Source organism: Neolamprologus brichardi, chromosome 18 (assembly GCF_056152115.1).
Source record: "Neolamprologus brichardi isolate AB-2024 chromosome 18, ASM5615211v1, whole genome shotgun sequence".
NCBI classification, from domain to species: domain Eukaryota; kingdom Metazoa; phylum Chordata; class Actinopteri; order Cichliformes; family Cichlidae; genus Neolamprologus; species Neolamprologus brichardi.
In genome coordinates this window covers 1,802,239-1,874,327 of record NC_142121.1, presented here as the reverse complement: position 1 = coordinate 1,874,327, position 72,089 = coordinate 1,802,239, and the positions used below count along the sequence as shown (strand labels likewise).

General features: G+C 40.9%; 2 protein-coding genes and 2 long non-coding RNA genes across 4 annotated transcripts in view; all 4 read left to right on the top strand.

Annotated features, from left to right (window-relative positions):
* The window catches only part of LOC148097250 (uncharacterized), a 10,631-nt gene extending 8,770 nt beyond the window's left edge, over positions 1-1,861 (top strand). Inside the window, exon 3 of the mRNA XM_087832381.1 lies at positions 1-1,861. This exon is cut by the window's left edge and continues 352 nt beyond it. Coding sequence (XP_087688507.1) covers positions 1-1,262 — 1,262 coding nt within the window. The 3' untranslated portion in view covers positions 1,263-1,861.
* Positions 1,862-24,315: 22,454 nt separating this feature from the next.
* LOC148097247 (uncharacterized) lies at positions 24,316-55,905 on the top strand. Its single transcript, XM_087832380.1, has 4 exons — positions 24,316-24,415; positions 26,489-28,182; positions 28,225-29,124; positions 55,225-55,905. Exons 1-4 carry the CDS (start codon positions 24,316-24,318, stop codon positions 55,903-55,905), a joined length of 3,375 nt encoding a protein of 1,124 aa, XP_087688506.1.
* LOC148097249 (uncharacterized) lies at positions 33,176-35,589 on the top strand. Its single transcript, XR_015716821.1, has 3 exons — positions 33,176-33,189; positions 34,654-34,759; positions 35,526-35,589. It is a non-coding gene; the product is annotated as an uncharacterized LOC148097249 (long non-coding RNA).
* LOC148097248 (uncharacterized) lies at positions 36,376-37,736 on the top strand. Its single transcript, XR_015716822.1, has 3 exons — positions 36,376-36,458; positions 36,669-36,936; positions 37,624-37,736. It is a non-coding gene; the product is annotated as an uncharacterized LOC148097248 (long non-coding RNA).
* Positions 55,906-72,089: the final 16,184 nt, after the last annotated feature.

Here is a 72,089-nt window from a genome sequence, read left to right as displayed (position 1 = left end):
CCATTATTGACACTCCAGGCTTTGGAGATACAAGAGGCATAGAAAGAGACAGAGCGATCACAGAGCAGCTACGTAATCTCTTCTCTGCTCAGCACGGTGTCACTGACATTGATGCTGTGTGTTTTGTAGCTCAGGCTGCTTTAGCACGACTTACACCAACACAAAAATACGTGTTTGATTCAGTGCTCTCAATCTTTGGCAAAGATGTGGCAGAAAACATCAGAGTTCTGGTGACATTCACAAACAGCCAACGTCCTCCAGTTCTAGCCGCAGTAAAAGCTTCAGGTGTCCCATGTCCTAAAACAAAAGACGGGCTGCCTGTTCACTTCAAATTCAATGATTCAGCCTTGTTTGCAGAAAACACATGTGTCAAAAAATGCACAGATGATGCTGTTGATGACAATTACAATGACGATGAAGAACAATATAATCATGATGAATATAATGCTGATATTAGCTTTAATGAGATGTTTTGGAACATGGGGACGAAAAGTATGGAGATATTTTTTGCTGCTCTGAATGTGATTCAAATTAAAAGCTTGACACTGACACAGGAGGTCCTCAGAGAAAGAAAGCAGCTCGAGGATTCAGTGGAAGATTTGCAGGAGCAGATTAAACTTGGATTAGCCAGGTTTGAAGAGTTAAAAAACACAAGACAAAAACTTGGTGAACACAGGGAAGAAATCAACAGAAATAATAACCCTGAGTTTACAGTCGCTGTCATGAAGCCTTATAAAGCTCGTATTTCTGGTACAGGAAACTTCATCATCAACTGTCAGCAGTGTCATGCCACCTGTTACTATCCCTCCTCCACATCCACGGATTCAGAGAAAGAAGGCTGTGAAGAAGCTGCATCACATGGATTCTGCACCAAGTGTCCAGGCAAATGTCACATTAATGTACATTTTTTACAGAAGTACAGTTGGGAATATCAGAGAGTCAGAGAGAAACAAACAGTGAAAGAGCTGAAAGAAAAATATCCAAAAACCAACGAAGATCAGACAGTTTTTGAAGGACTGACATCAAACCTGTGGGATGAAAAGCGTGATCTGAAAAATGAGGTGAAGACACTACTGAAGAAATCTGCTGAGTGTCTGGACAGACTGAGAGAGATATCAGTGAAGGCAAAACCTCTCTCCACTAAAGAATACATCGACCTGCTTATTAATGGAGAAGAATCAGAGACCAAACAAGGCTGGGAGGAACGAGTTGAAGCCCTGAGAGAATTAGATTCTCTCAGAGTACAATGTCGGACTCAGTAGTTTTCTCTGGTCCCCTCCCCAATCAGACCAGGAGTGACATGTTTAGCCGCATGTTCTCCTTAAATTGCTGGCTGTCTGAGTGGTGTCCCAGTAATGATGTGGGCTTCATAGATAATTGGCAAACCTTCTGGAGGAAACCTGGTCTTGTTAGGAGAAATGGCATCCATCCCACTTTGGATGGAGCAGCTCTCATTTCTAGAAATATGGACAAATTTATTAAACCCCTCAAAATATGACTATCCAGAGTTGGGACCAGGAAGCAGAGTTGCAGTCTTACACGCCTCTCTGCAGCGTCTCTCCTCCTGCTACCCCCCCAAAAACCCATCTCCATAGAGACTGTGTCAGCTTCCAAAAAGACAAAAAAACAAACTAAAAACCAGCAACAAACAACTTAAACATTTACAAAGAAAGAACAATACAGTATCCACATCTGAACCAAAGAGTAAAACAGTGAAATGTGGATTATTAAATATTAGGTCTCTCTCCTCCAAGTCTCTGTTAATACATGACTTAATAATTGATCAACAAATTGATTTACTCTGCCTTACAGAAACCTGGTTGCAGCAGGATGATTATGTTAGTTTAAATGAATCAACACCCCCGAGTCATTCTAACTACCAGAAATCTCGAAGCACAGGTCGAGGGGGCGGTGTGGCAGCAATTTTTCACACCAGCCTATTAATCAACCAAAGACCCAGACAGACTTTTAATTCATTTGAAAGCCTGATGCTTAACATTGTCCACCCCAGCTGTGAAACTCAGAAACCAGTCTTACTTGTTATCATCTATCGTCCACCTGGGCCTTACACAGAGTTTCTGTCTGATTTCTCAGACTTTATATCTAATTTAGTTCTGAGCTCAGATAAAATAATTATTGTGGGTGATTTTAACATCCACGTAGATGCTAAAAATGACAGCCTCAACATGGCATTTAATCTGTTATTAGACTCAATTGGTTTCTCTCAAAATGTAAAAGAACCCACCCACCACTTTAATCACACTCTAGATCTTGTTTAAACATATGGCATAGAAACTGAACATTTAACAGTGTTTCCTGAAAACCCTCTCCTGTCTGATCATTTCCTGATAACATTTACAATAATTGATTACGCAGCAGTGGAGAGTGGACTTTATCAAAGTAGATGTCTTTCTGAAAGCGCTGTAACTAAGTTTAAGAATATAATCCAGCCACTGTTATCATCGTCAATGCCCTGTACCAACACAGAGCAGAGCAGCTATCTGAACGCTACCCCAACAGAGGTCGATTATCTTGTTAATAATTTCACCTCCTCACTACGTACGACTCTGGATACTGTAGCTCCAGTGAAAACTAAGGTCTCTAATCAGAAGTACCTGACTCCGTGGTATAATTCTAAAACACGTACCCTAAAGCAGATGACTCGTAATCTGGAGAGGAAATGGCATGTCACAAATTTAGAGGATCATCATTTAGCCTGGAGAAATAGTTTGTTGCTTTATAAGAAAGCCCTCCGCAAAGCCAGAACAGCTTACTACTCATCACTGATTGAAGAAAATAAGAACAACCCCAGGTTTCTCTTCAGCACTGTAGCCAGGCTGACAAAAAGTCAGAGCTCTCTTGAGCCAACCATCCCTTTAACGTTAACTAGTAATGACTTCATGAACTTCTTCACAAATAAAATTTTTATCATTAGAGAAAAAATTACCAATAATCATCCCACAGATGTAATATTATCTACAGCTACTCTTAGTACCATTGATGTTAAGTTAGACTCTTTTTCTCCAATTGATCTTTCTGAGTTAACTTCAATAATTACTTCCTCCAAACCATCAACATGTCTTTTAGACCCCATTCCTACAAAACTGCTCAAAGAAGTCCTGCCATTGATTAATTCTTCGATCTTAAATATGATCAACCTATCTCTAATAATCGGCTATGTACCACAGGCCTTCAAGGTGGCTGCAGTTAAACCTTTACTCAAAAAGCCATCTCTAGACCCAGCAGTCTTAACTAATTATAGGCCAATCTCCAACCTTCCTTTCATATCAAAAATCCTTGAAAGAGTAGTTGTCAAACAGCTAACAGATCATCTGCAGAGGAATGGTTTATTTGAAGAGTTTCAGTCAGGTTTCAGAGTTCATCACAGCACAGAAACAGCTTTAGTGAAGGTTACAAATGATCTTCTTATGGCCTCTGACAGTGGACTCATCTCTGTGCTTGTCCTTCTTGACCTTAGTGCAGCATTCGATACTGTTGACCATAATATCCTATTAGAGCGATTAGAACACGTTGTAGGTATTACAGGTACTGCACTGCAGTGGTTTGTATCATATCTATCTAATAGACTCCAGTTTGTGCATGTAAATGGAGAGTCTTCTTCACACACTGAGGTTAATTATGGAGTTCCACAGGGTTCAGTGCTAGGACCAGTTCTGTTTACATTATACATGCTTCCCCTAGGCAGCATCATTAGAAGACATAGCATACATTTTCACTGCTATGCAGATGACACCCAGCTCTATCTGTCCATGAAGCCAGATAACACACACCAATTAGTTAAACTGCAGGAATGTCTTAAAGACATAAAGACCTGGATGGCCACTAACTTTCTGCTTCTTAATTCAGATAAAACTGAGGTCATTGTACTCGGCGCTGAAAAGCTTAGAAATATGGTATCTAACCAGATTCTTGCTCTGAATGGCATTACCTTGGCCTCCAGTAACACTGCGAGGAACCTTGGAGTCATTTTTGACCAGGATATGTCCTTCAACGCACATATTAAACAAATATGTAAGACTGCGTTCTTCCATTTGTGCAACATCTCTAAAATTAGAAATATCCTGTCTCAGAGTGACGCTGAAAAACTAGTTCATGCATTTATTACCTCCAGGCTGGACTACTGCAATTCATTATTATCAGGATGTCCAAAAAACTCACTGAAAAGCCTTCAGCTAATCCAAAATGCTGCAGCAAGAGTACTGACAGGGACTAGAAAGAGAGAGCATATTTCTCCTGTTTTGGCTTCCCTTCATTGGCTTCCTGTTAAATCCAGAATTGAATTCAAAATCCTGCTCCTCACATACAAGGTCTTAAATAATCAGGCCCCATCTTATCTTAATGACCTTGTAGTACCATATCACCCTATTAGAGCACTTCGCTCTCGCTCTGCAGGCCTACTTGTTGTTCCTAGAGTATTTAAAAGTAGAATAAGAGGGAGAGCCTTCAGTTTTCAGGCCCCTCTTCTGTGGAACCAGCTTCCAGTTTGGATTCGGGAGACAGACACTATCTCTACTTTCAAGATTAGGCTTAAAACTTTCCTTTTTGCTAAAGCATATAGTTAGGGCTGGACCAGGTGACCCTGAATCCTCCCTTAGTTATGCTGCAATAGATGTAGGCTGCCGGGGGATTCCCATGATGCATTGAGTTTTTCCTTTCCAGTCACCTTTCTCGCTCACTATGTATTAACAGACCTCTCTGTATTGAATCATATCTGTTATTAACCTCTGTCTCCCTTCCACAGCATGTCTTTTATCCTGTCTTCCTTCTCTCACCCCAACCGGTCGCAGCAGATGGCCGCCCCTCCCTGAGCCTGGTTCTGCCGGAGGTTTCTTCCTGTTAAAAGGGAGTTTTTCCTTCCCACTGTCACCAAAGTGCTTGCTCATAGGGGGTCATATGATTGTTGGGTTTTTCTCTGTATCTATGAAGCGCCTTGAGGCGACTTTTGTTGTGATTTGGCGCTATATAAATAAAAATTGAAATTAAGAGGAAGGGGCTTTTTTAGTAGTTTCCTTTTTCATTTCACACACTGGTGATGGCAGCTACATTGTAGCCACAGCCACCCTGGGGCGCACCGACAAAGGCGAGGCTGCCGGACACTGGCGCCACCGGGCCCTCTGACCACCACCAGTAGGCAACGGATGAAGTGTCTTGACCAAGGACACAACGACCGAGACTGTCCAAGCCGGGGCTCGAACCGGCAACCTTCCGATTACAAGGCGAACTCCCAACTCTTGAGCCACGATTGCCCTGTTTTATGTCACATTATGTCAGATAGTTTCAGCTCTGTATGAACACTGAACCCCGACCGTGTCCGTGCCGTCGGGGGAGAAAGTCACATCTCACTGATTCTGATGCGTCAGAGGCTCCGCGCTTTGTGTTTACGTCTTTGTGCAGAATCAGTGTACCTGCTCTCATTTACTGTTTCAGCTGTTTGGTGGTTGTTGAAATTTTGTGAGGTTTAACTTGAGATTCTGGCGTTTTGGGAAAAATATATTTATATTAAAAAATCGATTCAGGATTTTGATGAATCGATTTTACGTTATCCAAGCTAGAATCGATTTTAATCGATAAATCGATAATCAAAACCCACCCCTAGTAAGCAAAGACCTGCTGCGTAAGTGTAATAAAATCTGTTTTTGTGAGCATTTCTTTATTATTGTTTTAATTTTATTCTCTTACCTACAAGTTTCTGTCAGTTGCATTAATATATTTTCTGTTCTATGTGAAAAACATTAAGCTGATTTCAAACAATAAAAAGTCAGAGCTGTTTTATTTGCTTTCCATAGTTGAGTTTTTCCTTCTGAGGTTTCAGTCGTCACAGCTGCAGCATGATCCAACGTTTCTCTGACTGTGGGCAGGAAGGTGCATCTGATATCTGGAACTAATTTAATTGATTATAATTTTTTTTTTTTTGGGGGGGTGGGGGTGGGGGGGGTTCAGTGTTAATAGTAAAATTCTATTTTTTATTTATTATTATTTTTTTATTCTATTTTTATGTTCAAGAACTGATAAAAAATATTGTGGTGTGAACTTTTTTCAAATACTGTGACATGGCAGAAAAATCCCTGAGGATCACAGAAATAGGTGCAGAGTTTATCATCCACACAAGATCAGTTGATCTGTCTGAGAACCTGGAGGATAAAGTTTTACCGAGTCCTGCAAAGGTTTCACTTTTAGAGCTGCAGGTTCTACAGCTGTGATCACTGTGCAGTGCATGCTGGTCAACTGTATCTGTGGTCACAGGAATGTAGTCAGTGATGGCATGAAAGATGAAACTGGCTGCAGTTTGTGGATTGCACTGAAACCACAACCTCACAGCATGATGGGACGATGACAGTGCCGGCCTGATGTCATCAGATGCTGCATTTAAAAATTCTGATTATCGGCTGATTTAATGCTGTGAACAGTTATTCTCTTGGAAGAAGTATTTTTGTTTCTCAAGGAAATAAAAAAGAGCTCATAAACTGCACACATCATTGTTAAATATACTGGTAGTGTAGTAACATTGGACTTCTGATTTATTACTGATTTAGTAACACAAACTTATATTTAACATTTTATTACATCATCATAAACAGCTGCAGATTAACAGTGATGGGAATAACGGCGTTTTTCAGTAACGAGTAATCTAACTAATTTCTATTTCTATCGTTACAACGCCGTTACCGTTACTAAGAAGAAATGCGGTCGCGTTACTATTTTTCAGCAAACAGACGGTTGAAGCTGTGTTCAGCTTACCGCATCTTGTATCAGTTGCGCGGAAGTAGCTGTAAGTAATCTGGACGCTACAGCTTTAAGCAGCTGCGCACTCTCACGGGCGGTAATCACTTTCTGCCCAACGATCACTTTTTGGCACAACACCTGGAGCTCAGGGGGCAAAACAATCGCATGAGTGCTGCTGTTTGACTGAGGAAGAATGAAGTAGTCGTGGTAAGCCAATCACATGACCACTTTAAGACAAAGCAACAAGGTGATATATACCAGTTTTTAAATTGTGTTGATAGGCCACGTAAAACCAGAGTCATGATAAACAATATATATGCATGTTTTTCCTCAATAGTTTCCTCTCTGCTTATGACCAAAAGAAAGAAAAACCCTACCCTTTCATCTTGATGGAAAAATGCACCATGCCGACCAATCAAAAATGATTAACATGATTAACACACCCCACTTTGCAGTTATTTATTTGTAAAAAATGTTTGGAATCATGTATGATTTTCGTTCCACTTCTCACGTGTTCACCACTTCGTGTTGGTCTTTCACGTGGAATTCCATTAAAATCGATTCATGTTTGTGGCTGTAATGTGACAAAATGTGGGAAAGTTCAAGCGGGCCGAATACTTTTGCAAGCCACTGTATATACATTAGACCAGTATTTCCCAACCTTTTGGAACCATGGCACATATTTTACTTTATAAAAAAATCACACAGCACACCACCAACCAAAAAAATATCACAAAAAGCATTTTGATCATTTTTCCCTGCTTACCAGGTATAGCAGAATTGGATCGATTTGTCCCCATTATACCTTTTTTTTTCTTTCTTCTGACTACCACTCATGCTAGGGCCTTCATCTGGGTCAGAATTTCTCCAGGATCCGGGTCAGATTGACGTCTCACTTGCAGCATGACTCTGGCTGCGTCCGAATTCAGGGGAAGGATGCTTCATTGCCATTTGCAGTGTTGGGAAGGTTACTTTTAAAATGTATCACTTAGTGATGGGATTTGCTTTAATTAATTTATTATTAACAACAATATAAAATTATGCACAAACGGAATTACTAATGTAAAAATAAAATGTGGTTTTATTTATATATGTTTATATATAAATATATATGCGGTGGTAACTAGACCCAGACCAACAGTATTGTTTGACTGATGGCCCTTAATATAAAGACTTCGGACTTTACATTTCCCAATTTTTGCTTTAAGTTATTTTGTTATTTACATAATAATGTAAATAACCTAATAATGATCCTTATTGCTGTTTTAGAGGAGCGGTGCTTCAAAGGATAGTTGCAGATTTCTGCAGATTATATAGTACAAATAAAATGTTCACGTTTCTCCAACGTTGTCTTCCCAACAGTTTCAATGACATCTACACTGGATGGCCAGGAAACGTTCGCGATGTCTTCTCCGGCGCTGATAATTAGCGTCTGTCTTGTGTCAGTGACGTAAAAGACGGATTTAATGCGACATGACCATCAAACAGCAGTCGCTTTCTAAAACATCGGATATGTATCGGATTCAGTACCACATACGAAAGTGACCCAGATCGGATTAGAAAATATCGGATTTGTGCCGTTCACACTGTCATAGCGTGATCGGATATGGGTCGCATAGGGTCAGAAAAGTCGGATTTGATGCGCTTTCGCCTGCAGTGTGAACGTAGCCTTAGAGCCGTTTCGTTCGCGACCGACACATCACTAATTCCACTACAGATTACAGATTACATGCCCCAAAAATGTATTTTTTAACATATTCCGTTACGTTACTCAATGAGTGTAATGTATTCTGAATACTTTGGATTACCTATTATATTATCATGCTTTTTACAACTACATGAATGTACTATTGCTGTGTGATTTATTACTATTACTGAAGGTTACTCTCCATACCAACACCAACTAGATGTTTAAATCTTAATATAAATGAGTAACAGTAGGTGGACATTAGGTAAGGCTGCACTTTTTGCAGCGATCTCGTACAGAAAACTATTCCGCGCGTATATAAAACAGGTCCGCGGCTCCGAACCGTAGTAAAGGGACCTCTGGCTAATACGTCGGTTTCGTGTCGGGCTCGTAGCTGAAAACTAGCTTTACTTTGTTGTCTGGGTCAACTTTGCTAGCGAGAGACAGAGAGAGGCGTTGAAAGGCTGCTCCAACAGAACTTATTGTTTCAGAGGAAAACACGAACACGGTGTACAGTCGAGTCTTAATAGCTTACTTACAACTGGGCTCGTCAGACACTCTTCTTGGCTGCAGTGGCTATTATTATATTTACATTTTAGTTTGCATTATGCTCCTGAATTAGAAGAAGGTGATAACTATTACATTTGTTAAACCGATCTGCATTACATTAGACTGCTGATTTATTGTGAATGAATGATATTGTTTTATGATGCATTATACGGCTGAGTTATAAGAAATACTGTTTGCAGAAAGTCATCGCCTTATTTGTCTGATTGGAAGAGAAAAGAGCATACTGCCCCATCTCAGCAGGAGCAGATAAACAGGGAGCCAAGGTCGTAGCTTAGGCGCTGTGTGAGAGAAAGAATGTGAATGTTTAGGCTTTTATGATTAGGTGGGGGCCACTAGATGCTATAAGAGTTTGAACAAGGCTCCACCATTTTGAGATCTGATGCTGTCTGCTGTATGGTGTCCATCTCCCACGCGTGTGTTCATTAAATCATCGTTTGACTCAACCCGGCCGGACCAGTGTTGTTATTTTGGTTTTCCTCTTGTATCCATCCCCAATATTTGAATCCGTAACAGTTTTGGGGGCTCGTCCTGTGGTATTGGGGTGGAAGTTTTGGAGGCTTGGACGGTCCGAGGTGGTCAGACGGGCAGACATTATCCGGCAATCGAACTGAGTGGACAGGCGCCTTTATAAAAGAGGTAGGCACAGGCCTGTTGATTTTATCCGAAGTGTGCTGAATTGGACGATAAAATTAAATGTCTATTCAGTAAAAGTTGCCGGTGAGTGTCTGTTTTTATTTTGATGAAAAAATCTCATGAGATTTGAAAGTTGAAGTTTATAAGTTACAATACTGGGTTAGAGTCCCAAGATAAAGGAAAATAAAACTGGGTTAGAGTCCCAAGGTAAAGGAAAACAGTGAAATTGGGTTAGAGTCCCAGGTAGTTTGATAGGTAATTGGTCATTTTGTGAGTTAGAGTCTCCATTGGTCTAAAGATTGCACCTGTGTTGGTCATGTTGTGAGTTAGAGTCTCCATTGTCCATAACGTTGCATCTGCTTCGGTCATACTCTTGTTTTGGAGTGTTGACTGTTGTTTCAAAGTGTTATAAATTATTATAGGACGGCGATCATATATCGCTAGGAAGCGCAGTGCTCAGAGGTAACGCTTGCCAAGGCCGGGGACGCCTAGGCCTTGTCCTCTTTGAGGGATAGTCAGTTGGTCACTGTGGAACTTGGGGCACTCCAGAATAACTAGTGGTTGCACCACTTTACCGTTTGGAACGGTGTCTGCGCTTTTTTGGACACTTTAAATTGAGTTAGGGATTTTAGAGATGAGGCCAGATACAGTTAGAGTCTGATACTGGTTAATTGATTACAAAAAAGTTGGACTTTCTTCGGTTGGACCCGTTAACTTAAATTTGTCAAAATTGTTAGGCGCTAAAACTTTCAGGCCTGAGAGTGATTGTAAATATAAGACGTCTTTGTAAATATAAGAAAGAGAGTTGAGTGTGAAACGAGGCTGTGTGTGACGACAGCGCGCTGCAGCGCTGCGAGCTATTTTTAGACGGTGTGTGAACATGCAAATGAGGTGGCTGCTGTGAAGCCCACAGAGGACTTCCTGTTTAGCGTGTTATTGAGTTTTATAAGTATGATTTGCAAACAATGATACATGCCTGTAATTAAAACGCTGATTTTGCTGATTATAATATTACAAATAAAGTTTTGAATGACTACGGTGAATGTTTGATGTTTGGCTGGGTTTTGATATAGGAGAGACGGCTTTGCAGCTGCTGGGGGTGAGTGTCTCTGTGACCGGAAATCTGCATGCCCATAAAAGGCAACTGCCTGACTGTGTGAACTATGCACCAAGAGAGAGAGTAAAATCTAGGCAGATGAATCAAATGGATGTTTTGAGAAAAATAGTAAATGAATGTTTTAGTCTCTTAATACAGGTGGATTTCTCTCAACCTGGAAACCTGAGTACAGCGGCAAAAGGATAGATTAACAAAATTGGGACGACAGACAGGCCAAGCTCTGGCTCAAAATTTTACAGCTTGACCTCTCACTTTGTCCTCACCCTGAAAAGAGGCTTAAAGGACATCTTCTCCTCCAGTTATCGGTTACCATCACTGGAAATTTTCAGGCAAGTTTTTCGCTGAATTGTTTTTGGCACCATGTGTCCCTGAATCTCACAAGCAAGGTCTAATTCCTGGCTGGAGACATGGAATGTTGTTATTTAAGGTGGGAAATTAAAATTTGGGAAACAAAATTAAAAACACACACAACTAGAGAAATTTCTTGTTTGAGAAAAAAGTTAAAATAACCCACCCACAAACGCACACACACGCAATGAAGAAACAGCTTACATTCATGAACACGTGAAGATTTTCCAGCAAGGTTAAAGAAGCGAAACTTAACATACACCTGTTGTTAAATGATCAAGTTTATCCACTACTAACAAATAAACTCTCTGGGTTGCAGGACAACAACTTAACTTCAAAAAGAAAGACACTGGTATGACAAACCAGTGATGAAACAACAAATTTAGTGGTTAAATGAGTCAAATTGTGACATGTTTTCTTCTGATTGATTAATACAAGTGATTACTGAATGAAAGAAAATTCCTTTTTTGGACTTTTAAACATGATCTTAAGAATTTTAACATGTACCTGTGTTGTCCTGTCAACTTGGTGGGTTATGACTTGATTATATAGTGAGAAAAAACAAAAAAAAGGGGGGGAGAAGGCTGACACAGGGCCTGGCCCCTCTCTGAATAACACAGCCAAAACAACATCATTTTCCTGTTCGTCTGTTTTTGTTTTGTTTTTGTTTTTTCTCTTTATGTTTAATTAAAGGCTGCTTTGTCGGCCCGGAAAGCCGAGGCTGACCTGGACTCCTGCTCTCCCCTCTACCATCTTTGATGTGACCCTGACCAAATGCTACAGCAGCTGGACACACAACAACAGCCTGAGAATGTCAACAGTGCTGCAGGAAAACGATCTCATGCAGCGGAGACGGAGAGCGTTAAATCCAAGGCCCGTTTCACTACACGGGGGAGATTTCCAGACAGCTTCAGCTGACAGAGCTGTGACAAGACGCCTATTAAGCCCGGATGAAAAGTGAGGCCGAGCAAAAGAATGCTGACCTTAACAACTCTGCATTAAAACTGTGCAGGACAGTGACGGACCAACACGGATGATCGGGCAGCAAAAAGGGCGTGCCAGAGACACGAGGAGTAACTGAGGTCAGGAGGCACCTCAGATTGGACAAAAGCAGCAGAAGAACATAAGCTGAAGGCACAGGTGTCGGGGCTCGGCCAGGAACTGACCTCTGAGAAGAGCCGAACAGCAGAGTTACAGAAGGCCGTGGAGCAAAGCAAGGAAAACATCAATAAACTTCAATCTGACGTGTACGGAAAAGACTCTGAGGTTTCTGCCCCCAGTAAGAGCTCAAGGCATCAGAGCAGAAACTGAGCATGGCTCAGGAGGAGCTGGCTGTTAATCAAACCCATCAGTCAGGCTTAGAGTCCCAGATACAGGACTTGAAATCAGGCCGGAGCTTGCTGGAGCAGGAGGTTGCCAAACCTGACGAGAAGCTCCAACAGCAGGAGCAAACCCTGAAGGAACTACAGAAGCAAAAGGGTCAAGTTAAGGAGGAGCTGGACAAGGAGAAGATGCAGGACACTGGAGAAAAAGACTGCCTCAATTGGGGCCAGAACCAGTATGGACAGAACTTTGGGCAGCAGCACCAATGGACGCAAACGGACTGAAGAGGAGGAGGGCAGGACCCCAGAGAGCGCTTCAGGCCGTGGTTTACCCAGAACATCAGAACAGGAAAGTGATGAACACACACACAAACACACACATCTACATACACTGACTCAGAATCAAGAGAAACACACATATGAACACATATCCACTCGTTGATTGACTGAGAAATGATACACACACGCGCACACAAATCGAAATGCTGATTCAATTCACTGAGAAGTGATCCACACACACACATACATACACACGCTGATGCAATGAAGAATGCTTTACTAACAAATGCTATGCTGATACGCAAAATGCTGCACACAAACGTCCAAATACAGAATTTGATACAACAACAAGAAGCCATTGATTGTTTATTGGTTAAATGCATTTCATGTCACCCAGAGGGCATTTGTGTAGATTTAGGGGACAGGGTCTAAAGCAGTTTGGTTATGAAAACAATGTCTGTGAGTGATGTCTGTCTATGGATCAAGGCCTCGACTGAATTGTTTACTGTGCTTCACACAGCCTGATAAGGAGCAGTGGTACAGAGTGAAAAATGATGAATTAACGGTGTGAACCTTATTTTGGAGCGCCACATTTTTGTGATTGAGATTTAATTGAAGGAGGAACATACTGAGAAAAAAAAAAAGAAAAAGAAAAGGGGGCCAGCCCTTGGATTTACGTAAGCATCTCACGTGTATTTAACACAATTACCTCAGGCTTTAAAGATCTGTACAAAATTCAACAACTCAATTTGTTCTCATTGAGATGACACGATACAATCTAGTAAGAGTGGTTAGTTGCTGAACTCACAATTCACAAGACCGCATAAGATTTCAAACTGCAGGAAAATCACTGGAGTTATAAGAGGCAGACAACGACACACACACCACATGCATGCTATTGCTATTTATTGTGGATTAACCTGTCAAGGGCAAGCACAAAAGAATTCTGCCTCAAATACAGGAAATCATAGCTTCCCTGTATTTCCTACATTGTTGGCATGCTGGTGAGTGCTGTTGCTACACAGTAAGAAGGTCCTGGGTGCAAGTCCACAGTCTGGTTAGTTTGCAGTGGTTTCTCTCTGGGTATTCTGGTTTCCTGCCACAGTGAAAAGTCATGCAGCTGTTAGAGCTAGGTTAATTGATGATTCTAAATTATCCGTGAATGTAAGTGTAAATGGTTGTTTGTTTCTAGGTGATAGACTGGTGACCTGTCCGGGGTGCACCCTGCCTCATAACCTATCACTTCAGGGTTATTTCCCAGCCCTCCTGCAACCAGGATAAAGATAGGAGGATGGTAGTTGGTGTAGACCCATTCAATTTTTACGGTAACCAGAATCTAGACTTTGTTGAACCGTATGCAATATGAAGACAACATGTAGTATTTAAGGGACCAAGTAGAATTTGGATAAAAGTTATTGAATAGTGTTGAAATAAAATGACAGAATTGTGAAGGATTAAAATATTCCAGGAGCTCAACTTACTCCATCAGAACATGTTTCAATTGTGTTTTATGAACACAAAATGAACACAAGATGCACAGGTTTACTGAATATGAAAAGGTTGTGTTGATTTAACTCAGTTGTTTAAGTTTCTGCCAAAGCAAAACATTTGTGTGCAACCAGTGTCCACTATTGACTGAAATAAGTCCAACATGTTTTTTGTCAGTGCAAAAAGGAGTTACGGTACCTGTATTCCTACACAATATGGTCCCTGGACAGAGAAAAACTTTCTGGTGAAGTTTTGGTTGATTTTGGGTTTTGCTTAACACTAGGTTGATTTTATCAGTGAGGTTTGGATTGTTTTCTTTCTCTAAGAGAGAGAAAGATGATTTTATGCTTGGACATGTTTGCAACGGGCCCCAGTATTTGTTATTATATGAGTATTTTATTGGTTACGTTTGTTTTTGCTTTTGTTACAGTGCACTGAAATAAGAACATCTTAGAGGAGTGATCCACCGGTGGTGATATTTTGGTATTTTGTGAGTTCCTGATTTAATAAATCAGCTCTTTAATCCAGGCCTGAGAGATTGAACTTTAAAGTGCTATAAAACATGATTACTAGAAACAGTCGCAAAGTGTTTTTCTCCATGATTATAATGGGCTTGGGAGAAATTCACTTATATGGGACATTGATCACATGAGAAGTCCTGAGGCTAAAAGGATTGCAGCGAGTCAATCCAGTCAAAAAAAAAACAAGGAACTGTTTTCCCTTTAAAATGATGACGTCATCTTGCTGGTGATGGAGCCTTGAATAGGTTGCGCGTGAGACTCCATTATCAGCAATATCTGGTATGAATGTGTGTGAATGTATGCATGTGACTGGACTGTGATGGACTGACGACTAAAAGTTTTAACTGACTTGATACTGAGACAAAAACGGTACCGACTTTAGGATTAGTAAATGTCCACAAACAATTCACCCAGCCTGTAAAAGAAGGGTGGATGTTTTGTCTTGCTTTGTTTTGTTTTTGCAGGAGCAGGAGGATAAGAGAGAGCAGAGGGGGAGAATGTAGCTTTACATGAGTGTGAACTGCAGACTTAACCCTTTGGTTGCTAATTTTGAGTTACTGATGTTTGCATTAAGAAAATTGTGTTTTACTAGCTGTGTTTCGATTAATATATCACATTATATTGTTGGGAATGTTAAATGCTAAAGTGAAGAAAAGCTTTGATTTCACTCATGACTGAACAGGTTATTATTAACCATAGCAGGCCACTGTAAAAAAGCCAATTAATTTTGATAGAGAAAAAAGCAAAAAAAAAAAAACTCTATTGATGTCTATGAATAACAGGGGAATGATAGACTTGTCACATTCAAAATAGAGATATGTAATGACAAACCCTGGTCCAAGTCATTTAGGTTCTCCACTGAAATAGTCAATAATTTAGAAAAGTAGGATAGAACCAACAGGGGCATGTGCTGAGATGTGGTGCTGCACAAGAACAAGAGCAAAATAAAGAAAAATTATTGTGTTTAGCTTTGATAAATTCAAATTAAAATGTACCATTACACTCAGAGGATCAATATGAAATTCAATATATGCTAATTTTGTATGAAGTACATGACTGATAACTGTTCTGTCCTGAGCTTTTGTTCTTACAGCACCCACTTGACCACACCAACAGTTTCTCGCCATCAAAAGGGGGTACTTGCAAAGAATAGGGAGGAATATCATCAGAAGTGGGAAAGGTAAGCCCCGATGGGGGTGATAACATCACTAATTTCACGTATGGTCAAATTCTTAAAATTTGACCCCAAACATGAAAAATTCTTCAAACATTTAGAGACAGAGTGGAGTTCTAGATAAACATAATGCAGCAAACCACATAAGGATGGAGTGTTGGAATCAATAAGATGGTGAAATAACACGCAGGAAAAAATGTTGATCATGTTGATTATGTTTATTCCAGTGTGCAGGGATTGGCTAATCTGACCAGGAAATGTTATAAAATGGATTGTCGGAACAGTCAGCGTTAAAGTCACCTTTGACAGTCCAGACTAAGATGGCGTTGGACATCTTCAGGGTGGAAAAGGGTTGGTGTGACCAAGGTGTGGTTTGGCTTGTTGTATGTATATTACAAGATGATATGGCTCTGGATGGACCAGTTACCAGGGCATGGAAGGAGGACAGACTCATTAAATGAGGAGAAGGAATTTTCTGGGGTTGGAGATCCTCTGGGTGAGTGGTTGACTAAAAGCATGCAGAAAATAAAAGCTATCTTTTGTTATTGATTGGTAATAGACTGATAATTGGCCACATTTACAGCTGTATTGACTTGTTGTGGACGTAGTCTACTTCATGTTTAAACACTCTAATTAGCAGATTGAAAATAGTGACATTAAAGAAAGAATATGCAGCGCCACCCTGTCAAATGCCAGTGACGGTGGGGGGCTCAGTGATGAATCAGGTGAGCTGGATTCATGGCTGAATTAAAACATAGATGCCCCTGCTGTGGTCAGTAAGGGAAAAACAGGGGGAAATAAAATTGAAAAGAGGCATTTATAAATGTTTATGTGTGAAGTTTATAAACGGGATAAAAAGCAGGTGTTTTACTGTTATTTAAGCATCAGCATTATTGTTACATCAGAATCATATAACAAGCATTGCATTGAACATTTATTGAAGCTATTGACATTACATTAACATTTGTATTACAGTGATTGTTATAACCTCATGTTAATCTTCTATTTACAGGTGTCAGAATAATCATAGGATCTTTCATTGCAGGTGTAACCATGATCATCTTTATACATATTGCAGTTTGTTCCTCATTAAAGAGTTGTGCTCAAGTTAATAAGGGATAAGGGACAGTTGACTCGAGGAGATGAGTTGGAGTCAGTGCCTGTCCTCGAGAAGGAGAGAATGTTCCTTTGCTGTGTCAAAAGTAGCCAACAAGTTCATATTGAAGTGAAGTTCATATTAATACAGGTTTTGTTTGTAGACAATTGTGAAGACGCAGGCTCTGGGTGGAGCCAGGAGTTGAACAGATCTAACATGACAATTAAATTGAGTTCATTCCTTGGCACAAGATAACAAGACCGGAGCAACGACACTGGATAGGAGAAAGTCTGATACTTTCTAAGATATGAGGTCACTAACCTTTTCTTTTAATTTTCTAGCTCCGTTGAATTGACACATGGGAATGTGTCAAAAAAGGGGGGGAAGTTGAGTTTTAACATCAAACAAGGGTTATATGAACATTTTTATGACTTCATTTGTGTTTTAATAACTTAGGTATGGTAAAACTTAAGCTAATAATGACTCAAAAGGTTTACAGATTTTTTAGAGAACCCGTGAGAAGCATGAATCATTATTTCCATGTTTAAGCATTAATCATTGAAATGAACTGAATAGCGTTTAGAAGATAAAATGCCTGTGTTCACGAGAAGCTGAGTACCACACTGGAGAGGAAACCGTGGGACGGTAAGCGGAAGGAAACACATGATTTTTGTGAAAAGGGGGGGACACGTGTTAGAATTAAAAATGGCTAATTTGTTTTTGATGTCTTTTATTAGAATGAGTGGTTTTAATCATTTTCATACACACCTTGCAAATGTGCTTATAATGAGTTGGCACTCGGTCTTTTGAAGGTCATAAGCTTCGTTCGGCGATAGTCCGGACTGATAAAGTGTAGGAAATGCCAGTGCAGCGGGCTAAATTCAAACACGCTTACACACACATACACTTAATTAGGATAAGTCCTTGGGACATTATGTATATTCTAAACCAATTCTGAACCTCCAAAAGATCAGTAGATAACAACATTAGATTGTTAGAGCTAGGAAGAGAGGTGTTTTGGTTTTCTGTCTCTTACAGAGAAAGGAACAGACACCAGACGAGGTCACAGATATACGAGCATCCTTCGCAGCAGAGACAGACACTGTGACTGCTGAAACACCAACTGGGTTCAAGTGTCATGGCATCTTGGGCTCCAGCTAGTCACCTCAAAAGGATGGATCCCATAAACACAGCAATAACCATGAAGGGGTTGGCGGAAATCCAGGAACACCAGACCAACGACGTTCGAGAGGCTCTTGGTCAAAAAGGGGAACACAGCATATATAATTTCCTTTTTGTCTTCTTCTGTTTTACTGGCAGTTGGCAATAGACTCTGTGCACGAGAAAATGCTAACTTCCTGGTTTGAGACCGGATGTGGGGTTGTACATTTCTGGTAGCTTTACTTTGCGGTCAATGGCTACTGCGAAGATATTCTCCAAAATCATGTCCAAAACACGAAAACAGAAAGATGGCGTTAAGTTACAAAGAGCAGAAGGTGGGAACACTCACCACTGTTGTGTCATAAAAAATCTAATGATCAATTTTGACGTTAAAAGAGTTTAGATCGATCAGTTGTTTACATCACTCAACACAAGCAGAACTGCATTACAAAATCAGAAGACACATCGTCCACATTCAGAAGCACATCTCTGTATAATGACTGGTCTTATGATTTAAACAGGCAAATGTTCAGCATTCAAACTACAGGTGAAGAATAGTCAAACCAGATGTTTCCCCGTTATGTCGAGATCAGCTAGTCAAGGACACACCTACACAGCATGTTAACAAACCATGAAAAAAAGCCACACAAAAAATGAACGATTGCTGGTAAGGGTTTCTATACATTAGTATTTACAAAGGGTATGTTGTGACTTACCTTCAAAATTACAGTGGTCCCTCGCTATAACGTGGTTCACCTTTCACCTCGCTGCTAGCAGTGTGACTCTGAAGTGCAGTGCTGTATGTCCACGATGTCCACAAAACGTTTCACACCGTCAAAAAATAAAATTGGCAACTTGATTTCACCTATCGCTGGTTATTTTTAGAACATAACACCCGCGATAAACGAGGGACCGCTGTTTACAGATACTGAGAAATATAACATTTGAATCCCTTTTCTCTTTTGCTCTGAGGCGCCGGGGAAGAATATCGACAAGTCGATGAACATCATTTACAGATATATTGGGTAAATGCCCGAGACATCTATAGAAATGTAAATCGCCGCTTGATTCATTCATTTGCTTAACTTGTTTTGGACCGTAAACCAGGCGCGAATAGGACACCGGAAACAAAGCTCCCCACAGGAGTAGCATATGCTAACGTGCACATAGTCTATTCATTTAATTAGAGGAAGAAGTACTGTCCTCTATTGGAAGAGAATGTAATTGTTCTGTCCATTATTCACACCAGTCGCTTAGAGTACTAATCAGGTGAAACCAGATAATCTTCCACGGCATACCTGATCATTTCTCACGGCACAACTCTGTGGCACGGCACAGTGGTTGGGAAACACTGTCTTAGAGGACAAGAAGCAGAAGTCTGTATTTCTATTTCAGCTGCTGAGTTGGAGAGTGGAGGCAGAAAAATGCCCATCACCTTATTAAGAGGTGCCCAGCAGGTATAGTGTGTCATAAGTTGTGTGGATGAGGACCCTTATGCAAATTCACAGGCAGAAAGAATTCCTCAGTTTATCCAGGCTGTTTCCAGGCTGTACAAAAAGGAAAATGATGTAGCCAGTTAAGAGAAACTGCGAGCAGCATTCAGCTCAAGAGCACCACCAACCTCGAGACCATGAAACTGCAGTTGAGCTCACAAAGCAGAACCTGGTGGCTTCTTTGTGCACGTGTTTCGAGCAAACCCAAAAACAGTATATCAGCACAAACACCTCATACCATCTGTCAGCACGGCGGTGGAGGGTCACTGAGTTGATACTGAACTCTTCCATATATCAAATTATTCTAGATTCAAATGTGAGGCCATCTAACTAAACTGAGTGATCAACAGGATTATGAGCCCAAGCACAGCAGCAGATCTCCAAAAGAACAGCTTAAAAAAAGTGCCAATGAGTTGCAGCGGCCCAAAGTCCAGACCTCATCCTGTTCACTTGGCCGAACGTTGTCAGACTGAAGAAGTCACACACAGTTCTTAGTACTCAGTTACTGTGTCTCTAGCATGATGGTCTGTGGACCTTCAGCTGTCTCACGGGCACTTTCCTGCTCACTGTGTCAAATTTTCAGTTATTCCTCAGCCTTTTTAGTGTTAATGGTTCCTGCAATAAATGTAGTTTGCCTATAGCTAAAAAAAAAAAAAAAGCCCCAGAGTTTTCTTTACTGATGTCAGTTTTAAAGGATTACACGCTGCTACACTTGTGGATGAACTGTGTTCATATTATTGATGTCTGTCTTTGGAAAAAGAGACTGAAATCTCAGTAAAATTACATGTTCACATAAATAACATAACATTAATTTAATATATTAGAACATTTAGCTCAAGGCCTCGGAGAACAAAAGAACAGCCTCAAACAGGCACAATCATGACTGCAGGCTCGTAGTCTGGTTTTTCAGCGTGTACATTAGACACGTTTATTTCACAGACTACACACTGCTCAGGGAAATGAGCCTGATGCTCTTCTGCTTTTTCACGAAAATCAGATGAATTAGCAGTTATCACTTCCTGTCGGTGATGTAGCAGAGACCGACAATCATCACTAATTACAACAGAAGCTTAGGAAACTAGGAGGCACGCAACTACTTTATTCCAATAAAGTTGGGATGCTGCGTAAAAACTAAATAGCAAGAGTGAAATGATTTCCAAATCTCCTAAACCCGATTTAGATTCACAGCAGCTGCTGGACTTTGTCCCAATCTGATATCAGCTGCTCAGCAGTCCTGGGTGTTCGTTCATGTATTTTTGTTTCATGATGCTCCAGATGTTTTCAGTTGATGAAACGTCTGGATAGTTTAGCATCCACAGTCTTTTACCAAAAGCCATGCTGTAGTCATAGCTACAGTTTAGCATCACCCCTGAAAAAGATCTGAGATGTCTGAGTTGGTGCATATGTTGCTCTAAAACCTGTAAATAAGTTTCAGTATTGATTGATTTCCAGATTCCACAGCCTCTGATGCACTCCATACTATCAGAGATTCAGGTGTTTGAGTTGATTGCTGATAACAAGCCAAATGGTCCCTCTCCACTTTATCCCAGAGAAGACAGGCGTGTTTCTAGATCATGCTCACATGTGGCTTCTTCTTTGCATTGAGCCTTAAATATGAATCTTTGGATGATACAGTTTCCTGTTCAAAGTCACTTAAATGACTTATCTTCTTTTTTAGCTCATAGAGGAGAAGAGTTTTTAGTCACCTGCTGTCATGTAAGCAGAGCCTCAGAGAGCTGTGAGCATGACTGCAGGCTCGTACTGTGGGTTTCCTGCCTGCTCACTGAACACGTATTTTCACAGGTCACACACGAATCTGAGAAACGAGCCTGAAGCTCTTCTGCTTTCTCTTCTTGCAGTGAAGGTTTTTTGTCCTCACAGTGAATATAAAAGAGAACGAAGAGCAGAGACCTCAGAGGATCACACGTCTGTCTACTGTAAGTACACCGACGCTGCATCACTTTATGTTTTTGTCTTGATTACTGTGGTGGAGAAAATTTAAATAACTTAAAGTAACAGGTGCAGTTACAGCAGGGACTGTTTCCTATTACTTAACAATTAAGAAAGTGCAACAAAATCTAAAAGTCACACTGAATCTAAATGTCATGTTTCAGAGTTTTAGATTCATCATTTTCTTTTTATTAGAATTGTCACGGTCCTGGGTTTTTGGTCCAGGGTTTTGAGTTTTGGACTGTTGCTTCAGAACTCTAGTTATCTGTTATTCATATCGTAGTTTGTAGTAACTTTGTTTTGGACTGATTGAACTAGCAGCAGTGAGAACATCGGACTCACATTTGACCAAGCAATGAGTTATTTGACACCCTAAAACAAACATGTTGTGTTTGTTTGTTGATATTTTGCTGATATTTTCTAAAATCTATAAGCTGATTAATAGTTCAGACTGACCAAGTTTTATCTTAGTCAGGCTTGTGGGCAGTTCTCTTTATACTCAGTAGATGGTATTTTTATACAGTTTGTATCAATACAGAAAGCAGGGGAACCGTTCCCATCAGAAACATCCCTTATCCCCAACAGCATCATCATCAAAACATAGTAAATTAAAGGAATCAATCCAAATCACAAGAAGATAAAAAGGCAGGTCAAATTATTCTGAGGTCACAATGACAACAATGCACAGATGGGAGTGAAAAGTCCTTCTGGGAACCTAAACAATCGACAGTTTCAGTAAAGACCAAATTCACAGATCAGCTGGTAAAAAAACCAAACAGACAGGATAGCTCTGGATCATATTCAAACCTTCTTAAAGAGACATGTCTGTCTCTTTAATGGCTGCATTTTCACACAAATTTCTATTTGTTTCGTAACAGACACTGACTGATACTACAGAGCAAAAATAAACAAAAATAAACTTCTCCCAGTAAATAGAATACTTTCAGTACTGTTTCTCCTCAGTGTGAGCAGTCCAAGCAGTTTCTTTCTAATTCACACACACATTCATTCAGTGCTTCTACTTAACTTTCACATACTCACACAGGTACCATCCATCCTTCTATTTTCTTTTGCTTATCCAATTCAGGGTTGCTGGGGGGCTGGAGTCGACCCCAGCTGCCATAAAGCGAGAGATGGGCTAGAACCTGGACAGGTCGCCAGTCTGTCGCAGGGCTCACACAGATCATACAAAATAAGGATTAAGCATAATTTGCATTAAACTGTGCGCATACTAAAGACCATACTAAAAATGTTTGATTCATCTAAATACTGGAAATGGAAAGTCCAACAAATACAAATATCATAAAGCTGATAAAATACCCGTGTCCACACCTGTCAGTGACAATGAGCCTCTTTATTAAATACCAACAGTAGCTTTTAAAAAGCAACAACAACAACATTTGTTGCTGCAGACAATTAGCAAATCTGTCCCATAGTGTGGACTAAATATAAAACCAAGCCTGATGAATATCACTTAGCAACGATTTTCACAGATGTTTAACCTCACAACCTTTGTTCTTACTCTCAGGTGGCAATTTTATGAAGCTGTTTCAGCACGACTGAGGACATAAATTCATTTTAATAGTAAGTAACTATATGGAGTAAACTTGTAATAACAACTGTGAAATCTCATAGCAACCACTGGTCACTAGAGAAACAATGTTTATTCCCCAACCAGTAAAAGAGTGTTTGCTGCAGGTTGTTGCAACAAGAGTACTGCACAAAAAACATCCCTGCAATTGCTTTGGTCACCAGCAGATTACCACAGTTGCTCTTAGTTTTCATATAAGACATCAGCTGTTTTGGTAGTGAAATTGTTTAAATGTATTTGCAACCAATTTCAACTGGTAACTGCCATTTTCAATGAGTCAGGAAATACACATTTTTCCCTACCAAAATAAACTACACTGTTTTTTTGTTTTTGTTTTTAACGGGAAATGCGTAAACTAAGAAAACCCTAAATGGTCAAAAGTGATGTGGTTTCTAGTTTGGTCGTCCTTAAGGACAAACAACAAAAAACATAAAAAGCAACAGATGTTATGGTCCTGAGTCTGGTGACTCAGTGCTGTTGATTATTAATATTCTTTGATTCAGTTAGTTTCTCATTATATCTTCTGATGTCTAGTTCTCTGCTTTCTAGTTCTCTGCTTTTGCCTCTATGCCTCCCCTGTGTTACACATCCCTCATCTAGTTTCTTGTCTAGCGTCTCCTTGTCAAGTCCACATCTCTGTGCCTGTCTCCTGTTTCCTGTTTTATTTTGACAGTCTTATGTCCTTTCTTAATGTTTTCAGTTTTGCTTCCTTTTCATCTCATAATGTCACATTAGTCCCAGCTGTGTTTCCCATTCCCTCATTACTCCCTGGTGTAATTAAGCCCAGTGTTTCCCTATGTCCGTTGTCACGTCGTACCCTCTCAGTGCTGTGTGTTTCTGCCGTGCTCTTGGTTCACATTGTTGCTTCTTGTCAGTTCCTAGTTTCTAGCTTCTGTGTTTCTATTTTTCTAGTTTCCTGAGTTCTTAGTTTTCTAGCTTCTAGTTGTGTTTTGTTCCTTGTATTTAGTGTTCAAGTTTATGCAGTGCAATAAAAGCTGCCTCCTTTCATTCATCCCTCCGTGTCCTGAGTCCTGCATTTGGGTCCTACATCCTGCCTGCCACAAAGTGTCACATGACAACAGTAAAGTGAGAACAGAAAACTGACAAACTGTTTCTGATTACTTCCAGTTCACACTGAGCCATGGACTCTAAATCTGGTGATACAATGAAGATGGCAGCACTTGGCCGGCCTTTTGGCCTGGGGATGCTGTATGACTGCCGAAGCGATAAACTTGTCCCTGGTAAGATTTAACCTGTCACATCTGAAGTTTCAGTATTTGAAGCTATTTTAAATTCTTTTGCTTTTGTAATCGATTTAGGTAGCACAGTGGTTAGCACTGTTAGCTTACAGCAAGAAGGTCCTAAATTTGAATCCATGAGGTTAGGTGAACTGATTATTCTAAATTGCCAATGGGTGTGAATAGTTGTATGTCTCTCTGTGTTAGCCCTGCGACAGACTGGCGACCTTTCCAGGGTGAACCCCACCTCTTACCCTATGACAGCCATTACTCCAGCTGTCCATCATGTATCACATACATGATATCAAATAATTCACTGTCCAATTGATCTGAAGGGAGACTCTGTCCACAGTGACCAAAACAGTTTTTATAGTAGGCATTAAACATGATTTTAACACAAGAAAGTTGGACGTGTGTGTGTGTACATATGTGTGTGTGTGTGTGTGTGTGTGTGTGTGTGTGTATATATATATATATATATATATATACACACACACACAAAGGCACTCATTAATAAATAGCTGGAAAAGAAACATGTGTAGTTGTAGCAGTAACCAGTGTGTTAAGTGGATGCGTTGTACAGGGAGCCACAGGCAGGAAAGATTTCCTGTGTCGTTCAGTGGTGCTTTTCGGTAATCTCAGACTCTCACTGAACGTGTTCCTGTGACTGACCAGCATGTCATGGAGTGGGTGGGAGGTGTTATCCAACATTGTCTTTATCTTGGACAACATCCGCCTCTCCGACACCACCTTGAGGGAGTCCAGCTCCATCCCCACAACATTACTGGCCTTACGGATTAGTTTATTGAGTCTATTGGCATCTGCTACCCTCAGCCTGCTCCCCCAGCATGCAACAGCATAGAGGATCGCACTGGCCACAACAGACTTATAGAAAATCCTGAGCATTTTCTGGCAGATGTTGAAGGACCTCAGTCGCCTCAAAAAATAGAGACGACTCTGGCCCTTCCTGTAAAGTGCTGTGGTGTTTTTAGCCCAGTCCAGTTTATTGTCAATGTGTACTCCAAGGTATTTATAGTCCTAATTGAGCATTGCGTGGCACATCCGACATACTGTTTTACTTTAGTCCATGACGCGCTTACCTTCAGGGTCATACGTCACATGAAAACCAAAATAGTTCCAAATGCCAGATCTGAATGAGGGCGGGGGAGGTTCCATTTGCCATGTTGCAAGGAGAGCTTAACTTCTGTCTCGCTAGCTTGCCCTGCGCTCAGTGAATCTGCGTTCGACTACTCTATATATAAACACATATACATATATATTAGGGATGCAACGATACTCATATCGATATTGAACCGTTCGATACAGTGCTTTCGGTTCGGTACGCATATGTATCGAACAATACAAAATGTTTAATTTATTTTATCAACTTTCCTTCTGACGATGCTGTCTGTGTTGAGCGCTCAGTGGATCTGCCCTCGACAGTGCAGCCTAGGAGGTGAGCTGGCTTCATGATGAATGCACAGATGTGGTGCAGAATGTGCCGTGAAAATTTAATAAATGACAAATTAAAAAGGCATGAACATTTTTTTTGTATCGAAAAAAATATCGAACCGTGAATTTTGTGTATCGTTGCACCCCTAATATATATATACATATATACATATACAGACAGACAGACAGACAGACAGATAGATGTGTGTGTGTGTGTGTGTGTGTGTGTGTGTGTGTGTGTACACGTATGTAGACGCCAGGTCAAGAGGGAGATATCATTAGCCCCACCCGAGATTGGGTACCAAAGATAGGGTATCGCCCCAAGGTTCCAAGTTAAACATTGGCGTCCCATTACAAAAACCAAATCAAGTCTTTTGATATTATTACTATCATTGCCTAAAATGTGTATTATGAGTTGAGTGTTGACTGAGATGCAGAGCCTGAACTCCAGAGTTTCTCCAGTCTCCAAAGTTTCATTTACTATTTTTGTGATCATCACAAAAAAGACAAAAAAACAAAGTAATTTTTTAAAAAAGAAATTAATAAATAATAAATAAATTTATTTTAGAGCGTGATTTAATTGATGGAGTCCTGGTATTAATGTTTTTGCTTCTTGTTTTGCAGGAATGACTCTGTGGGATCGTGATGAGCTGATGAAAGATATAGCAGAAAGATCAAAGCCCTCTAATGAGTTTGAAATTGTTGCATCTGAATCAATTTCTGGCAAATCTTCAGCTCTAAATGTTGAAGCTTCACTGAAGGCAAGTTTCTTAGGTGGGCTGGTTCAGGTTGATGGATCTGCCAAATATCTGAATGATAGTAAATCTTCCAGAAATCAGGCCAGAGTAACACTGAAGTACAAGGCAACCACAAAGATCCAGGAGCTGTCCATGAATCATCTTGGAAGAGGAAACGTGAAGCATCCATATGTTTTTGATCAAGGCTTAGCAACACATGTAGTCACAGCTATTCTTTATGGAGCACAAGCTTTCTTTGTGTTTGACCGAGAAGTTTCTGAACACGAAGATCATCAAGATGTTCAGGGCAACTTGAAGGTGACCATCAAGAAGATTCCCTTACTTTCTGTAGAAGGTGAAGGTTCCCTGAAGATGGAAGAGAAGGACAAAGCCAGTCTTGATAAATTCTCCTGCAGGTTTTATGGAGACTTCTGTCTTCCACAACCACCAACAACCTTTCAAGGTGCAGTAGAAGTCTACCAAAGCCTGCCAGGATTACTAGGAGCTCAAGGAAAAAATGCTGTACCAGTGAAGGTCTGGCTGCTGCCACTGACAGCTTTAGATTCTTCTGCTGCTAAACTCGTCCGTCAGATCAGTATAGGATTAGTTCAAGAAGCACAGAGAGTCCTGGAGGACTTCAGTGAGCTGGAAATGAGGTACAATGATGTACTGAGAACCAGCACTGCACAGCAGTTCCCACAGATTGGTAAAAAAATTAAAAGTTTTAAAGAAATGTGCTCTGAGTTCAAACTGGAATTCCAACAAACTTTGGGCAAGAAGCTTCCATCAATCCGAGGAGGAGGAGAAGAGGAAGCTGAGCTTGCAGAGATCCTGAAGAAGAGACATTCTTCACCTTTCAACAGCAAAAACCTGAATGAGTGGATGGACTGTAAAGAGAGAGAAATCTACACTTTAATGTCTTTTACCAGCAGGATGAAAAACACCAAAATCATCTCATCTCAAAATGATCTGTACAAGGAAAGTCTGAGTGCAGAGCATGTTGTGTGTTTTGTTTTCACCTCTCTGGGAAAGGATGAACCGTACCTCTCAGCTTTATCACAATACTTAAGAGGAAAAACCAGCTCAGACATTCAAGATCCTCACACTCATGATGTAGAGAAGGAACAATGGTACGCCTCAAAAGAAGTAACAGATGAAATGAGGAAGAAAGCAAAACTCTTCAGTGATTTTGCAGAGGCCAACAAGGAGAACAAGAACATTAAGTTCCTGACAGTGGGGTTAACTAATGAGACCCAGGAAGGTTCCAGCATCTACCTTTATGAAGGTGGATTTGCTGTCAGTGAGAACTTTGAGCCTCCTTCAAAGCCTGAAACTGTGACAGCAGCTGACATAAACCACAACAGTGTGACACTGAAGATTTCTCCACCCAGATTTGGAGCAGAGAACATCACCTCCTACTCTGTTGAGCACTGTGTCAGTGGAGAGGATGGATGGCAGCAGAAGACAGAAGCAAAGGCTGAAGAAGTCACAGTGAGAGATCTGAAGCCAAACACAGAGTATGTGTTCAGATGCAGAGCAGTGACCTCAGCAGGTGTCGGGCCGGATAATCAAGTTTCTATTAAAACAACTTCAAGTGGCAGAAACAAAGAAACATGTTTGGCAGAAAAACTGAGAGATAAAAGTGAAAAGATCAAATCTGATTCCCCCACAGTTTACAAACTGCCTCTGACAGAAGAACACATGAACATATATGGATGCAAGAAGTTTAACCTTGGAGAAGAAACTGAGGGGCAGAATCGTACAATAATACTTTTTGGAGCGACAGGATCAGGAAAGTCCACTCTGATCGATGGGATGATCAACTACATTGTTGGTGTCGAGTGGGAGGACAGTTTCAGGTTTAAATTCATTAATGAGGATCAGTCAACATCACGACCTCACAGTCAGACCTCTGAAGTCACTGTTTACAAAATCAACCACCAGGATGGATTTAAAATCCCGTTCTCTCTGACCATTATTGACACTCCAGGCTTTGGAGATACAAGAGGCATAGAAAGAGACAGAGAGATCACAGAGCAGCTACGTAATCTCTTCTCTGATCAGGGTGGTGTCACTGAAATCGATGCTGTGTGTTTTGTAGCACCAGCTGCTCAAGTGAGATCCACAACACAGAAATATGTGTTTGATTCAGTGCTCTCAATCTTTGGCAAAGATGTGGCAGAAAACATCAGCATTGTGGTGACATTTGCAGACAGTCAGCGACCTCCAGTTCTAGAGGCGATCAATGCTGCAGGAGTCCCATGTCCTAAAACAAAAGACGGGCTGCCGGTTCACTTCAAGTTCAATAACTCAGCGCTGTTTGCAAACGACAAAGGAGACAGAATGAGTGATGATGATGAAGAAGGAGGTTTTGATCAGATGTTTTGGAAAATGGGGACAAAAAGTATGAAGAAGTTTTTTGCTGCTCTGAATAAAATAGAAACCAAAAGCTTGACACTGACAAAGGAAGTCCTCAGAGAAAGAAAGCAGCTCGAGATTTCAGTTGAGAATCTGCAGGAGCAGGTGAAACTTGGGTTAGCCAAGCTTGAGGAGATAAAAGAGACGAGTGATAAACTTAACATATATGGAGCAGAGAGGAGGCGATACCTGGGAATGGAGAAGATGATTGCTGAAAAACTGGAGGCTGAATATGAAACGTTACAGGTTGAAGTGATGAAACTGATGGAGAAATCTTCTAAGTGTCTGAACAGACTCAAAGAGACATCACTGAAGACAAACCCTCTGTATATTCCAGAGTACATCGACATGCTTATTGAAGGAGAGAAATCTGAAGTCAAACCAGGCTGGAAGAGACGAGTTGAGTCTCTGATGTCCATGAAGGAAAAAGCAGAGCTCATGGCTAAAATAGAGGAAGGAGAGAAACTCCTTCACTGAACATTCATGTGATCACAAAGTAGAACGAGAAAAAGATCAAGATCAGTTTGAACTCAGTCGACAAAGACAAATAACACATAAAAAATCTCATATTTACTGTTTGCTGCCTGATAAGATCTCATTTTAAAATTGATTTATCTTTAACATAGAAGTGTGATTATTGGAGTGGACTTTACAATGTTCAACCTTTTACTTTTTGTTTTCAGCATATTTTATGTTTTTTATGTCATATATAGTTTAATGTGTTGATTTTTATGCTTTTATTTAAAAAGTGTAATTTTACTTTTTGTTTACTTTCCTGTAATTTTTCTGGATTTTTCTGTAATTTAGTTGCTTCATAAAACACAGTAAATGTTTATCAGCTATCAAACGTAGTTTTACTAACTCACAGGTGTCATTTACACATTCACAGCTTCATTTTCATTTACTTCCTGTCCATTCGTTTTTAAATTTACACTCAGTAACTTAACACAGTGCTTGTAGTTCGGCCAGCAGCCCAGCAGAGGGCGCTCCCTTCCAGCAAAGTCCTCAGTAATGTCTGACAGTGAGGCAGCATGAAGAACTTCAGCCGTCTGAAACCAGCTCGAATGTTTCCAGTAAAGCTGTGCTCCTTTAGTCTCTGTGCATTTACTACATTACACATTATTTTATTAGAATCATTGAATCTGGCAGTTCTGAGCTCTGTATTCTAGTGATGGGATTTCCGTCTCTTTTTAGAGAACCGGCTCTTTCGGCTCCGAACCGGCTCTTCAGGTTGTTTTGTTGCTTTAATTTATTTATTATTAACAATAATATAAAATTATGCACAAAAAGAATTACTAATGTAAAAAAAAAGTGGTTTTATTTATATATGTTTATATATAAATATATGCGGTGGCATGTACAAACTCCAAAACACATTTCTAGCGTTAACTGAACTTCCAAAACAGCTACCTAGATCACTTAAATTACACAATTGAAAGCATGTGTGTATTGTTTGTGTATACACAAGCACTCATATATATTCAAATAATAATAATTTTTAAAAAAAAACGTTCATTTAGCTGTTACTACCACACACCAAATCCGGTCGTTGGTACTTGCTGGCTTGTGTAGCCACGGGGTAACAAAAGCTCAACACTGCCCCCTAGCATCCTGGAGCACTTCTGTTGTGTTTTTTACGTGTTTTGGAGTTTGCACGTGCTTTGGAGTTTGTATGTGCTTTGTCTCTAGGGGCCACCGTAAATATACTTTTATTTATTCACTCCACATAAAATGTAATAAATAAATAATATAATACAAAAACCAACTATTCACATTTTAACTTTTAACTATTTAAATTTTCAGCTTTGATAATTATAATTTGATCAACTGGTCCTGAATCCAATTGATACCCTCTTCTCAATGAGAAGCCTGAGGTCGGGGGAGCCCGACTATCCTGGAGGGACATTCCCTGCCACATACATGATGAACAGGTGGAGGAACTGGAGGGTCATGTGCCTGGCGGGACGGTCGATTTAGGACAGGAGGAGTATCTACCTTTTTGGAACCATGATAACAGGGTTCTTGCTGATCTTAGCTGGCTTGGACTTGTGTGATGGACCGAGTTGAAAACAGGAGGAGTCACAGAAATTATTTGAAAAATAGGGTTGCCATTTAACCCTCTCAAGGCAGGCGTTGCAGATTTGCAACAAGTAAAAACTAACAACCTGATTACCCCACATACATATTTTATGAGTTTCTTTTACTCAGAAGTACCACTGCAGGTATTCTTTTGTGCATTTGCAACAAAAACTTAATTTGTGCCTGAGAGGGTTAACCCTTTAAGACCTACCATAGAACCAAGTCCGCCAGAGCTTATATTATATTTTTACATGCTGTGGAGCCATTTTTGGGAGCATTTCAAGTTGCTATACATCAATACAACCATTACAGCCTAAATTTTAATAATATGCATGCATTAAGTGCATAGTTATTACATAAATTGCAAAAAAGTGCAATAAACTACAAAAAAATTGAAAATCGTTTTTGTTTTTTTAACATATATTTCTAGTTAGAGAAATTTAAGAGGCTTATCCCTCAAAACTGTAAATACAAAAAAGTTGCACAAAATAGTTTCCCACTACAGGAAATTAATTTTGAGTGTCTTCATAGTTTTATTTTTGAAATACACCATTTTTTATATACTGCAGGAAAAACAAAAATAAATATTATAATGCAAATTTGCAAAAAAGCAGCATATGCATCAAAATAAACTATTTCCAGCAGTGCAATATGAGTCCTAAGCATCCCAGAAATGACACAGAAAGTCATAAAGTCAAACATAACTTTTAAAAACACCAGTATAGGCTCATGAGGCCTTGATGGTAAAAAACTACATTTCCGCAAAATGACGTCACTTCCGGTTTCGGGCAGGTCATGGAGGACATGCGATAGTTCGTGCTGATGGACGTAGGAAGTGTTACAAACAGCTGATCGGATCAGCAAAGCGTGTTTCTGGAATATTATGTTTTTGTTGCTGCAAGTGCTTTTTATGCAGTTTTTGCAAAGCTATATGTGGAAGGAAACCGTGACCTAGGACAAGCAGATGGCATAAGATGTAAGTACAACTCCTCCGGTTTCATATGCAAAAAAAATTATTGCGCTAGCTCACGTGGTTGCAGTGCTACCGGGATTTAAAAATAGTTACGCAAAACAGAGCGTGCCCGCTCTGACCGGTTTTAAAGGGTTAAACCAAAAATTATATTTACAAAAGTAATAAATGTTGAGCTCATAAAATAGGTAAAAGAAACAAAACTCAACTCATGTAAAACCGCAACTTAACAAACCAACTGACTGCCCAAACAAACATAACTGACCTAAACATCTAATGGCTGATCAGACCACTATGACACATGAGGGGTAACTAAACAAAACACAACTGTAAACAAAAAACAATGCAGTACAGTCTGGTTTGATAATAAACTAAACACCAAAGAAGAAAATCAAAAACATTAAACCCTAAACTCAAATATTTAATTAAGGGCAACTACTTTGTTTTTACATTAAAGAAAACACACATTCCCCCCCCTTCAGCAGGAAGTGGTGGTGCAGTCCAATTATCCCTGTTGCATTTAATGCTTTCAAACCCTGGCCACCACATTTTGTCTGGCAACGACTTCAGAGTGTGGCCATGGGTTTGTCCATCACAACCACCTTTCTGATGATCACCATCATCCCATGAGGCAAGCATGGAGCTCCAGACCGAGAGCGACTGATGGTCGTTTGATATTTCTTCCATTTCTAAAGAATCACACAACACACACAACAGTTGTCACCTTCTCACCGAGCTTCCTGCTGATGTCTAGAAGAACATTCCTGGCTCCTTCAGGTCTACGGTCTTATCTGACATCCTCTGACAGATTTATGGTCAGATTTATAGATGTGAAACTGTGAGTGTTAAAAAAACATTTCCTGAAGATGAAAGTTGAATTTCAATATGTTTTTTTCTCTTTGTGCACCAATCTGTTCAGTAATGTTTAATTAATGTGCTTGTTAATATTACTTGAATGTTGTCTGTCATGATCAGTAGCAGCAGCTGCAGTGTGTTGGTGCCACAAGGGGGCAGCAGAGTTTAAAGCCGCAGATATCAGACCGTTTGCAGTTGGAGTTGTTTCCTCTCAGAGACCAAGAGGCAGACGACAGAACAACTTCAGAGGATCGACGACCTCTGCTGTGAGTACACTGTGTGTCATCATAATGAATGCTAAATGATCCAGGTAGATCAGTTAAAGAGGCATTTCAGTCAGACAGACTGTCTGTCTTCATTCAGGGAGGGAAACACTTTCCCTTCATTCCCTTTCACTTTCATTCCGTCAGTGTTTTAAAGCTAACCAGCAAGTGAAACTGAAAGTGAGTGCTGCCATTAATCAGCTCAGATAAAACAGGACGACCACACAGTAATGGAGTTTATTTATTTAATCCCAAATGTGGGATGACTGTGTCACTAATGTGTGAGTGTCGATGATAGTCTGTGGAAAACAAAAAGCAAAAAGAAACCAAAACAAACAAACTCCCACCTACTGGGGAGGAGAGAGAGAGTATGTTACAGGGTGTGGTCCAACAGTCAGATTTCCTCAGGAAAGACGATAGCTGAGTGGTCAGAGCGCGCTTTGAATAGTCCAAAAATGACCTCTTACCTCCTTCTCCTTAACATTTTTTCTTCATCACAGTGGGAAACATTACAAGGTCAAGGAAAGGTATTAAGGAGGATTTTTAAGGACTTAAAAACAAGAAGAAACTACACTCTTAGAAAGGATGTGTTAAAAAATGACACAAAAAATGTGTTGTTACACTATTAACACATTTTGTGTGAATTTTGGTAATGGTAAATGGACTGGTTCTTATATAGCGCTTTTCTACTCTGTCCGAGCACTCAAAGCGCTTTATACAGCTAATTCATTCACCCAATCACACCCATTCACACAAGCACTTCTAAGCTTAAGTGCTAAGTATCTAACATTCATACACATTCACACTCCGATGGATGCATCGGAGAGCAACATGGGGTTAGTATCTTGCCCAAGGATATTTGGCATGCAGACTGGAGCAGCCTGGGATTGAACCACCGACCTTCTGGCTAGTGGCTGATCCGCTCTGCCACCTGAGCTACAGCCACCCAAATTTTAACATAACATGTGTAAGAAAGTGTGTAAAAAATGTGTAAAACGCTTAACACACTTGATGTGTTGCACAGTTTAACACATTTTGTGTGTTATTTTCAGAATCTAACAACAGGACCTAAAATTAGCAGCTCAGTAATTTGATGCTAGCCCTGTGTTTAGTGAAATAAATTGTAGATTAACAATGTATTATAACTATATTAACTGAATAAATAAAATGTTTAGTTATTGTTTGTTTTCCATAATCCTTTCCTCATTACTTTCAACAAATAAAACATTTTATAATGTAATGTGGACCAAGTTGTGTATGGTGTACTAAAATTCTGAAAGAGGATTAATTTTTTATTTCTCAATATGTGTGGCATACCAATTAATGGCTATGGCTATACTATAAGCATAAGTATCCACAAAGAACAGGCTTAATTTTGACCGTAACATGTGAATACAATTGAAGCAAAAGTAGGAAATTAAATGAGTAAGAATACACATGCTGAAAATTGAAACAAAATCTGCCCAGCAACATGACATACCAGCGGCGGGAAGGGGGCGCTATCTTTCGCGCCACTGAGACAAAGGAGGCAAAGATGGACGTTACGTCGCCTAGTATGTTGTCAGACCTTACAGTAAGTATCATTTACCAGTTTATCTTAATGTACTGAAAATATGCCGGGTTTCTGGAAGAATGTGAATTTATATAAAATATAGGAGTTATGTAGGAGTTTTGAGTTTAAGTTAATTACTGCTTAACTATACCTAGCTAACCTTAATGTAACAGTCTTGCTAACATATCCTACTCTTAATTTTATTATTAGTTCTTGGCTTTCGTGCCATACTTCATTAGAGTTAATGTGTTTTGGTAGTATTTTTATGTATTACTTTATTCATGTATTTATCTATTTACTTTATTTATGTATTAGAGTATTCAGAAATTGCTCTTAGAACCAGTGTGGTAGTTGGCTAGCGGCTCTGACAGGCATTTTGTTGTCTATGAGCAACGCCAGAGTCAGCACCTAACCGTAGCAGTGTTGTGTAAAATGACAATATTGTCGTTAGCTCTGAATAGAGCAAATGTAGTTATCACCGCGACCATTCGTTTACTAGCACAGAATAGGAATAAAGACTGAGTAACTTTAACATGAAATATACCTCATATTGACAGAGATAATTATTTTTTCAAGCAGTTAAAGCAGTTTTTGCATCTAGTATGATTAACTAAAGTATGTGCACATTCTTTTTTAAGGCTTATTGCTGGAAACATGCTCTGATATAGTTTCTTTTTTATGCAGAACTTGTGAGGAAGTAATAGTCAATGTTATTAAAAAAACAAACAACAGCAACTTGACCATGCAAACTATCTTACTTATTTAGTCATGTGTTTCATTTTTTCAGCACACATATGGCAACTTAGAATCTGTCAAAGTCCTTGTAACCACTTTTATAGATGAGAAAGAAATTTGTAAAAGAAAAAATTCTTATTGTCAGCAGTGCCACAGACATCATAGGTCAAAGCCAAGCTCAGCACATGGGCTGTGTGCTTGATAGGTTGCTAAAGTATAACACTGATTTCATGGAATATATTGATGTTGACAGTGAGGTAGACATTAAGGACTTTGATAGATTCCATATCGTCCTGTCAGCCGGAGGGCCACCGATGGAAACCTCTCTTGGGGAGATTAGACAAAATCAGGTACACTTTGCATTTCTCCAGTTTCCTAAGTCATAAAATGTGTTTTAACAGTTTAGTCAGGATCAGTTATTAGTCAGGATCAGATTTATTCACCCAGTAGCAACTAGAAGATAAAATCAATTTATTTATTATTCAGAATTTCTTTTAGTCATTGCGTTATAATCACGGTAATTAAGGTAATTCTGCTGCAGCTTTTTGAGTAAACTCGTGCTTCTATGCTCTGTGGAAATTTGCTGTCATAACTTTGAAGATTATTGCAGAGAGGTAAAGTGTCTGGTGTTGCCTTTACACAGTCTACCATTACCACAGAAGAACAAAGTCAACCCCTGAAGTCACTCAGGAAAGCCCCACAGATTCTTAAGGAGTATGAAACCTGTTGGTGCCATCGAGGAAGCTCCTTGTGAAGACTTGCATTGGGGATTAGGTGGAGAGTTGTGGTTAGTAAGTATAGCACTTTACTGTACTTTGTTAAAATTTTGCAATGAATGTTTTCCTTTAAAAATGTTGAAGTGCACGGAAGTAAAAAAGTTTACCTTTGTTTTCCAGTTACCCTCTTAGTGCAGAGAAGCTAACTGTAGCAAAAAGCATCATCACCACTTTTCCATCCCTGAGTGGCAGGAGAGGGGGAAGGATTTGTAAGTAAATTTAGCATTTTAATAATGTAAATTCCACTACATACTGTAAATTGCACTTGTTCCCACTTACTGTGTATCGTTTAACCTTTATCTAATTATTTATTAGAGCTTTTTTTCTCACTTAAAATTGCTCAGCTGTTACCCATATACCTCTGTCCTTTCTAACTAAGGAGCATTATTATGATCCAGTCTCTCATTGTGGATTCCTAGAGACTAAACTGCGCAACCTTAGACGGAATCTCGACCAGGGGCAGAGACGTTATAAGAAGCGAAAAGTAACAGATGACTGTGGTGAAGACAAGAAGCTCAGGCGAGAGGATGGGAATACCAGCAGCACAGATGAGTGGGTCACCCAAGTTATTGCGGCCCTCAGCTGAGAACCTTCCAATTATCATGTCAGGCATGGAGGAAACATACACCAGTCTCAGAGCCTGGAATATTCGGAGAGTACCCACGGTTGTTGGACATGCCAAGTCTGGTAAGTTGCTTGGTTCCTTGGTAATGGTTTATGTACTCCTTCTCCACTCAGTTGTGTTTTGCATACAAAGTATGTAACAGGAGTCGATACATTTGGAGGTATGTTTATGAGCTCCTAGTGAATATTTTGAAAGTTTTATAACTTCAGAGTTGGATCATTACTCACTGGGCACTGATTACAATGAGCATCACTTTTCACATGGTCCAAAATCTTAGTCGTACCACCAAATGACTATCTAATAGTAGGGACATCAAATGACAATGCAGAAAGTGCTGCTCGTGGAAGTGAAAACCCTACAAAAAATCACCTAAATCTGTATGAAACTCTGCTTTCAGCAGCACAATTTTCAGCAAAAAAGCTCTACAGGACAAACCGCAGACAGACAAAATAAGAAATTGTCTGCTAGAAAGTTGAACATCAGCTAAAAAGTCCTAATTTTTTCTCAGGGTCTGATGGGACCCAAATCATAGCTAAAATTAAGGAATAATGGACTTGTATTCAAATACCACTCCAAGTAAATTGTTATGTTTCACTGTGTAGGTAAGCTTGATGTGGAATGGGTAACAGAAATGTGATACTGTAAAGTTTGATTTTAGCCATACAGCTACCAAATGGACAGAATGTACTTTTGATTTAATGTATTTAATGCTTCATTTTAAACTTAAACACCTTTTTTCTTTCCATAAGCTGGACTTGGAGTTTGGCAATCTTAAAGGAGGAAAGGTGGACCTATTTTTGCAAAAATGGGAAGCCAGTATCATTCCGAAGCTCAAATCAGTAGCTGCCCTGGAAACAAGAACCCCCCCCCGCCCCGCCGTGTGTTAACACACCTACTCCCACCAGTTGGTGCCAGTCGTTGCAGCCTTAAATCAGCTATAACGCACTTGGTTGATTTTGCACTGCTATGTATTCAGTACAGTTCTCATGGTATTTACCTGAGGAAAGCATTTGTCAACACCTCACTGAATACTTCTCTAAAAATCTATCTTTATCTTCCCCATCTCCAAGCCTGGAACAAGTATTGCATCGCTTTGCAGTGATCCTGAAGCATCATCCACAACACACCAACCCCAGCTGATATGTATCGGTGATCTAAAGAGGGCAACCAGGCAGTACATCATTGTTGCTAAGAATGACAGAGTAACCATTTCTCTGAATGATGGCCTGACGTGTGCTGTGGATAAGCTTTTCAAACTGTACTGGGTATGTAACTTGTCCTATCCAGCACCACTTGGCTCCGTCTTCACCTTCTTTGAGTTTGTCTATGAACTGCCCCTGTCCACCCAAAGGAAAACCAAAGTGCTAGAGCTGATTGCACAGATTAAAGGATGCAAGTAAAATGTTCACCTGTCCAAAATATAGAGAGTCTCTGTTCACAGAGGTGAGAAACCTCATTTGGCATCTTTGTCAAATACACTGCTTATCAGGACTGACCATTTTTATGCCTGTGCAGTGGAAAGGTCAGACAATATGAACTGATTGGCTGAAATTTTTGATTTTCGTATTTAAACCCAAGGTACAGAATTGTATAACCTGGATGCTATATTCGCCAAAATGTATGTTTTTCTGTTCGCATTTGTTAAATGTTGACAATTTGTTGAAGATGACAATTGTTACCTTTAAAAAATTTAATTCATGTATTGTCTGGATTATATCAGAACATTAGATATATATATATATATTGGAAAAATTGAGAAAAGGGCAACTATATATATATATATATATATATATATATATATATATATATACAGTGGGGCAAAAAAGTATTTAGTCAGCCACCGATTGTGCAAGTTCCCCCACTTAAAATGATGACAGAGGTCAGTAATTTGCACCAGAGGTACACTTCAACTGTGAGAGACAGAATGTGAAAAAAAAATCCATGAATTCACATGGTAGGATTTGTAAAGAACTTATTCGTAAATCAGGGTGGAAAATAAGTATTTGGTCAATAACAAAAATACAACTCAATACTTTGTAACATAACCTTTGTTGGCAATAACAGAGGTCAAACGTTTACTATAGGTCTTTACTAGGTTTGCACACACAGTAGCTGGTATTTTGGCCCATTCCTCCATGCAGATCTTCTCAAGAGCAGTGATGTTTTGGGGCTGTCGCCGAGCAACACGGACTTTCAACTCCCGCCACAGATTTTCTATGGGGTTGAGGTCTGGAGACTGGCTAGGCCACTCCAGGACTTTCAAATGCTTCTTACGGAGCCACTCCTTTGTTGCCCGGGCGGTGTGTTTTGGATCATTGTCATGTTGGAAGACCCAGCCTCGTTTCATCTTCAAAGTTCTCACTGATGGAAGGAGGTTTTGGCTCAAAATCTCACGATACTTGGCCCCATTCATTCTGTCCTTAACACGGATCAGTCGTCCTGTCCCCTTGGCAGAAAAACAGCCCCATAGCATGATGTTTCCACCCCCATGCTTCACAGTAGGTATGGTGTTCTTGGGATGCAACTCAGTATTCTTCTTCCTCCAAACACGACGAGTTGAGTTTATACCAAAAAGTTCTACTTTGGTTTCATCTGACCACATGACATTCTCCCAATCCTCTGCTGTATCATCCATGTTCTCTCTGGCAAACTTCAGACGGGCCTGGACATGCACTGGCTTCAGCAGCGGAACACGTCTGGCACTGCGGGATTTGATTCCCTGCCGTTGTAGTGTGTTACTGATGGTGACCTTTGTTACTTTGGTCCCAGCTCTCTGCAGGTCATTCACCAGGTCCCCCCGTGTGGTTCTGGGATCTTTGCTCACCGTTCTCATGATCATTTTGACCCCACGGGATGAGATCTTGCGTGGAGCCCCAGATCGAGGGAGATTATCAGTGGTCTTGTATGTCTTCCATTTTCTGATGATTGCTCCCACAGTTGATTTTTTCACACCAAGCTGCTTGCCTATTGTAGATTCACTCTTCCCAGTCTGGTGCAGGTCTACAATTCTTTTCCTGGTGTCCTTCGAAAGCTCTTTGGTCTTGGCCATGGCGGAGTTTGGAGTCTGACTGGTTGAGGCTGTGGACAGGTGTCTTTTATACAGATGATGAGGTCAAACAGGTGCCATTCATACAGGTAACGAGTGGGGGACAGAAAAGCTTCTTACAGAAGACGTTACAGGTCTGTGAGAGCCAGGGATTTTCCTTGTTTGAGGTGACCAAATACTTATTTTCCACCCTGATTTACGAATAAATTCTTTACAAATCCTACCATGTGAATTCATGGATTTTTTTTTCACATTCTGTCTCTCACAGTTGAAGTGTACCTCTGGTGCAAATTACTGACCTCTGTCATCATTTTAAGTGGGGGAACTTGCACAATCGGTGGCTGACTAAATACTTTTTTGCCCCACTGTATGTATATATATATATATATATATATATATATATATATATATATGATTGCCCTTTTTTCATTTTTTTGACATTTTAATGATCTAGAGAGATAGAAAGCTAGTCAGATATGAATTTTGTTTGATTTTTGTCAAGTAAAAATTGTGATATAGCTTTGGCTAAAATTGAATTTAAAACATTTTAATTGAAAAGATTCTGACAGCTGTTGTTCATTCAGTTTGTAATGATTTATAATATGCCAGATAAAAAATGGAATTCAATAAATGTATAATATATACCCATCTTTTTTCTACTTTTTTTAAAAAAATTGAAATGTACACATTTTAACACATCTGTGTGTCAAAATAACACATCCTTGTGTTTACATTTTTTTAACACAGAAGATGTGTTAAAGGAGCAGACACATTAATTGTGTTAAAACTGACACATCATGTGTTGTCCCTAATCTGATGCAGCACATGTGTTAAAATTTAACACATGATGTGTCAATTTTAACGAATCCATTCTAAGAGTGTACAGTGACAGAAGATGGACTACAAAATTTGCATCTCACTCTGTTCTTCAATTTATATGTTATTACCACTCACAACTATATAAAAAAAAAATCATGGTAGCAAACATAGTTATAGTTGAGTAATATAACACTGAGATTTATGTAATTGTATAATAAGGGCCCAAAAACTGCAGGTAATAATATGGAAATGCAGCCCGGTAGTAAGGTGGTAATAGTTCGGCAACAAGGCAGAAACAAGGTTTATCAGAAAAACTTAGGAGCGTCTTCTCCAAACGTGATATACCAGTGTACCCAGCAACACACTCAGACAGAAACTGTTCATCCCAAAGACAAAACTCCTAAACACAAACTTAACAATGTGGTGTATGCTGTACAGCAGCGGTCCCCAACCCCCGGGCCCCGGACCGGTACCGGGACGCGAGAGTTGAGGCTCATACCGCACAGAAAAAATAAATAACTTACATTAATTTCATTTTATTTATTATCTGACTCTGAACAGTGTTTTATTCTGAAAAAGACTGAATTCTCTCATTTACGTCCGTCTATGACTGACTCTTGACGCATGTCAAGATACATTAGTAGCTAATATTAAACCTACAAGCTAGCAAAATGAGTAAAAAACAGATGTCTTTGGAGGGTTTCTTTGCAAAGGGAAAAAGGCCCAGTGAGGAGACAGAAGAAGAGTGTGTGACAACCTCTAAGAAAAAGAAAGCTGCATTTAACAGACAATACCAAAATACCTACTTGAAATATGGATTTATCGCGACAAGCGATTCCCACGCACCAAGCCCGCTCTGCATAATATGCGGCGACCAGCTCTCCAATAAGGCAATGAAGCCTTCAAAACTGCTTCGTCACTTGGAGACCAAGCACCCAACATTAAAAAAACAAGCCTTTGGAGTATTTTGAAAGAAAAAAGCGGGAACAACAGGGACAGAAGCAATTACTGAGGGCCTCCACAACAACAAATACAGGTGCACTGAGAGCATCATACTTGGTGGCTAACCGTATTGCTAAGGCTAAAAAGTCATTCACTATTGGTGAAGAATTGATCCTTCCTGCCACTAAAGACATTTGCTGTGAACTTTTTGGGGAGGTGGCGGCTGAAAGGATAGCACAGGTGCCTCTGTCGGCTAGCACTGTTACTCGTCGCATTGATGAAATAGCACATTGAGACAGAGTTGTTGGAGAAAATTAATACATCACCATGGTACGCTTTGCAGGTTGATGAGTCTACAGATGTGGACAATAAGGCAATACTACTTGTTTATGTGCGATACCTTTATCAGGAGGATGCTGCTAATAAAGTTACACAATTACACAGTGAATTCGCGTGTAATATTATATTTACAAAATACCACAGTTTTTGTCTTGGTCATATCATTTTATTTTGTTGTATTTATCCGTGACACCTGCCGGTCCGTGAAAATATTGTCTGACATTAAACTGGTCCGTGACGCAAAAAAGGTTGGGGACCGATGCTGTACAGTGCAGCGAGGAATGCCCAGACCTCTACATTGGAGAGACCAAACAGCCACTTCAAAAGCGCATGGCACAACACAGAAAAGCGACCTCCACAGGACAAGACTCAGCAGTCCATCTGCATCTAAAGGTCAAAGGTCACTCTTTCGAGGATGCCAATGTTCACATTTTGGACAGAGAGGACAGATGGTTTGAAAGAGGAGTGAAAGAAGCCATCTATGTCCACTGTGAGCGACCATCTTTGAACAGAGGAGGTGGTTTACGACACCAACTGTCTGCCATCTATAATCCAGTTTTGAGATCCTTCCAAGACGCCTTAACGCCCACTCACATCCTGGGCCATCTGACCTCAGGAAATCACATGATAAGGTGGAGCCAGGTTTCACAATGAACTCACCCGAAACCCTGTCTGATTGGGACCCATACCCAGTTTCACACCTTGGCTCATGTGATTAGGTAGAGGATCATCAGGGGGTCCTTTGTCCCTCTTTGGGGGGAAACTCCCACTGGGTTTAAATCTGGGACTCCCCACCATTTGACCCTAGAACTGAAGAAGCTTCTCAGGTTAGAGATGAAACGTCTTCAAGCAACTTAAAGAAGTCCAGATGCTTTTCTTTCCAAGCTCCTTAGGTTACAAACAACAGTACACATGGGCACCACCTGTAACCTGACAGTGTTACTTTGAAATAATTTTTAATAATTACGTCAAAGGCTGAGAGAATCCGAAAGCTAAAAGGTGGAAATCTTATAAGAATTAATTTTCTAAAGCAGCTAAAACTCAGTAAGAACTAAAATATGTTTAAGAATTAATTCAACAATATTTTATAACACACATAACGTTTAATCAACAGTCCTTAAATACAAACACAGCAACATGAATAACTTTGATGTTTTTTTCTCACAGATTCCTGTGTGTCCATAGTGGTTAGTGTTGTTCTCTAACATGTGGAAGGTCCTACTGTTTTTGGTTTTGTATATAAATTTATTTACTTATAATTAATTATACAATTAATTTAGTTTAATTAATCAAAGAGTTTTAATGCCTGAACCTGCAGCTGTTTGCTTTCCAGTGGATCCACAGCTGTGCAGGATCACCATCTACTGATGTAAGAAGGTTTTACCTTGGTATGTAAATGTAATTCAATTCAATTCAATTCAATTTTATTTATATAGCGCCAAATCACAACAAATGTCGCCTCAAGGCGCTTCATAGATACAGAGAAAAGCCCAACCATTATATGACCCCCAATGAGCAAGCACTTTGGCGACAGTGGGAAGGAAAAACTCCCTTTTAACAGGAAGAAACCTCCAGCAGAACCAGGCTCAGGGAGGGGCGGGGCCATCTGCTGTGATTGGTTGGGGTGAGAGAAGGAAGACAGGATAAAAGACATGCTGTGGAAGAGAGACAGAGATTAATAACAGATATGATTCAATACAGAGAGGTCTATTAACACATAGTGAGTGACAAAGGTGACTGGAAAGGAAAAACTCAATGCATCATGGGAATCCCCCGGCAGCCTACATCTTTTGCAGCATAACTAAGGGAGGATTCAGGGTCACCTGGTCCAGCCCTAACTATATGCTTTAGCAAAAAGGAAAGTTTTAAGCCTAATCTTAAAAGTAGAGATAGTGTCTGTCTCCCGAATCCAAACTGGAAGCTGGTTCCACAGAAGAGGGGCCTGAAAACTGAAGGCTCTCCCTCCCATTCTACTTTTAAATACTCTAGGAACAACAAGTAGGCCTGCAGAGCGAGAGCGAAGTGCTCTAATAGGGAAATATGGTACCACAAGGTCATTAAGATAAGATGGGGCCTGATTATTTAAGACCTTTTATGTGAGGAGCAGGATTTTGAATTCAATTCTGGATTTAACAGGAAGCCAATGAAGGGAAGCCAAAACAGGAGAAATATGCTCTCTCTTTCTAGTCCCTGTCAGTACTCTTGCTGCAGCATTTTGGATTAACTGAAGGCTTTTCAGTGAGTTTTTTGGACATCCTGATAATAATGAATTGCAGTTGTCCAGCCTGGAAGTAATAAATGCATGAACTAGTTTTTCAGCGTCACTCTGAGACAGGATATTTCTAATTTTAGAGATGTTGCGCAAATGGAAGAACGCAGTCTTACATATTTGTTTAATATGTGCGTTGAAGGACATATCCTGGTCAAAAATGACTCCAAGGTTCCTCACAGTGTTACTGGAGGCCAAGGTAATGCCATCCAGAGTAAGAATCTGGTTAGATACCATATTTCTAAGCTTTTCAGCGCCGAGTACAATGACCTCAGTTTTATCTGAGTTAAGAAGCAGAAAGTTAGTGGCCATCCAAGTCTTTATGTCTTTAAGACATTCCTGCAGTTTAACTAATTGGTGTGTGTTATCTGGCTTCATGGACAGATAGAGCTGGGTGTCATCTGCATAGCAGTGAAAATGTATGCTATGTCTTCTAATGATGCTGCCTAGGGGAAGCATGTATAATGTAAACAGAATTGGTCCTAGCACTGAACCCTGTGGAACTCCATAATTAACCTCAGTGTGTGAAGAGGACTCTCCATTTACATGCACAAATTGGAGTCTATTAGATAGATATGATACAAACCACTGCAGTGCAATACCTGTAATACCTACAGCATGTTCTAATCGCTCTAATAGGATATTATGGTCAACAGTATCGAATGCTGCACTAAGGTCAAGAAGGAAAAGCACAGAGATGAGTCCACTGTCAGAGGCCATAAGAAGATCATTTGTACCCTTCACTAAAGCTGTTTCTGTGCTGTGATGAGCTCTGAAACCTGACTGAAACTCTTCAAATAAACCATTCCTCTGCAGATGATCTGTTAGCTGTTTGACAACTACTCTTTCAAGGATTTTTGATATGAAAGGAAGGTTGGAGATTGGCCTATAATTAGCTAAGACTGCTGGGTCTAGAGATGGCTTTTTGAGTAAAGGTTTAACTGCAGCCACCTTGAAGGCCTGTGGTACATAGCCGATAATTAGAGATAGGTTGATCATATATAAGATCGAAGAATTAATCAATGGCAGGACTTCTTTGAGAAGTTTTGTAGGAATGGGGTCTAAAAGACACGTTGATGGTTTGGAGGAAGTAATTATTGAAGTTAACTCAGAAAGATCGATTGGAGAAAAGGAGTCTAACTTAACATCAATGGTACTAAGAGTAGCTGTAGATAATATTACATCTGTGGGATGATTATTGGTAATTTTTTCTCTAATGATAAAAATTTTGTTTGTGAAGAAGTTCATGAAGTCATCACTAGTTAACGTTAAAGGGATGGTTGGCTCAAAAGAGCTCTGACTTTTTGTCAGCCTGGCTACAGTGCTGAAGAGAAACCTGGGGTTGTTCTTATTTTCTTCAATCAGTGATGAGTAGTAAGCTGTTCTGGCTTTGCGGAGGGCTTTCTTATAAAGCAACAAACTATTTCTCCAGGCTAAATGATGATCCTCTAAATTTGTGACACGCCATTTCCTCTCCAGATTACGAGTCATCTGCTTTAGGGTACGTGTTTGAGAATTATACCACGGGGTCAGGTACTTCTGATTAGAGACCTTAGTTTTCACTGGAGCTACAGTATCCAGAGTCGTACGTAGTGAGGAGGTGAAATTATTAACAAGATAATCGACCTCTGTTGGGGTAGCGTTCAGATAGCTGCTCTGCTCTGTGTTGGTACAGGGCATTGACGATGATAACAGTGGCTGGATTATATTCTTAAACTTAGTTACAGCGCTTTCAGAAAGACATCTACTTTGATAAAGTCCACTCTCCACTGCTGCGTGATCAATTATTGTAAATGTAAATGTTATCAAGAAATGATCAGACAGGAGAGGGTTTTCAGGAAACACTGTTAAATGTTCAGTTTCTATGCCATATGTTAAAACAAGATCTAGAGTGTGATTAAAGTGGTGGGTGGGTTCTTTTACATTTTGAGAGAAACCAATTGAGTCTAACAACAGATTAAATGCCATGTTGAGGCTGTCATTTTTAGCATCAACATGGATGTTAAAATCACCCACAATAATTATTTTATCTGAGCTCAGAACTAAATCAGATATAAAGTCTGAGAAATCAGACAGAAACTCTGTGTAAGGCCCAGGTGGACGATAGATGATAACAAGTAAGACTGGTTTCTGAGTTTCACAGCTGGGGTGGACGAGGCTAAGCATCAGGCTTTCAAATGAATTAAAAGTCTGTCTGGGTCTTTCATTAATTAATAGATTGGTGTGAAAAATTGCTGCCACACCGCCCCCTCGACCTGTGCTTCGAGATTTCTGGTAGTTAGAATGACTCGGGGGTGTTGATTCATTTAAACTAACATAATCATCCTGCTGCAACCAGGTTTCTGTAAGGCAGAGTAAATCAATTTGTTGATCAATTATTAAGTCATGTACTAACAGAGACTTGGAGGAGAGAGACCTAATATTTAATAATCCACATTTCACTGTTTTACTCTTTGGTTCAGATGTGGATACTGTATTATTCTTTCTTTGTAAATGTTTAAGTTGTTTGTTGCTGGTTTTTAGTTTGTTTTTTGTCTGTTTGGGAGCAGACACAGTCTCTATGGAGATGGGTTTTTGGAGGGGTAGCAGGAGGAGAGAAGCTGCAGAGAGGCGTGTAAGACTGCAACTCTGCTTCGTGGTCCCAACTCTGGATAGTCATATTTTGAGGGGTTTAATAAATTTGTCGATATTTCTAGAAATGAGAGCTGCTCCATCCAAAGTGGGATGGATGCCATCTCTCCTAACAAGACCAGGTTTCCTCCAGAAGGTTTGCCAATTATCTATGAAGCCCACATCGTTTCTGGGACACCACTCAGACAGCCAGCAATTTAAGGAGAACATGCGGCTAAACATGTCACTCCTGGTCTGATTGGGGAGGGGACCAGAGAAAACTACAGAGTCCGACATTGTTTTGGCAAAGTTGCACACCGATTCAATATTGATTTTAGTGACCTCCGATTGGCGTAACCGGGTGTCATTACTGCCGACGTGAATTATGATTTTACTAAATTTACGTTTACCCTTAGCCAGCAGTTTTAAATTTCCTTCAATGTTGCCTGCTCTGGCCCCTGGAAGACAATTGACTATGGTTGCCGGTGTCTCTAGCTTCACATGTCTGAGAACAGAATCACCAATTACCAGAGTTTGAGCCCCAGCGGGTGTGTCACCGAGTGGGGAAAAACGGTTAGACAAATGAACGGGTTGGTGGTGTACCTGGGGCTTCTGTTTAGGACTACGCTTCCTCCTCACCGTTACCCAGCCGTCTTTCCCCAGCTGCTTGGGATCTGCCGGGGATCAGCTAGCGGGGCCTACGCTATCTTCGGCTGCACCAGCTACAGGGGCCTGGCTAGCTGAGGGTGAGAGAAGGGTGCAAAGCCGAGTCTCCAGTTCAGTAATCCTGGCCTCCAGAGCTGCAAATATGCTACATTTGTTACAGATATCATTACTGCTAAAGGAGGCCGAGGAGTAACTAAACATCTGACACAATGAGCAAGAAAGTGCAGGAGGGACAGGTGAAGTAGCCATGGTGCTAACGGGTCAGCTACGAGCTAAGCTAGCGAAACAGTACAGAGACAGTGAGTGAATACTATAAATTAGGTAGTGAGTACACAGAAAGTGTGCTTCGGATGAAGCACGTGAAGATTATACTGTGAAAAAAGTATGTATTTAAAAGTTGTTAATTAAACTGCTAAGCAAATAAGCTACTCAGAAACACCACTGTGTTTGAGCAGGAACAGGAAGCGATATTATACCACAGAGCGAGCGAGCGAACACCAAGTGACAGCGCCACCAAAGGAGTGTATAAGAGGTGTTATTGACAGTTATAAACAGAAACAGTTTGTTTCCGTAAAACTGAATGTGCAGCATTTTACAACCTACTACACTGTCGCTGTCTCACCCAGGAAGTGCCAGGTGAACTATTCCAGATGTTGTCAGTCATTGTAATGGTATAAAAACAAACAGCTGGACAGCAGAAGAACCAGAAAAACATCCTCAAACTTTTTCTATGATTTCCAGGTTAGACTGAAGGATGGATGGTACATCAGGCGGTGCGATGGAGGTGGCAGCGCTCGGTCGGCCTTTCAGCGTCGGGATGCTGTACGACTGTCGCAGTGACGCGCTCGTCCCTGGTAAGAATTTACATGTAAAAATTCTTGATGCATCACAAAATTTCATTTTTTAAAGCCAGTCGACTGTAGAATATATATATATATATATATATATATATATATATATATATATATATATATATATATATATACTGGGAGTGCTGGGTATACAAGTCTGGCCTAAGTCTTCTGCTGATGACGGCAGCAGTCCAGGAGTTCAGTTAATTGTCTTTATTTAAGTTCCACAGAAGAATTGGTTACATCAGAGCTTGCCAGGCTTAATCCAAATGCAGTGCAGCCATACGTGAACTTACAGTTGTAGAAGATACGGTATGGTTTTCTGGAAACAGAAACAGGCAATTCTTTAATTAGTAGAGTCAAAGATAAGTAAGAAACAATCACAACACATCATTTACTCAACACAGCAGTATTTAACAATGTCCACAAGGGGTCACTGTAGACCATAAAGACCATAAGCTGAAGCAGCAGACATGAGCCCAAACAGGTTCCCATCACTCCAGCCTTTCTGCCAGTAAAAGTAGCCACGCCCCTAACTCCAGTATCAGATACATGATGCAGAATAATTACCCTGCATTTGTTTTGAAGGGAGACTCTATCCACAGGGACCAAACTTTTTTTTATAACAGGCTGTAAACATGATTTTAATGCAGTAAAGTTGGACATATGACATATATAAACACCCAGCACGCCCCTGCGGGCGGTTTATCCTTCAAGCTCGGGTCCTCTACCAGAGGCCTGGGAGCTTGAGGGTCCTGCGCAGTATCTTAGCTGTTCCCAGGACTGCGCTCTTCTGGACAGAGATCTCCGATGTTATTCCCGGGATCTGCTGGAGCCACTCGCCTAGCTTGGGAGTCACCGCACCTAGTGCGCCGATGACCACGGGGACCACCGTTACCTTCACCCTCCACATCCTCTCGAGCTCTTCTCTGAGCCCTTGTTATTTCTCCAGCTTCTCGTGTTCCTTCTTCCTGATATTACTGTCATTCGGAACCGCTACATCGATCACTACGGCCATCTTCTTCTGTTTGTCTACCACCACTATGTCCGGTTGGTTAGCCACCACTATTTTGTCCGGCTGTATCTGGAAATCCCACAGGATCTTAGCTCGGTCATTCTCCACCACCCTTGGGGGCATCTCCTATTTTGACCTCGGGACTTCCAGGTTATACTCGGCACAGATGTTCCTGTACACTATGCTGGCCACTTGGTTATGGCGTTCCATGTATGCCTTGCCTGCTAGCATCTTGACCCTGCTGTTATGTGCTGGATTGTCTCTGGGGCATCTTTACACAGCCTGCACCTGGGGTCTTGCCTGGTGTGATAGACCCCAGCCTCTATGGATATTGTACTCAGAGCTTGTTCTTGTGCTGCCATGATTAGTGCCTCTGTGCTATCTTTCAGTCCAGCTTTGTCCAGCCACTGGTAGGATTTCTGGATATCAGCCACCTCCTCTATCTGCCGGTGGTACATACCGTGCAGGGGCCTGTCCTTCCATGATGGTTCCTTGTCTCCCTCCTCTTTCTTGGGTTTCTGCTGCCTGAGGTATTCACTGAGCACGCTGTCAGTTGGGGCCATCTTCGTGATGTATTCTTGGACGTTCGTTGTCTCATCCTGGACTGTGGTGCTGACACTCACCAGTCCCCGGCCCCCTTCCTTCTGCTTAGCGTACAGCCTCAGGGTTCTGGACTTGGGGTGAAACCCTCCATGCATGGTAAGGAGCTTTCTTGTCTTTATGTCAGTGGCTTCTATCGCCTCCTTTGGCCAGCCTATTACCCCAGCAGGGTACCTGATCACGGGCAGGGCGTACGTGTTGATGGCCCGGATCTTGTTCTTACCGTTCAACTGACTCCTCAGGACTTGCCTGACCCTCTGCAGGTACTTGGTGGTTGCAGCTTTCCTAGCGGCCTCTTCATGGTTCCCATTCGCCTGCGGGATCCCCAGGTACTTGTAACTGTCCTCTATGTCTGCAATGTTGCCTTCTGGTAGTTCAATCCCCTCAGTTCTGACTACCTTCCCTCTCTTTGTTACCATCCGACTACACTTCTCCAGCCCGAACGACATTCCAATGTCATTGCTGTATATCCTTGTGGTGTGGATCAGTGAATCGATGTCTTGTTCACTCTTGGCATACAGCTTGATGTCATCCATGTACAGGAGGTGGCTGACAACTGCTCCGTTCCGTAGTCGGTATCCGTAGCCAGTCTTGTTAATGATCTCACTGATGGGTTCAGGCCTATGCAGAATAGCAGTGGGGACAGAGCACTTGATGGTGACTTGTGCTATGGGCTTGGAGTTTGCCTCTAGTGTTATACGCCACATCCCCATTGAGTTCCTGATGAAGGCTCTTAGGGTCCCAATGATCTTGTACAATTCTAGGCATTCCAGTATCCAGCTGTAGGGCATTGAGTCATAGGCCTTCTTGTAATCAATCCAGGCAGTGCACAGGTTGGTCAGTCTGGTCTTGCAGTCTCGGCTGACTGTTCTGTCTACCAGTAGCTGTCTACCAGTAGCTGGTATTCTTGCCAATTCCTTTCTGTGTCCCGCTCATGTATTGACCCATGTTCCTGTTCATCTTAGCCTACCGTCCGACCTTCGGTTAGCCATTCCGGGTGTCCCTCGTTAACTAGCAGCTGGTTCATTTGTGCTGCCAGACGCTCGTGTGTGCAGTCAGCTTCTTTAGCCAGTAGGCGTGAACCATGTCGGGCCCTGGTGCTGTCCAACTCTTCATACTGGAGACCCTTTCCGTTAGTTGGCTAAAGTAGCCCTCCGTGTTACTTTGATCTTGCCCTCTAGCCTCCTTCTCCATGGAGGGTACTGCCCCTTGTGGCTGTTCAACTTGTAGCCAAGCATCTCACTGTCCTGACTCCTCCTTGCCGTAGCATTCATGTTGTACCTCGTCAATCTCTAGCTGTGAAAGCAGTCTCTTCTTTCGAATATTGGAACACTGAGCTACTAGTTGTTTCATTGTGGATGTTGGGTATCGAAGAATCCATAGGTCCCTCATCCTATTAATGTAGCCCCTTCCGCCAAGGTTACTTGCGTAGTAGCATTCCAACAACGCCCTGTTTTCGTCTCTTGCCCACTGATGCCTTCTTGTTCCAGTAGCCCACTTCTCGTGGGGGTGCCCTGGTTCCTCAACACCTTGAGGAACCAGCCCTGGTTCCTCAACACCTTGAGGAACCAGCTGCTATTGGTAGCAGAGGATGGTTATATATATATGTATATATATATGTATATATATGTGTGTGTATATATATATATATATATGTATATATATATATACACTCTGGGCACTGACTCCCCTTTGGAGCCTTGTGGCACCCAGAGGAACTGTAGTTTTTAACATTTCCAAGTTTCAGCTCCACAGGTTGCCTCGTGGTTTTAACTGCACCCAGTTGTGTTAAAGTGACCCGGACTGTTCCTTTGTCCTGCTAATTTTTTATTTTTATAATTCTCAAAGAACGTTCAAACTGAGCCTTCAAACAGAATTAAAACCTGCTGCTTGCTCAAAGTTGTTGGATTCTAGCAGATTAGTGTTTTAAGTCCTGTGGAAACAGCCGAGGTTTTATTATTCCTGCTTCTGATTTCTATTTATGCCTTTTTGTAAAAGAAGCCACAAGAGGGTACTGCCCCTTGTGGCTGTTCAACTTGTAGCCAAGCATCTCACTGTCCTGACTCCTCCTTGCCGTAGCATTCATGTTGTACCTCGTCAATCTCTAGCTGTGAAAGCAGTCTCTTCTTTCGAATATTGGAACACTGAGCTACTAGTTGTTTCATTGTGGATGTTGGGTATCGAAGAATCCATAGGTCCCTCATCCTATTAATGTAGCCCCTTCCGCCAAGGTTACTTGCGTAGTAGCATTCCAACAACGCCCTGTTTTCGTCTCTTGCCCACTGATGCCTTCTTGTTCCAGTAGCCCACTTCTCGTGGGGGTGCCCTGGTTCCTCAACACCTTGAGGAACCAGCCCTGGTTCCTCAACACCTTGAGGAACCAGCTGCTATTGGTAGCAGAGGATGGTTATATATATATGTATATATATATGTATATATATGTGTGTGTATATATATATATATATATGTATATATATATATACACTCTGGGCACTGACTCCCCTTTGGAGCCTTGTGGCACCCAGAGGAACTGTAGTTTTTAACATTTCCAAGTTTCAGCTCCACAGGTTGCCTCGTGGTTTTAACTGCACCCAGTTGTGTTAAAGTGACCCGGACTGTTCCTTTGTCCTGCTAATTTTTTATTTTTATAATTCTCAAAGAACGTTCAAACTGAGCCTTCAAACAGAATTAAAACCTGCTGCTTGCTCAAAGTTGTTGGATTCTAGCAGATTAGTGTTTTAAGTCCTGTGGAAACAGCCGAGGTTTTATTATTCCTGCTTCTGATTTCTATTTATGCCTTTTTGTAAAAGAAAAAACAACAACAACAAAAACAAGTTCTAACTAGCTGCTGTAATCAGTGTGCAACTAACAGGGCCAAAAGATAACATAAGGATAAGAACATCTTCACTGATCCTCATGAGTAAAGTTAACCACTATTAAAACAAGTTGGCAGCCATGATGCAACACCTGGAAATCAGCTCCAACTCTTGGAGCGCTTTTCCATTTGGAGCTACTCAGGTTGGCTTGAGTCGACTCAGTCTTTACGATTTCATCATTAGCTGGTAGTACCTGGTACCAGATACTTTGTGAGTACCTACTACATGTCACTGATTGGCTGATCAGTGACATGCAGTCTTTTGACAGTGGCATAAACTAAATTTTTGATATTATTACTGTTATTATCTTAAATACTACTTACTATTTTTGTTTCATTTTGGTAAATATCACAAAATGAGATGAAAAAACAACACAAGGAAAGTCATGAAATCAACAGCAAAAGTTTGACAATTTTGCTCATAGAAAGACACCGCTCTGTTTATTTATTTTAAAATTCACATTTTTTAAATCATTTTTTAAAATTTATTTTAGGGTGTCTGATTTAATTGATGGAGTCCTGGTAGTCCTTTTGTTGCTTCTTCTTTTGCAGGAATGACTCTGTGGGATCGTGATGGCCTGATGAAAGATGTTGGAGAAAGACCACAGGCCTCTAATGAGTTTGAAATTGTTGCATCTGAATCAATTTCTGGCAAATCTTCAGCTCTAAGTGTTGACGCTTCACTGAAAGCAAGTTTCCTGGGTGGACTGGTTCAGGTTGATGGATCTGCCAAATATCTGAATGATAGTAAATCTTCCAGAAATCAGGCCAGAGTAACACTGAAGTACAAGGCAACCACAAAGATCCAGGAGCTGTCCATGAATCATCTTGGAAGAGGAAACGTGAAGCATCCATATGTTTTTGATCAAGGCTTAGCAACACATGTAGTCACAGCTATTCTTTATGGAGCACAAGCTTTCTTTGTGTTTGACCGAGAAGTTTCTGAACAGGAAAATCATCAAGATGTTCAGGGCAACTTGAAGGTGATCATCAAGAAGATTCCCTTACTTTCTGTAGAGGGTGAAGGTTCCCTGAAGATGGAAGAGAAGGACAAAGAAAGTGTTGATAAATTCTCCTGTAAATTTTATGGAGACTTCTGTCTTCCAAAACCACCAACAACCTTTCAAGGTGCAGTAGAAGTCTACCAGAGCCTGCCAGGATTACTGGGAGACAAAGTTGTACCAGTGAAGGTCTGGCTGCTGCCACTGACAGCTTTAGATTCTTCTGCTGCTAAACTCGTCCGTCAGATCAGTATAGGATTAGTTCAAGAAGCACAGAGAGTCCTGGAGGACTTCAGTGCGCTGGAAATGAGGTACAATGATGTACTGAGGACCACCATTGCACAGCAGTTCCCACAGATTGGTAAAAAAATTACAAGTTTTAAAGAAATGTGCTCTGAGTTCAAGCTGGAATTCCAACTGACTTTGGGAAAGAAACTTCCATCAATCCGAGGAGGAGGAGAAGAGGAAGCTGAGCTTGCAGAGATCCTGAAGAAGAGACATTCTTCACCTTTCAGCAGCAAAAACCTGAACGAGTTTATGGACTGTAAAGAGAGAGAAATCTACACTTTAATGTCTTTTACCAGCAGGATGAAAAACACCAAAATCATCTCATCTCAAAATGATCTGTACAAGGAAAGTCTGAGTGCAGAGCATGTTGTGTGTTTTGTTTTCACCTCTCTGGGAAAGGATGAACCGTACCTCTCAGCTTTATCAAAATACTTAAAAGGAAAAACCAACCCAGACCTTCAAGATCCTCACACTCATGATGTAGAGAAGGAACAATGGTACGCCTCAAAAGAAGTAACGGCTGAAACGAGGAAAAAAGGAAAACTCTTCAGTGATTTTGCAGAGGCCAACAAGGAGAACAAGAACATTAAGTTCCTGACAGTGGGGTTAACTAATGAGACCCAGGAAGGTTCCAGCATCCACCTGTATGAAGGTGGATTTGCTGTCAGTGAGAACTTTGAGCCTCCTTCAAAGCCTGAAACTGTGACAGCAGCTGACAGAAACCACAACAGTGTGACACTGAAGATTTCTCCACCCAGATTTGGAGCAGAGAACATCACCTCCTACTCTGTTGAGCACTGTGTCAGTGGAGAGGATGGATGGCAGCAGAAGACAGAAGCAAAGGCTGAAGAAGTCACAGTGAGAGATCTGAAGCCAAACACAGAGTATGTGTTCAGATGCAGAGCAGTGACCTCAGCAGGTGTTGGGCCGGATAATCAAGGTTCTATTAAAACAACTTCAAGCTTGACACTGACAAAGGAAGTCCTCAGAGAAAGAAAGATACTGGAGATTACAGTCAACAGTTTGCAGGGGCGGGTTAAACTTGGGTTAGCCAAGCTTGAAGAGATAAAAGAGACAAGTGAGAAACTTAAAGAATATGAAGCAGAGATGAGCAGAAATGAGAACTTTGAGTTTGAAGTTACTGTCACAAAGCTTTTTCTGGAGGACATTTTTGGGACTGGAAACTACATCAGCAACTGTCAGCAGTGTCATGTCACCTGTCACTATCCCTGTCCCTATCCAAATGATGCAGATAAAAGAAAGTGTGCAGCAATGGGACCAGATGGATACTGTACTCAGTGTCCAGGCAAATGTTACTGGAATGTACACCTTAATCAGAAGTACAGATGGGTGTATAAAGACATTAAAGAGAAAAGAACAATGAAAGAGCTGAAAGAAAAGTACCTGAAAGCCACAGGAGAGAAGATGACTCTTCAGCGACAGGCTGACAAACTGAAGGCTGAGTACGACTGTTTGCAGGCTCACGTAGTGAAACTGATGGAGAGATCTGCCAAGTGTCTGAACAGACTTAAAGAGATAGCACTGAAGCCAAACCCTCTGTCCACTCCAGAGTACATCGACATGCTTATTGAAGGAGAGAAATCTGAGGGCAAACCAGGCTGGAAGCAACGAGTTCAGTCTCTGATGGAGATGAAAGAAAAAGCAGAGCTCATGGCTAAAATAGAGCAAGGAGAGAAACTCCTTCACTGAACATTCATGTGATCACAAAGAAGAACAAAGAAAAGGTCGAGACCAGTTTGAACTGAGATGATAAAGATTTGAACTCAGTCGATGAAGACAAACGACACATGTAAAAAAAAACCCTCTTATTTACTGTTTGCTTCCTGATAAGATCTCATTTTAAAATTTATTTATCTTTAACATAGAAGTGTGATTATATTTTATTGGACATTAAAATGTTCAACTTTTAACTTTTTCCTTTCAGCTTCTTTATATTCTTTACGTTTGATCTAATATTAAGTTTATTTTCTCAGTGACTCCTGATGTTGATGTTAATGGACTTTTTATTGTGTTGATTTTTATGCTTTTATTAAAAAAGTGTAATTTTACTTTTTGTTTCCTTTCCTGGATTTTTCTGGATTTTTTTGTTGCTTCATAAAACACAGTAAATGTTTACCACACATATGAGAGCAGCTGTTTTATCATCTGTGTGAGGGGACGTAGTTTTACTAACTCAGACGTGTCATTTACACATTTACAGCTTCATTTTCATTTGCTTCCTGTCCACTCGTGCTGCCGGTGTGTGAGCTTTATCTAAGTAAAACCCTTTGCTGGAACAAAGAGACAATCCACTGCAGGGGCAAAACAAGATGCAAGACACCAGAGCTCTTTGTGTGATCTCGTGCATGAGGGAGGCAACTGAGACCAAGCCTTTTCCTACAGCTTGAACCCCAGTCGCTCTCGTCTGCTCCCTGGTAGCACTGCTCTATATTGTGATTACATGAATATGCATAGGTTCATTAACATATGACATCTTAAACAGACATATGTGTGAACAAAGACTACCTGTCTGTGTGTGCATGTGTGTGTGTAAATGTGGATGTGTAGGTGTGTGTGTGGGTCAAAATATGACCCTGTGAACTTCCTCAGAAAGCTGGCGCGAGGAGTCCAGCGGTCCACCTAAAGAAAAGGCTCTTATACTCAAACAGATACAGATGTGTCTGCCATACCATACATCAGAAAGAGAAGATACAACCTCTCTCATGATCCAAGGATGTATGTGAGGTATGCCAGAACACTCTGGAAAAAGGAGTGAACGTCCTCCCATCTCATAGTACAAAGAGTCTTACTAAGGATGAGACCTTCTATCAATATGCAAACAAGTATAGACCTCTAAGCATATATGATTATGTTTCTAAGTACAAATGTCAATTCTAAAATCTCACTCTGACACAGCGTTTGTTCACAGTTCAAACATTTATTCAAACAGTTTTTAAATTTACACTCAGTGACTCAACACAGTGCTTGTAGTTTGGTCAGCAGCCCAACAGAGGGCGCTCCCTTCCAGCAGAGGCAGCATGAAGAACTTCAGCCGTGTGAAACCAGCTCGTGTGACTGAACTGCAGCTGTTTGTAACAATGTTTGAATGTTTCCAGTGAAGCTGTGCTCCTTTAGTCTGTGCATTTACTACATTACACATTATTTTATTAGAATCATTGAATCTGGCAGTTCTGAGCTCTGTATTCACACTGTGAGTTACAGCAAGAGCTGATTTTTAAAACTCTGCTGACATTTTAAATCTTTCTTCCTCCTTTCAGATCAACATAAACTTTATGATCCTTGAGGGGCAATTTGCTTTGTAGCAGCAGCATAAACACACGACAAATACAGCCAAAAAACACAAATCCCATAATAGAATTTAAAAAATCTACATTTAAATCGATTTGTTCTGCAACGAGGTGAAGAATAGCTCGTCCCTGAAGGCAACAGCTGATACTCACAGAGGATGTGAGCTGTCACCCTGAATCCTTCCTGCCTTCAGGGTCGCCCTCCCTCTACACAGGAGGGCAACATCATTTAGCTTTATACCTGCTGTTTGCTGTCTAACAATGTGCTCAAGCTTCTTCTTATTCTTCAAGCTAAGAGACCCAAACACGCCTTTATTGTAGCTTCTAATGTGAACTCTGATGACCAGGATGGAAACAGATTATAACAGCTGTTTCAGGGTTTCAGTGAATTTTGCTTGTGTGCTTTTAAAAACTCCTCAGCTGTAGATGTTTAATAAATAATAATCAAATCACTTTTAATAACATTTAGGAGCCCTGTAACCCCAAATGGTACAAATACATTCTATCCTCCATCAGCCAGTCCTGTCATTAGGTTGTGTTTGATTAAACAGAGACATGAATCCCTTTGTTGTCGTGTCAGGAGCTGCACGCTGTGGTGACCTGCTTTGTTTTTAAAGTAATATAATTTGACCTCTGATTCATTAACCTGCTGGTTTAGCTATAAGATCATGGTCACATGATCATGAGTTTGTGAGTCATTTACACATTCACAGCTTCATTTTCATTTACTTCCTGTCCACTCGTTTTTAAATTTACACTCAGTAACTTAACACAGTGCTTGTAGTTCGGCCAGCAGCCCAGCAGAGGGCGCTCCCTTCCAGCAGAGTCCTCAGTAATGTCTGACAGTGAGGCAGCATGAAGAACTTCAGCCGTCTGAAACCAGCTCGAATGTTTCCAGTAAAGCTGTGCTCCTTTAGTCTCTGTGCATTTACTACATTACACATTATTTTATTAGAATCATTGAATCTGGCAGTTCTGAGCTCTGTATTCTAGTGATGGGATTTCCGGCTCTTTTTAGAGAACCGGCTCTTTCAGCTCCGAACCGGCTCTTGAAGTTGTTTTGTTGCTTTAATTAATTTATTATTAACAATAATATAAAATTATGCACAAAAGGAATTACTAATGTAAAAAAAAAGTGGTTTTATTTATATATGTTTATATATAAATATATGCGGTGGCCCCTAGAGACAAAACACGTACAAACTCCAAAACACATTTCTAGCGTTAACTGAACTTCTAAAGCAGAGCTACCTAGATCACTTAAATTATACAATTGAAAGCATATGTGTATTGTTTGTGTATTTATACACAGGCACTCATATATATTCAAATAATTTAAAAAAAATTCATTTACCTGTTACTACCACACACCAAAACCGGTCGTTGGTACTTGCTGGCTTGTGTAGCCACTAGGTAACAAAAGCTCAACACTGCCCCCTAGCATCCTGGAGTATCCTATTCACATTTCAACTTTTAACTATTTAAATTTTCAGCTTTTTCCTTTTAAACAAATTTAAAGTGAAACACAAAACACTGCAAACCACAACAAAATTAAATATAAATTATAATATGAAAACAAAAAGATGCACATTCTCTGTCATATGGACCTGCATGAATAACTTTCGGAATCCTTTATCATCTGCAACTGAAAATAGTTGTGGATGATTACTATACCTTTCTAATGTGACGTTGTTGTCCCTGGCTCTCTTTCTCTCTCTCTCCCTCCCGCTCTGTTCCTGTGCTACTGCGAGTGTAACTAGACCCAGACCAACAGTATTGTTTGACTGATGGCCCTTAATATAAAGACTTCGGACTTTACGTTTCCCAATTTTTGCTTTAAGTTATTTACATAATAATGTAAATAACCTAATGATCCTTATTGCTGTTTTAGAGGAGCGGTGCTTCAAAGGATAGTTGCAGATTTCTGCAGATTATACAGTACAAATAAAATGTTCACGTTTCTCCAACGTTGTCTTCCCAACAGTTTCAATGACATCTACACTGGATGGCCAGGAAGCGTTCGCGATGTCTTCTCCGCGCTGATAATTGGCGTCTGTCTTGTGTCAGTGACGTAAAAGACGGATTTAATGCGACATGACCATCAAACAGCAGTCGCTTTCTAAAACATCGGATATGTATCGGATTCAGTACCACATACGAAAGTGACCCAGATCAGATTTGAAAATATCGGATTTGTGCCGTTCACACTGTCATAGCGTGATCGGATATGGGTCGCATAGGGTCAGAAAAGTCGGATTTGATGCGCTTTCGCCTGCAGTGTGAACGTAGCCTTAGAGCCGTTTCGTTCGCGACCGACACATCACTAATTCCACTACAGATTACAGATTACATGCCCCAAAATGTATTTTTTAACATATTCCGTTACGTTACTCAATGAGTGTAATGTATTCTGAATACTTTGGATTACCTATTATATTATCATGCTTTTTACAGCTACATGAATGTACTATTGCTGTGTGATTTATTACTATTACTGAAGGTTACTCTCCATACCAACACCAACTAGATGTTTAAATCTTAATATAAATGAATAACAGTAGGTGGACATTAGGTAAGGCTGCACTTTTTGCAGCGATCTCGTATAGAAAACTATTCCGCGCGTATATAAAACAGGTCCGCGGCTCCGAACCGTAGTAAAGGGACCTCTGGCTAATACGGTGGGTTCGTGTCGGGCTCGTAGCTGAAAACTAGCTTTACTTTGTTGTCTGGGTCAACTTTGCTAGCGAGAGACAGAGAGAGGCGTTGAAAGGCTGCTCCAACAGAACTTATTGTTTCAGAGGAAAACACGAACACGGTGTACAGTCGAGTCTTAATAGCTTACTTACAGCTGGGATCGTCAGGCTCTCTTCTTGGCTGCAGTGGTTATTATTATATTTACATGCTTCAATTCAATTCAATTCAATTCAATTTTATTTATATAGCGCCAAATCACAACAAATGTCGCCTCAAGGCGCTTCATAGATACAGAGAAAAGCCCAACAATCATATGACCCCCTATGAGCAAGCACTTTGGCGACAGTGGGAAGGAAAAACTCCCTTTTAACAGGACGAAACCTCCGGCAGAACCAGGCTCAGGGAGGGGCGGCCATCTGCTGCGACCGGTTGGGGTGATAGAAGGAAGACAGGATAAAAGACATGCTGTGGAAGAGAGACAGAGATTAATAACAGATACGATTCAATACAGAGAGGTCTGTTAACACATAGTGAGTGAGAAAGGTGACTGGAAAGGAAAAACTCAATGCATCATGGGAATCCCCCGGCAGCCTACATCTATTGCAGCATAACTAAGGGAGGATTCAGGGTCACCTGGTCCAGCCCTAACTATATGCTTTAGCAAAAAGGTAAGTTTTAAGCCTAATCTTAAAAGTAGAGATAGTGTCTGTCTCCCGAATCCAAACTGGAAGCTGGTTCCACAGAAGAGGGGCCTGAAAACTGAAGGCTCTCCCTCCCATTCTACTTTTAAATACTCTAGGAACAACAAGTAGGCCTGCAGAGTGGGAGCGAAGTGCTCTAATAGGGTGATATGGTACTACAAGGTCATTAAGATAAGATGGGGCCTGATTATTTAAGACCTTGTATGTGAGGAGCAGGATTTTGAATTCAATTCTGGATTTAACAGGAAGCCAATGAAGGGAAGCCAAAACAGGAGAAATATGCTCTCTCTTTCTAGTCCCTGTCAGTACTCTTGCTGCAGCATTTTGGATTAACTGAAGGCTTTTCAGTGAGTTTTTTGGACATCCTGATAATAATGAATTGCAGTAGTCCAGCCTGGAAGTAATAAATGCATGAACTAGTTTTTCAGCGTCACTCTGAGACAGGATATTTCTAATTTTAGAGATGTTGCGCAAATGGAAGAATGCAGTCTTACATATTTGTTTAATATGTGCGTTGAAGGACATATCCTGGTCAAAAATGACTCCAAGGTTCCTCACAGTGTTACTGGAGGCCAAGGTAATGCCATCCAGAGTAAGAATCTGGTTAGATACCATATTTCTAAGCTTTTCAGCGCAGAGTACAATGACCTCAGTTTTATCTGAGTTAAGAAGCAGAAAGTTAGTGGCCATCCAAGTCTTTATGTCTTTAAGACATTCCTGCAGTTTAACTAATTGGTGTGTGTTATCTGGCTTCATGGACAGATAGAGCTGGGTATCATCTGCATAGCAGTGAAAATGTATGCTATGTCTTCTAATGATGCTGCCTAGGGGAAGCATGTATAATGTAAACAGAATTGGTCCTAGCACTGAACCCTGTGGAACTCCATAATTAACCTCAGTGTGTGAAGAGGACTCTCCATTTACATGCACAAATTGGAGTCTATTAGATAGATATGATACAAACCACTGCAGTGCAGTACCTGTAATACCTACAGCATGTTCTAATCGCTCTAATAGGATATTATGGTCAACAGTATCGAATGCTGCACTAAGGTCAAGAAGGACAAGCACAGAGATGAGTCCACTGTCAGAGGCCATAAGAAGATCATTTGTAACCTTCACTAAAGCTGTTTCTGTGCTGTGATGAACTCTGAAACCTGACTGAAACTCTTCAAATAAACCATTCCTCTGCAGATGATCTGTTAGCTGTTTGACAACTACTCTTTCAAGGATTTTTGATATGAAAGGAAGGTTGGAGATTGGCCTATAATTAACTAAGACTGCTGGGTCTAGAGATGGCTTTTTGAGTAAAGGTTTAACTGCAGCCACCTTGAAGGCCTGTGGTACATAGCCGATAATTAGAGATAGGTTGATCATATATAAGATCGAAGAATTAATCAATGGCAGGACTTCTTTGAGCAGTTTTGTAGGAATGGGGTCTAAAAGACACGTTGATGGTTTGGAGGAAGTAATTACTGAAGTTAACTCAGAAAGATTAATTGGAGAAAAAGAGTCTAACTTAACATCAATGGTACTAAGAGTAGCTGTAGATAATATTACATCTGTGGGATGATTATTGGTAATTTTTTCTCTAATGATAAAAATTTTATTTGTGAAGAAGTTCATGAAGTCATCACTAGTTAACGTTAAAGGGATGGTTGGCTCAAAAGAGCTCTGACTTTTTGTCAGCCTGGCTACAGTGCTGAAGAGAAACCTGGGGTTGTTCTTATTTTCTTCAATCAGTGATGAGTAGTAAGCTGTTCTGGCTTTGCGGAGGGCTTTCTTATAAAGCAACAAACTATTTCTCCAGGCTAAATGATGATCCTCTAAATTTGTAACACGCCATTTCCTCTCCAGATTACGAGTCATCTGCTTTAGGGTACGTGTTTGAGAATTATACCACGGGGTCAGGTACTTCTGATTAGAGACCTTAGTTTTCACTGGAGCTACAGTATCCAGAGTCGTACGTAGTGAGGAGGTGAAATTATTAACAAGATAATCGACCTCTGTTGGGGTAGCGTTCAGATAGCTGCTCTGCTCTGTGTTGGTACAGGGCATTGACGATGATAACAGTGGCTGGATTATATTCTTAAACTTAGTTACAGCGCTTTCAGAAAGACATCTACTTTGATAAAGTCCACTCTCCACTGCTGCGTAATCAATTATTGTAAATGTAAATGTTATCAAGAAATGATCAGACAGGAGAGGGTTTTCAGGAAACACTGTTAAATGTTCAGTTTCTATGCCATATGTTAAAACAAGATCTAGAGTGTGATTAAAGTGGTGGGTGGGTTCTGTTACATTTTGAGAGAAACCAATTGAGTCTAACAACAGATTAAATGCCATGTTGAGGCTGTCATTTTTAGCATCAACATGGATGTTAAAATCACCCACAATAATTATTTTATCTGAGCTCAGAACTAAATTAGATATAAAGTCTGAGAAATCAGACAGAAACTCTGTGTAAGGCCCAGGTGGACGATAGATGATAACAAGTAAGACTGGTTTCTGAGTTTCACAGCTGGGGTGGACAATGCTAAGCATCAGGCTTTCAAATGAATTAACAGTCTGTCTTGGTCTTTCATTAATTAATAGACTGGTGTGAAAAATTGCTGCCACACCGCCCCCTCGACCTGTGCTTCGAGATTTCTGGTAGTTAGAATGACTCGGGGGTGTTGATTCATTTAAACTAACATAATCATCCTGCTGCAACCAGGTTTCTGTAAGGCAGAGTAAATCAATTTGTTGATCAATTATTAAGTCATGTACTAACAGAGACTTGGAGGAGAGAGACCTAATATTTAATAATCCACATTTCACTGTTTTACTCTTTGGTTCAGATGTGGATACTGTATTGTTCTTTCTTTGTAAATGTTTAAGTTGTTTGTTGCTGGTTTTTAGTTTGTTTTTTGTCTTTTTGGAAGCAGACACAGTCTCTATGGAGATGGGTTTTTGGGGGGGTAGCAGGAGGAGAGAAGCTGCAGAGAGGCGTGTAAGACTGCAACTCTGCTTCCTGGTCCCAACTCTGGATAGTCATGTTTTGAGGGGTTTAATAAATTTGTCGATATTTCTAGAAATGAGAGCTGCTCCATCCAAAGTGGGATGGATGCCATCTCTCCTAACAAGACCAGGTTTCCTCCAGAAGGTTTGCCAATTATCTATGAAGCCCACATCGTTTCTGGGACACCACTCAGACAGCCAGCAATTTAAGGAGAACATGCGGCTAAACATGTCACTCCTGGTCTGATTGGGGAGGGGACCAGAGAAAACTACAGAGTCCGACATTGTTTTGGCAAAGTTGCACACCGATTCAATATTGATTTTAGTGACCTCCGATTGGCGTAACCGGGTGTCATTACTGCCGACGTGAATTATGATTTTATTGAATTTACGTTTACCCTTAGCCAGCAGTTTTAAATTTCCTTCAATGTCGCCTGCTCTGGCCCCTGGAAGACAATTGACTATGGTTGCCGGTGTCTCTAGCTTCACATGTCTGAGAACAGAATCACCAATTACCAGAGTTTGACCCCCAGCGGGTGTGTCGCCGAGTGGGGAAAAACGGTTAGACACATGAACGGGTTGGTGGTGTACCTGGGGCTTCTGTTTAGGACTACGCTTCCTCCTCACCGTTACCCAGCCGTCTTTCCCCAGCTGCTTGGGGTGTGCCGGGGAACAGCTAGCGGGGCCTACGCTATCTTCGGCTGCACCAGCTACAGGGGCCTGGCTAGCTAAGGGTGATAGCAGGGTGCAAAGCCGAGTCTCCAAATCAGTAATCCTGGCCTCCAGAGCTGCAAATATGCTACATTTGTTACAGATATCATTACTGCTAAAGGAGGCCGAGGAATAGCTAAACATCTGACACAATGAGCAAGAAAGTGCAGAAGGGACAGGTGAAGTAGCCATGGTGCTAACGGGTCGGCTACGAGCTAAGCTAGCGAAACAGTACAGGGACAGTGAGTGAATACTTTGGCTATAAATTAGGTAGTGAGTACACAGAAAGTGTGCTTCGGATGAAGCACGTGAAGATTATACTGTGAAAAAAAAGAATGTATTTAAAAGTTGTTAATTAAACTGCTAAGCAAATAAGCTACTCAGAAACACCACTGTGTTTGAGCAGGAACAGGAAGTGATACTACTTCCAGCTCCCGTTTCTGCTCCGTGACAGCTCGTACTTTTCCTTTTTCTCCCTCCCTCGCTCACAGATACATAACGGGTATGACAGTCCATTCTCCCTGCAGCACGGACTACACTGCTGTCGGATTATAATATTATTTTATGCCATGTTAGACCCCTAATTAAAGATTGTGAATTATTATGTAGTTTTAGTTTGCATTATTCTCCTGAATTAGAAGAAGGTGATAACTATTACATTTGTTAAACTGATCTGCATTACATTAGACTGCTGATTTATTGTGAATGAATGATATTGTTTTATGATGCATTATACGGCTGAGTTATAAGAAATACTGTTTGCAGAAAGTCATCGCCTTATTTGTCTGATTGGAAGAGAAAAGAGCATACTGCCCCATCTCAGCAGGAGCAGATAAACAGGGAGCCAAGGTCGTAGCTTAGGCGCCGTGTGAGAGAAAGAATGTGAATGTTTAGGCTTTAATGATTAGGTGGGGGCCACTAGAGGCTATAAGAGTTTGAACAAGGCTCCACCATTTTGAGATCTGATGCTGTCTGCTGTATGGTGTCCATCTCCCACGCGTGTGTTCATTAAATCATCGTTTGACTCAACCTGGCCGGACCAGTGTTGTTATTTTGGTTTTCCTCTTGTATCCATCCCCAATATTTAAATCCGTAACACTGCCCATCAGGCTACATTGTTTAGGGCGATGGCTGTAGCATTCTGCTATTGCCTTCATATTAAATCATTTTTGTGAATAATTTTTAAAAAATATTTCTTCATGTCATTATGCGAGCCGCAAGTAGAGGTGACATGGGCCACGAGATTGAGACACAGGCATTAGAGCTTCTTGATGCATGTTTTGTTTGGGGTGTGGAAACCAAAAATAGAGGGGCATAGCCGAACACATGAAACGGGAAAATACCCCCGTGTAATCCTTTTATTTCAGCAAAGTAATTGTATTCTGAATACCATCTTTTTAAACAGTAACTGTAACGGAATACAGTTACTCATATTTTGTATTTTAAATATGTAACGGCGGTACATGTATTCCGTTACTCCCCAACACTGCATATTTGGATGCAATGACGTCACGGCGATGCGACAAAGACTGTCCAAATTCAAAGAGTGCTCAAAATGTGGGGACAAATGGGTCATACTTTTCCCCAAATTTTAAGGATGGGTCCAATGTATCCTTTGTGTCCTACTATATCCCAGGATTCATTGCGGGTCATACAGGAGATTTGTTTCTGATAACGATGGTGGTCAAAGAGGAAAACACTTTCAAATGTAAGTATATGAACATCTGGTTGTACAAAAGTTAAATTGTTATAGCGGTCGTGTTGTTAAGCTTTGGGCATCTGCATAGACATGTTTCTTTTATTTAAAATAACCGTAAACCAGCTTGTATCGCGGGTCCCGCGGTTTTTCATGTATTGCCTCTTACATACAGCTAATTTTGATTTTTTCGAATTGGCGATATGTTGTGAATACCAAACGGCTTAATTTATTAAAACGAGGAGAAAACGATCACCTCTTCACTGGGGTGAAGAATTGGGCCGCCACGGCGTGGATGTACAAGAATAAATCAGTTTACACATCATATTCATATGAGTGCGGTCCCATTAACCCTCATGCTGTACAGCAGCGGTCCCCAACCTTTGTTGCGCCACAGACCGGTTTATGTCAGACATGGAGCCTTTAAGGTATCGCGGATAAATACAACCACATAAAATGATCCGACCAAGACAAAAACTGTGGTATTTTGTAGATATAATAATAAACGTGAATGTACTGTGTAATTGTGTAACTTTATTAGCAGCGTCCTCCTGAAAATGCGCCAACATTGAGAGTAACCTGCTCCTCTCTGCCCCTTAATGCTCTCTGGTCGCTATGGTAACGTGTAAATATTTCTTTCAAAATAAGAGGAAAGACCCAGGGAAACCGAGTTAACGATAATAACCCCAAAAACCATAAATTTCACAGCGGAGCCTCAACTTTCGTGGCCCGGTACCAAACAACTCACGGACCACTGCTGTACAGAACCTGTGATGTCCAGACGGCATTCCTCTGGTGTTCTGCTGTGAAAACGTTTGGGTTTAGGGATTAACATAGTTGCCATGGTTTCCTTTCTTCTCTTATTTGTTGTGTTGGATTAGGACAATTCTGGAGAAGATGGGCCTGCAGTGGAAAGTCACCCCCTTGCAGGCCAGAAGACATGAGATAACTTTAAAGAATACAAAGTACGTATGTGTGTTATCAAGAAGATAATTCTTAAGAACACAAGTTAATAAATGTGCAATTACTAAGAGTTGTTGTGGTGTTTTTATTTGCCTGCTGTCATTTTTGATTTCCTCTGCCTTTAGGATTGCAAGTATCCAGGCTCAGGAGAGGGAGTCAGTGGGAAGCCCACTGCTGCTACTTGGCCCTGGTTTGCCCTCATGGATGAGGTGATAGAACAGATGCCTTCCATTAAGCCTCCTGTCCTAATGTCCTCTCTCCCTGAGGACACTCCAGGGCCAAGCGCAGCAGTGGGTGACCAAAACGACAGTGATGACGAAGTGGCTCAGCCACCTACGACAGGGAGAAAGAGGAAAAGAGATGATGAGCTGCTAGACCTCATCAGAGAGGACATGAGGCAGCAAAGAGAGGCTGAGGAGAGGAGAGCAGGGAGAGGATGGACAGACTGTTCACTTCTAGAAAGAACCCGTCTGTCTAAGGACACTACCTTGTGACGTAGGTAGGTAGTGTCCTACCTACGTCACAGTGTGCTCAGGAGGTGTCCTACCTCCTGAGCTTTGCCCACTAATTTACACTGAAGTAAAATAGGCCACATGTCTCTTGGCCAGTTCAGAGCAGTAGCCACCTTTTCAAAAGCATTGAAATATGAATCTACCTCAGTCTCACGAAAGGTAGGTACCAGAGCAATATTTTTGCTAACATTGAAACTTTTTGGGGAGACTTTTAGGATTCCTTTAGTGGCATGTGTTTCCTGCCCTGATGACACCTTCAGTGCTTCTACTTCAAGCTGCTTTAACCTGATTTATTTTTCAGCTTCTATCTCAAGCCTATGGATCTCCAGCCGGAGATCATAATCTGCTTTACGCACCTTCTCCTTCTCCTGTGCCTCCAACTGTAGTGATAGCAGTGCCATCACTGCTAGATGTTTGGGATTCTGAAGTGAAAGGCTTAAAAGCAAGGCAGAGTTTGGGGAGCCACATCTGATTTAACTTGGGCACCCAGAGGTGTAGCAAGTAGAGCTTGCTCTTCTGTTCTCTCTGGAGAAGCTGGATTAGCAGATGCTCCAGGGGAAGCTAAGGGGTCCGGAGAAGGTACCTCCATTGTAGCAGGGCTAATTAAGATACCTAACTCGATTAACCCCTCCAACAAAGCCTGCTTAATAGCCTTCTTCACTCCATATTTTGGTACGGAAAGTTTATACTGGGCAGCAATACTTAACAAGTCATCTTTGCGACACAAGTCAATTTTTTCAACGCTAGGCTGATTAACAAAATCAAGCAGGTCAAAACTCATCTTCAACTGCAACCATGAAACATAGCCACCCTAAAATCACGACACACTTTCATTAATTTAGGTTGTCCACAGCATAAAAAGATCCCAGACGAGCCCCCACTTGTGTTACGTCCCCCCCACCATGGTGGAGGCAAAGGTAGGAAGGAGACAGCAACACTGGACAACCACAATCAATGAAGGAGGAAGACAACAGAACAGTTAAGAATCAGGCCGGATTTATTGGTTGCTTGCCTTGATAGTCAAACTTAACAAAAGAAAAGAGGTGGGGGAGGAGGACTGGGCGGTTGATCCAAATCAAAGAAATTAATAAAACAAAAAGAGGTCGATAGCTTCCAAGGCCTAACTGAAACAAAAAATGCAAAACAAAAAGCCTACCTAGCTACTCGACAAAAGGTCAGTGAAAACATACAAGAGTGGCATCAACTGCATAACCTAGTGTGACTAACAGTTTAAAACCTGCAACCAGTGTATAGGGTACCCCAGCTTACCTGTCCAGCTTCCCACCACACACAATACAAAGAAGCCTGTTCGCAAATGTTTGTCATAAAGCAGAAGCCAGCAGCCACCAGCTGGCCAGGGAGCTGCTCATTTGTAGTGATCCTCGGAGAGTGATTGGCCACCTGTGCCCAGACCAGCCAACAGACACATGCCAATCAACTTTGAACTGGCCAATAGGTGGAGGCTTGACACCTGAAAGATAAAAAGTACACCAAAAGCAAAGCCACATCTCTTGGCACGTAACAAGCATCCTTCCCCTGAATTCGGACACAGCATATATAATTTCCTTTTTGTCTTCTTCTGTTTTACTGGCAGTTGGCAATAGACCCTGTGCACGAGAAAATGCTAACTTCCTGGTTTGAGACTGGATGTGGGGTTGTACATTTCCGGTAGCTTTACTTTGCGGTCAATGGCTACTGCGAAGATATTCTCCAAAATCATGTCCAAAACACGAAAACGGAAAGATGGCGTTAAGTTACAAAGAGCAGAAGGTGGGAACACTCACCACTGTTGTGTCATAAAAGATCTAATGATCAATTTTGACGTCAAAAGAGTTTAGATCGATCAGTTGTTTACATCAGTCAACACAAGCAGAACTGCATTACAAAATCAGAAGACACATCGTCCACATTCAGAAGCACATCTCTGTATAGTGACTGGTCTCATGATTTAAACAGGCAAATGTTCAGCATTCAAACTACAGGTGAAGAATAGTCAAACCAGATGTTTCCCCGTTATGTCGATATCAGCTAGTCAAGTACACACCTACACAGCATGTTAACAGACCGTGAAAAAAAGCCACACAAAAAATGAACGATTGCTGGTAAGGGTTTCTATACATTAGTATTTACAAAGGGTGTGTTGTGACTTACCTTCAAAATTACAGTGGTCCCTCGCTATAACGCGGTTCACCTTTCACCTCGCTGCTAGCAGTGTGACTCTGAAGTGCAGTGCTGTATGTCCACGATGTCCACGAAACTTTTCGCACCGTCAAAAAATAAAATTGGCTACTTGATTTCACCTATCGCTGGTTATTTTTAGAACATAACACCCGCGATAAACGAGGGACCGCTGTTTACAGATACTGAGAAATATAACATTTGAATCCCTTTTCTCTTTTGCTCTGAGGCCCGGGGAAGAATATCGACAAGTCGATGAACATCATTTACAGATATATTGGGTAAATGCCCGAGACATCTATAGAAATGTAAATCGCCGCTTGATTCATTCATTTGCTTAACTTGTTTTGGACCGTAAACCAAGCGCGAATAGGACACCGGAAACAAAGCTCCCCACAGGAGTAGCATATGCTAACGTGCACATAGTCTATTCATTTAATTAGAGGAAGAAGTACTGCCCTCTATTGGAAGAGAATGTAATTGTTCTGTCCATTATTCCCACCAGTCGCTTAGAGTACTAATCAGGTGAAACCAGATAATCTTCCACGGCATACCTGATCATTTCTCACGGCACAACTCTGTGGCACGGCACAGTGGTTGGGAAACACTGTCTTAGAGGACAAGAAGCAGAAGTCTGTATTTCCATTTCAGCTGCTGAGTTGGAGAGTGGAGGCAGAAAAATGCCCATCACCTTATTAAGAGGTGCCCAGCAGGTATAGTGTGTCATAAGTTGTGTGGATGAGGACCCTTATGCAAATTCACAGGCAGAAAGAATTCCTCGGTTTATCCCGGCTGTTTCCAGGCTGTACAAAAAGGAAAATGATGTAGCCAGTTAAGAGAAACTGCGAGCAGCATTCAGCTCAAGAGCACCACCAACCTCGAGACCATAAAACTGCAGTAGAGCTCACAAAGCAGAACCTGGTGGCTTCTTTGTGCACGTGTTTCGAGCAAACCCAAAAACAGTATATCAGCACAAGCACCTCATACCATCTGTCAGCACGGCGGTGGAGGGTTACTGAGTTGATACTGAACTCTTCCATACATCAAATTATTCTAGATTCAAATGTGAGGCCATCTAACTAAACTGAGTGATCAACAGGATTATGAGCCCAAGCACAGCAGCAGATCTCCAAAAGAACAGCTTAAAAAAAGTGCCAATGAGTTGCAGTGGCCCAAAGTCCAGACCTCATCCTGTTCACCTGGCCGAACGTTGTCGGACTGAAGAAGTCACACACAGTTCTTAGGACTCAGTTACTGTGTCTCTAGCAGGATGGTCTGTGGACCTTCAGCTGTCTCACAGGCACTTTCCTGCTCACTGTGTCAAATTTTCAGTTATTCCTCAGCATTTTTAGTGTTAATGGTTCCTGCAATAAATGTAGTTTGCCTATAGCTTAAAAAAAAAAAAAAGCCCCACAGTTTTCTTTACTGATGTCAGTTTTAAAGGATTACACGCTGCTACACTTGTGGATGAACTGTGTTCATATTATTGATGTCTGTCTTTAGAAAAAGAGACTGAAATCTCAGTAAAATTACATGTTCACATAAATAACATAACATTAATTTAATATATTAGAACATTTAGCTCAAGGCCTCGGAGAACAAAAGAACAGCCTCAAACAGGCACAATCATGACTGCAGGCTCGTAGTCTGGTTTTTTAGCGTGTACATTAGACACGTTTATTTCACAGACTACACACTGCTCAGGGAAATGAGCCTGATGCTCTTCTGCTTTTTCACGAAAATCAGATGAATTAGCAGTTATCACTTCCTGTCGGTGATGTAGCCAAGACCGACAATCATCACTAATTACAACAGAAGCTTAGGATCCTAGGAGGCACGCAACTACTTTATTCCAATAAAGTTGGGATGCTGCGTAAAAACTAAATAGCAAGAGTGAAATGATTTCCAAATCTCCTAAACCCGATTTAGATTCACAGCAGCTGCTGGACTTTGTCCCAATCTGATATCAGCTGCTCAGCAGTCCTGGGTGTTCGTTCATGTATTTTTGTTTCATGATGCTCCAGATGTTTTCAGTTGATGAAACGTCTGGATAGTTTAGCATCCACAGTCTTTTACCAAAAGCCATGCTGTAGTCATAGCTACAGTTTAGCATCACCCCTGAAAAAGATCT

Excerpts from the sequence above, each read along its gene's own strand:
- LOC148097247 (XM_087832380.1), top strand. The coding sequence starts at position 24,316 with ATGGACTCTAAATCTGGTGATACAATGAAGATGGCAGCACTTGGCCGG. Across the intron at positions 24,416-26,488 it reads AAGCGATAAACTTGTCCCTG|GAATGACTCTGTGGGATCGT; the intron begins GTAAGATTTAAC and ends CTTGTTTTGCAG. Across the intron at positions 29,125-55,224 it reads TTGAGAATCTGCAGGAGCAG|GGGCGGGTTAAACTTGGGTT; the intron begins GTGAAACTTGGG and ends AACAGTTTGCAG.